This window comes from Nansenia antarctica (genome assembly GCF_963989245.1).
Source record: "Nansenia antarctica genome assembly, chromosome: 8".
NCBI classification, from domain to species: Eukaryota; Metazoa; Chordata; class Actinopteri; order Argentiniformes; family Microstomatidae; genus Nansenia; species Nansenia antarctica.
The window spans coordinates 7242247-7314335 of NC_137678.1; the positions used below are offsets into that span (position 1 = coordinate 7242247).

General features: G+C 44.6%; 1 protein-coding gene across 1 annotated transcript; it reads right to left on the bottom strand.

Annotated features, from left to right (window-relative positions):
* Positions 1–38048: 38048 nt before the first annotated feature.
* Positions 38049–59993, bottom strand: LOC308163788 (tudor domain-containing protein 5-like; the record flags this gene model as incomplete). Its single annotated transcript, XM_080537976.1, has 17 exons — positions 38049–38162; positions 39676–39727; positions 48918–49070; positions 49219–49295; positions 49572–49676; positions 50002–50130; positions 50412–50612; positions 50762–50828; positions 51210–51419; positions 53369–53586; positions 55379–55581; positions 56070–56232; positions 56572–56628; positions 56798–56881; positions 57266–57456; positions 58827–59339; positions 59765–59993. 17 exons carry the CDS (start codon positions 59991–59993, stop codon positions 38049–38051), a joined length of 2766 nt encoding a protein of 921 aa, XP_080394102.1.
* Between the last annotated feature and the right edge of the window lie 12096 nt (positions 59994–72089).

The window sequence follows — 72089 nt, forward strand, 5'->3', positions numbered from 1 at the left end:
TTGCACAAATTTGCACAAAAATATCCCTAAGGCCCCAACTAACACACACATCACACACATCACACACACAGTAAGACCATGCACCTGACACACCAAACACACACACACAAGTGCACGCACGCGCATGCACACACACACACACACACACACACATACAGCAGAGTCCCTACTGTACCAAGGGAGGAGATGCCTTTCTTCCTCAGGTAGACGTCGGCAAACACACACACACACACACACACACAGCAGAGTCTCTCCTGTACCTAGAGAGGCGATGCCTTTCTTCCTCAGGTAGACGTTGGCGAACACGTCCACCTCCACCTCCAGCAGAGCGCCCATCGCAGGGCTGCACTCCCAGTAGCCCTCCTACACACACACACACACACACACACACACACACACACACACACAACACCACCAGACACACACGCACACAACACACACACACACACAACACACCAGACACACACACACACACACACACAACACAACACACACCACACACACACAACACACCAGACACACACACACACACAACACACACCACACACACACAACACACACAACACACACACACAACACACCAGACAAACACACACACACACACACAAACACAACACACCAGACAAACACACACACACATACACACACAACACAACACACCACACACACACACACACACACACCACACACACACACACACACACACACACACACACACACACACAAACAGGAGATGAGCAACTGTCCTCACCTGGCTCACCTGGTGTCTCTTCTACACACAGGTAGTGGATGAGGCGAGTTCCACTGCTTATCAGAGAGCTATGTGTTTTCATTCTGTTGTCATATTCCACTATCACTTAGAACAGGAAAACTTTGTTATCATTAACAAAAAGCATACATGTAGGATATGATAACTTTGTTTCCATGTTGTATGTATGGTGCGGCATGCAAGGCCCCTAACTTTTATTTTATTTTATTTTTTTACCTTTATTTTACCAGGCGAGACAATTAAGAACAAAATTCTTATTTACAATGCCGGCCTGCAATAAGGGGAAAGGGGAGGGGGGCTGAAAGATAAAACATGTTAAAAACAAAGCACAATAAGCATTAAACACATGCATGTAACACAAACAATACAACAAAAGCACTAACAGACATCAATAATGGAATACAACAGTAAGCACAAAAAGCAGACAGGCAACACAAGACAATACAATACAACAAAACACACTGGGACACAGCCAAAAAGCAGACAGGCAACACAAGACAATACAATACAACAAAACGCACTGGGACACAGCCAAGCAAACACAACAATAACCACTGAGACACGACCAATCAACACAGCGATACAACATGGACACTAAGACAGCCAGTAAACAAACCAATACAACGATACACACTGAGACACAGTCAAGCAAACATAAATACGGTACAACAATAACCACTGAGACACAGCCACCAAATACGTACAACAACAGCAATAAGCACTTACGAAACAGGCCAACAAACATTAGAAAACAGTATTAACATTAACACAGAAAAGCTTAAAAGCAGAGAATGAGCAGACATGAGTGTATGGGGGCATAAAAACAAGTGCAGGTGGACAGAGGGGGTGTGTAAAGGGAATGAATACAAGTGCTGCCCTACAGAGAAGAGAAGCATGTGCAGGAATCAGTGAGGGTGTCTGAAATAGTGAGTCTGAAGGCAGAGAGGGAGATGAGTTTATCCAGTTTGAGGGTTTTTTGCAGAGCATTCCAGTCAGAGGGGGCAGCAAACTGGAATGATGCACGGCCAAGGGAAGTGGTGGATTTGGGAATGTTTAGTTGGATGTGGAGTGAGGATCGGGTGTTGCGAGTGACAGGCAGAGGGTGAAGCAGGAGACACAGATAGGGGGGTGATAGGTGGAGGAGAGTTTTATAGATGACCACACCAATCTATCAGAAAACAGGTTCATACTACATACTACATACTACATACGCATGAAACCTCTATCCCATTTCAACCATGGAATTCGCCGACATCTAAAAACAACCTTGCGACCTAACACTGCCACCTAGCGACTCAATATGAAACCTTGTTGATAATGTGCTAAACGGACCAGCTTCCTTCTTAGGTTATTTTGTCTGTAAAAAAAATAAAAAATGTATGTAACAGACACAAAGAGACTCCTGAAGAAAAAACCATTGTCTCAATACAAATACATGAATGAAAAAGAATGATCTCTGAAAGGCTCTCTGTCTGTCTCTGTCTCTGTCTCTGTCTCTGTCTCTGTCTCTGTCTCTGTCTCTGTCTCTCTCTCTCTCTCTCTCTCTCTCTCTCTCTCTCTCTCTCTCTCTCTCTCTCTCTCAGAGACTCACCGCAGCGGCTGGCAGGTCATTCTTGGTGTGTGTGTGCTCTGTGCGTCTACATGGTCCGTCGATGTGTCAGCGAAGGTCCGAATCTTTCTGGTCGCTTCAGGGCTGGGCCGTCCCAGCCCGTCCATGGGCCTGGTTGGGGGTCCTGCTGGGGCCTGATTGGGTCTGGCCTGGTCAGGAGGAGGAGGAGGAGGAAGACTGCACTTCACAGCAGTGGCTTGAGGGGCTCTGGCCAGGGGTCGTGCCCCAAAAACTGACCCCATAGGTGGGGCTGAGCTCATCCTTAACCCTCCACCACCAGGGGGCCCTCCAACACCAGGGGGCCCTACTCCACCAGGGGGCCCTCCTCCACCAGGGGGCCCTCCAACACCAGGGGGCCCTCCTCCACCATCCACCACTACCAAGGCATCCTCACAGGGGGGGATTGCTGCGGATGCACAAGCTATAAACCTCGGAGCACTCAGAAGCTCGGCTCTGCAGTCAAAAGACAACTTGAACACTGCCGGAGCTGTGGCCTGGGCTCTGGCCAGGGGTTGTGCCCCCAAAACAACTGACCCCATAGGAAATCTCGAGGGCGTTACCGAGGGCAACGCTGCCTGGAATGGTGCCGCCCGGCGGCCTCCAAGCCTCCCGCAGGCCGTAGCGCTCATTTTTTTTTTCATTCTCTCATTCACCCATTCACACACACACATTCCACACACCAATGGCGGCAAGCTACCATGCAAGGCGCCGGCCCGCTCACTGGGAGCAACTTGGGGTTCAGTGTCTTGCCCAAGGACACTTCGACATGTGGCCAGCCGGGGCTCGAACCGCCGATCTGCCAACCTTGCGATCAGATTAGATGCCGACTCTACCTCCTGAGACACAGCCGCCCCTCTCTCTGCCGCACACCTCTCGGTCCCGTCTCCCATGTCAGGAAGTCAGAAACACGGTGGAGTAGTGGACAGGTAGTAATGGACAGGTAGTAATGGACAGGTAGTAATGGACAGGTAGTAATGGACAGGTAATGGACAGGTAGTAGTGGACAGGTAGTAATGGACAGGTAGTATTGGACAGGTAGTAATGGACAGGTAGTAATGGACAGGTAGTAATGGACAGGTAGTAATGGACAGGTAGTAATGGACAGGTAGTAATGGACAGGTAGTAGTGGAACTGCTTATTGCACAATGCTATTTATACTATTTCAAAAACATAGAAATTATCTTCTCATTGTGTTGCGTCTACATATTTCATAATGTATTCATAATGGAATAACATACATTAATACCAATTGAAATTGGTAATACAGGTCTACAAAATAAGAGTAAGTTATGACCATTCATTTTACAACGTGTAGAAACATTTGTACAAACCTTATGAAATGTCACACTCTGGTGGCCAGAATAAAAGCTGTGCAGCAGCAACATTACTGAGTCAACCAGTAGTAATTATGTGGCTGAGCAGAAGGCTGGTCTCAATGTAATGGAACAGTTTCCATTATTTTTAGAGCCGCTCTGCCTCTAGTCCATTAATTGATTGTATACATGGTGTTGTGTTTTTATAAAAAAAAACACCTGGTTGCTACAAATGCAGAGCTTTGGGAGATTTTCTGACAACCGTTCTCAAATGGGACATTCCCAGAGAGGCCTGTGATGAAGCAGGTAGCACTGAAGTATCAGGCAGCACCCAGTGAACTGGGTAGCACAGAGTCCAAGCCTGCCCAGTTGCATCTGTAGCAACCAGCTACTACACTTGACCTTAGCCAAAAGGCCGAGGAAGCGATACCCACAATGGGTACGAGGTAGGAGAGTCTTGATTGATTGATTGAAAACCTTTATTGTCCCCAATGGGGAAATTTTGTTGTCAAACAGCTCAGTTAGGGCAGAAAACATTCAGTACAGAAAACAGAAAAACATTCAATAAAATACATAAAACAGTGCAGGCTCAATAAGTAAAAAGTTCCAAAAGTTCCATCTCCAGGTCTCCCCCACCCTGCAGGGCCTGGTTGTAGAGTCGGAGTGCAGCTGGAATAAAGGACTGTCCAAATCTTTTTGTACTTTGACGGGGGAGAACAAATCTGTGGCTGAACTTGCTCCTCATCCCTGCCAGCTCGCAGTACATCGGGTGGGAGGGATTGGCCAGCATGGCCGCCAGTTTTTTCCCCATCCTCTGTTCTGCCACCACCTCTAGGCTGTCCAGCCCGGTCCCCACCACAGAGCTGGCCTTCTTCACCAGTTTGTTTAGCTTCGCAGCATCCCTGGCACAGATGTTTCCACCCCAGCAGGCCACGGCGAAGAACAGAACGCTGGCAACCACCGACTGATAAAACATTTGCAGCAGCTTGTTGCAGACACCGAAAGACCTCAGCCTTCTCAGGAAAAACAGTCTGCTCTGCCCTTTCCTGAGAAGAGCCTCGGTGTTGTCAGTCCAGTCCAGTTTGTTATTAATTTGTACTCCCAGGTACCTGTAGGAGTCCACCCTCTCGACTTCCACCCCCTTGATGATGATGGGGGCTGGGGTCCTTCTCTTCCTCCTAAAATCCACCACCAACTCCTTTGTTTTGCTGGTGTTAAGCAAAAGGTAGTTGGTGTCGCACCACTGCACGAAGCTCTCCACCAGGGCCCTGTACTCCTCATCCCTGTCGTCTGTGATGTAACCGACGATAGAGGAGTCATCCGAAAACTTCTGCAGGTGGCACTGGTCGGAGCTAAACTGGAAGTCGGAGGTATAGAGGTGTTTTTTATTGGTTTTTATAAAAACGCAACACCGTGTATACAATCAATTAATCAAACAATCAGACATTTAAGACATTACATTCAACAACAACCAACATTAAACTAACTAAAGTGCTCAGTGTTCAGTGTATTGTCCAGTGTAGTGTAATGTTCAGTGTTCAGTGTTCAGTGTCCAGGTTCCAGTGTCGGTAGGTCCGAGGCAGGGGTAAAAAACCTGTTCGCTGTGCATCCGGGAAAAAATTCCCCTGCAGCCCTCTAGTTGTAGAGCGACTACTATCCAGTTTGCCCACCAGTGCAAAGCCGTGGCTCCCCCACCTCCCTCCCCCGAGGGACCCCACACACCCGACTCACCCGACCCACCACCGGCGCGTCCGGCCCAGCCCACCAGGCTCAGACTCCTGTAGCCCTTCACGAGGCTAGCCGGACCAGGCGCCCCAGCGGCGGAGCAGATCGAGCACGCAGGCCGACCGGAGGCCCCTGAGGAGAGGCCCAGAGAGCTCGGCGCATGGCAGGCAAGCAGAGGCGAAAAACCTGTACACAGCTTATCCAGGGAAAAAGCTCCCTGGCTCTTCTCAGCTTGTTCCGGGCTGGGGGTTGGGGGTTGGCGGGTAGGGGACTGGGCCTGTAGCTGGGGGCCTGGAGTTGGGGGGGGGGGGCCCGGAACAGGGGGTTTGGGGTCGCTGAGTTGGAACCTGGGGTTGGTGCTGGGGTGACGTGGTGGTTCCCGCCGGTCTCTGCTCCTGGGTCTGGAAGCCTGGGTAGGTGTCAGAGCTGGATATGACATGTGCCTGAAAAGATACAGGAGTGAGAGAAGGGAGGTGTGCATGGTTTGTGTAGTGTGCATTTTGGTGTCAGGCGGGTGATCAGTACTTCCCTGTGACCCAGTGGTGTTGGTCATCCTGGTGCTGGTGGTGCTGGCAGAGACGGCTGGTTCGGCTGTGGGTTGTGTGTGTTGATATTCTGGTGAGAGTAGGAAGTGGGTCAGTGCTGTGTACATGTGTAGGTGGTGGAAGGTGCAGTAAACTTCCCTGTTGGTGTTGTGCGCTGCTCCTCTCCTGGTCCTTGTGATGGTGATACTGCTGACCAGGGCTTGTGCTGGAACAGTGGTGAAGGTGATAGTGCAGGAACTGGTGGTGTAGTGAGGTAGGCCCGGGGTGGGGGGGGGTTGGTCGATGCGGCGCGGCATGGGGGGGGGTTTAGAGGATGACGTCCTTCCATCTCTCCACCCCCCACACCGCTCTTGCTTGATCCGGGTTATTTTTAAAGTCAACAATAGCATGGTCCCTGAGGCAGAGGGTGATTCTCCTCCTCAGGGTTGTCAGGTGGACGCTCTGTTTCTGATAGACCCTGATGTTCCTCGTCTCCCAGAGTACCTGCTTGACGGCGCTGATGATCCTCCACTGTTGTTGTAGTTGGGGGGTTGTGCACCCCCCGGGAGGACCATACAGGATGTTATCGCCCGTCAAGCGGGGCAGGGTCAGCAGGCTGTTTAGGGAGACAGAGGGAACAAACAGGGCCCAGACCCGCCTGGCCACGGAGCACTCACAGAACAGGTGGTTAATGTGTTCTGTGTCCGTGCATCCGTGGGGGCATTTATCAGTCGTTGCGATGTGCCGCCTATGCAAGAATTCCCTAGTGGGGAGACAACCATGAGCAGCCATCCAGGCAATGTCTTTTTGTTTATTGTTAGTACATTTATGATTAATGTTTTTCCATACCTGTTTGGAGTCCACGGCTGTGCTGGCCTTGGGGTGAGTAATGGTTTCCTTCGACCTTATGAAGGTCATAATGTCTTTGTATTTCCATGAGGCCAGCCCAGCCGCGGACAATCCTGTCTTGAAGGCAAAGTCCCTCCATATCTTGTAGACAGGAGGGGGGTCCCAGCTGTAGGGCACAGTGTGATTTATTGATGCGGTCACCCTGAGTGTCCGGAGGATGGGTGTGGCATAGTATATTTCAAAGAACCTGGCTTTCCTATCTTTGTTGTTGATGTTGTTGATGAGGTTGGAGAGTCCCTGTGCCCTAATGATGTTTAGGATGTCTGGGACCCCTTTCCCCCCATTCTCCACTGTTTTGTACAGGGTGGTGCGTTTTAGTTTTTCCATCTGGCTCCCCCAGACAAAGGTAAACATGATCCTTTCGATGGTTTTGGATACTGCTCTGTCTGGGGGAAACACCCTGCCCAGGTAAAGGAGAATGGGAAGAACAATAGCCTTCAGGACCAGGATCTTGCCTGTCATTGTGAGAGGCCGTGCACTCCACTCACAGATCTTCTTTTGGACCTGGCGGATGGTCTCCTTCCAGCTGCCGGAGGCTCCTCCATCTTTCTGGTAGGTGATCCCCAGCAGCTTAATGTTTTCCGTCTTTACAGGGAAGGAGGTTGCCAGGTTCTCCTGCCAGTGCTGCGACAGAAACAGCTCACACTTACTCCTATTGATCAGGGCGCCAGTGGCTGCACAGTAGTCCTCCACCACTTTCGTTGCTGTGGAAATGGAGCGACTATCCGTGCCGACGATGGTAATGTCGTCCATGTACGCCACCACCTTGAGCCTCTCCCCCCGGGCCCCTGGTAGAGGGTAGCCCATGATGTTGGGGGAGCTCCTGATCTTCCGTAGGAACGGCTCCAGGTAGATGACGTACAGTAGAGGGGCCAAGGGGCATCCCTGCCGTACTCCAGCTTTGATGGGGAAGGGGTCTGTCAACTGGTTGTTGATCCGAACTCTGCTCGTGATGTTGTTGTAGCAGAGTTCGGTCCAGTTGAGCAGGTGCTGGGGGAAGTTCATGCCTCTCAGCACCCTCTGCAGGAAACCATGGTTAACCCTGTCAAAGGCCTTCTCCTGATCCAGGCTGAGAAGGCCTAAAGGGGACCTCCGCTCCTGGGAGTGCAGAGGAGGTATAGAGGGTGAAGAGAAAGGGTGACAGAACAGTTCCCTGGGGGGCACCGGTGTTGCACACCACCACCTCAGTCAATCTCTGACACGTCAATACACGTCACGGTTTAACCACAATAGTTTCTATATGCATTCCACCAAATAATACAACATATTTAACTTAACATTGTTCATGTACTGCTAATGTACAAAACATCCCAGAAATGCTACTTATGACTGTTCCAAACTGGGAAATTCAATACGTCCCACGGTCACGTGGTAAGCCGTCTCCAATCGTAGCGGAAGAAGGCATTTGCTCATCAAAATCACATTTACCGCAAACTGGAAATAATGACCAACCGGTTACATGTAGTAAAACGTAATGTGATTATTATGGGCCATGTTTTGGATATTGACGCTTAGCTTTTCGCCTGAATATGAATGACACAGACACACGCACACACACACACACACACACACACACACAGCAGCCGATAGAAAGACCTCTGTCGCCCTCTAGCGGTTATATTACACTTTGACCAGACATCTCTGACCTGTCCTGTTTCTCCCCGGTTAATTGTCAGTACTATCCTTGATGATCGACTAAATTAATTGTAGGACTGTGTACAAGTGAAAACAAACCACAGACCAAAGTAATCAGAGGCATGACCATTTATGTGGAATAAACTCGTTTCACAAGCACTACGACTTCACCCAATGAGCCTAGTCACTGTGGCTGTGATAGCACTGGCCAACCCAGTTAAAACCAAGGCTTTGGACTTTTGGGGGACTGCCAGTTGAGCTTTCTCCAAGCTCTGGAGGGGTCGGCGATGTCACAGTGTGGGTTGAAGAGCTCTCACCAAGCTCTGGAGGGGTCGGCGATGTCACAGTGTGGGTTGAAGAGCTCTCACCAAGCTCTGGAGGGGTCGGCAATGTCACAGTGTGGGTTGAAGAGCTCTCACCAAGCTCTGGAGGGGTCGGCGATGTCACAGTGTGGGTTGAAGAGCTCTCACCAAGCTCTACCCTGGGAGGCCATGGAGGATGGCTGAAGAGACACCAGGCAGTGCTACAGTAGTAAGAAATACATTAGTTAGTGCAGAGAGTCCATAGTCATCACTGTATGACAGAGTCCATAGTCATCACTGTATGACAGAGTCCATAGTCATCACTGTATGACAGTCCACAGCTGGCTCACAGGTGACCACACAGAACAATTACAAGCTTCAGAATAACAGTAGTTAGATCTGCTGACAAGGTGATGGAGCATTTTAGTGACTTGACATGTGAGCATAACTTGTCATGATCATGACTAATATCTGTTGCGATGTGAACTCAAATCAACCCACAACCCATTTCAAATCAACCCACAACCCCAACGATTGCTTTGTCAAGAGATGTAAGTCTAAGACACGTACCTGACTTTAGCGAGGTGTGAGATCTGACTAACGCTGGTCTGAGAACTGATGGAGGAGGCAGGACATGGACCCACTCTGCTTTTGGAAAGGTTCTTGAAAAGAGACACAGGTAGAGATGAGGAAGCATTGATACACACTGGTAAGTAACAAAGCTAAATGTCTAAAACTGAGATTCATCTGATATTACATCACTATTAGCTCACAAGAGATAGATGCTGCTTCTATCACTTCATACTGGGGCGGACCTTGTTCAGATCTTGTGGCTCTGCGCAGCCCCAGCCGGCGGGCTGATTGGCTGTGTTCCAGGATCACGGGATAATAGTGAAGCTACAACAATTGATATATAATGGAACTTCCGGATTTAGCCACTGTTTTCAAAATAAAAGCGATCCATCGAATGAGGGGGGGACACGTTGAAAAACAGATCCAGTATCTAAAAACAAACTGTCACTGTCAATATAGTTAACCTTCCCTAAAGGGACAGTTCACTCCAAACTCCAACTTTTCAGATCTCAACAGTGGGTTGGTGCTTCTAGGTTGGTGCATAGCCTGGTAAACCCACCCAGACAGCTTGTAAGTGCATAACTACTAGGCCTATTTAGAAACCAGAGCAGTACATGTACATGTTCTGCAACTTTTGATATGAACACACATGGTGCTTCACTTGAGTCAAAGTGACAATGAGACAATTTAGCAAAACAGCATATATCTTTTTCATTGAGAACATGCAGCATAGGGTTCCCTGGTTGTGAGGTGTACTTCTCTCTTTCTGCTAAGGTTAGAGAATGTTAGAGAACCAAGCGTGACAGACAGGCCAGTGTTCTGCTGAAACCACCCGCCTCACGCAGGGGAAGTGGAACCCTGTGACATTAGTCTGGTTTTGGCTCAGCTCCGCTCTCCCTGAGTGTAATGGACTGACTTATATAGCTATGCCTTATTCCAAAGCGCTTTACAACGGCCTCTCATTCACCCATTCACACACACACATTCCACACACCAATGGCGGCAAGCTACCATGCAAGGCGCCGGCCCGCTCACTGGGAGCAACTTGGGGTTCAGTGTCTTGCCCAAGGACACTTCGACATGTGGCCAGCCGGGGCTCGAACCGCCGATCTGCCAACCTTGCGATCAGATTAGATGCCGACTCTACCTCCTGAGACACAGCCGCCCCTCTCTCTGCCGCACACCTCTCGGTCCCGTCTCCCATGTCAGGAAGTCAGAAACACGGTGGAGTAGTGGACAGGTAGTAATGGACAGGTAGTAATGGACAGGTAGTAATGGACAGGTAGTAATGGACAGGTAGTAGTGGACAGGTAGTAATGGACAGGTAGTAATGGACAGGTAGTAATGGACAGGTAGTAATGGACAGGTAGTAATGGACAGGTAGTAATGGACAGGTAGTAATGGACAGGTAGTAGTGGACAGGTAGTAGTGGAACTGCTTATTGCACAATGCTATTTATACTATTTCAAAAACAGAAATTATCTTCTCATTGTGTTGCGTCTACATATTTCATAATGTATTCATAATGGAATAACATACATTAATACCAATTGAAATTGGTAATACAGGTCTACAAAATAAGAGTAAGTTATGACCATTCATTTTACAACGTGTAGAAACATTTGTACAAACCTTATGAAATGTCACACTCTGGTGGCCAGAATAAAAGCTGTGCAGCAGCAACATTACTGAGTCAACCAGTAGTAATTATGTGGCTGAGCAGAAGGCTGGTCTCAATGTAATGGAACAGTTTCCTATATTTTTAGAGCCGCTCTGCCTCTAGTTAGTTGATTGTATACATGGTGTTGTGTTTTTATAAAAAAAAACACCTGGTTGCTACAAATGCAGAGCTTTGGGAGATTTTCTGGCAACCGTTCTCAAATGGGACATTCCCAGAGAGGCCTGTGATGAAGCATGTAGCACTGAAGTATCAGGCAGCACCCAGTGAACTGGGTAGCACAGAGTCCAAGCCCGCCCAGTTGCATCTGTAGCAACCAGCTACTACACTTGACCTTAGCCAAAAGGCCGAGGAAGCGATACCTACAATGGGTACGAGGTAGGAGAGTCAATCTCTGACACGTCAATACAAGTCACGGTTTAACCACAAGTGTTTCTATATGCATTCCACCAAATAATACAACATATTTAACTTAACATTGTTCATGTACTGCTAATGTACAAAACATCCCAGAAATGCTACTTATGACTGTTCCAAACTGGGAAATTCAATACGTCCCACGGTCACGTGGTAAGCCGTCTCCAATCGTAGCGGAAGAAGGCATTTGCTCATCAAAATCACATTTACCGCAAACTGGAAATAATGACCAACCGGTTACATGTAGTAAAACGTAATGTGATTATTATGGGCCATGTTTTGGATATTGACGCTTAGCTTTTCGCCTGAATATGAATGACACAGACACACGCGCACACACACACACACACACACACACACACACACACACACACACACACACACACACATACACACACACACACAGCAGCCGATAGAAAGACCTCTGTCGCCCTCTAGCGGTTATATTACACTTTGACCAGACATCTCTGACCTGTCCTGGGGGGTATTCCACGAAGCTCGATAATTTTCTAAGCCTCGATAAAGTTTTAAGCCTCGATAATGTTAGCTTGTGTTCGGTGCCATCAATGTGGCTCAAATAATTCGCTGCTTGGTTGAGCTCCTTCTGAGTCAGATATAACTAGCCTGGTCGCGACCAGGCTAAAACACAGGCTATATGCAGCGTTTCCCAAACTGTGGGTCGCGACCCCCTAGTGGGGCGCGGGGGTACTTGCAGGGGGGGCGCAGAAATAATGGGAGGGGAAAAAAATGCACACACAAGAGCTGTAAACAAACACTGCTTGCTTAAGGTTACCATCAGGGGTGTTGTGGGCGTTGGATGATAAAAATGAGAACCTGAATGGAGCGCAGGCCATAAACTGTAACAAAGAGGCAGCGAGGGGGCTCCATTCACGTCATTGACGCGCGCTCCATTCACGTCATTGACGCGCGCACTCCCTCCTCCAGCTATCTAGCAGCAACAACAACAATGGATAAGTTTATGAAAGAGCCAGAAGCTAAACGAAAAGCGAAGGAGCCCATGACAAACGTCCCAAAGCCAAAGTCAAGAAAGTATGACGATACATACCTCTCCCTGGGCTTCACGTCTAATGTGGTCGGTGCGGAGGAACGACCACTGTGTGTCCTCTGTCTCAAAACTTTAGCGGCAGAAAGCATGAAGCCTAGCAAGTTGAAACGTCACTTGGAGACCACACACCCGACTGATGTGAAGAAGCCCCTCGATTTCTTCAAGAGAAAACTCCAAGAATACCGTGGTCAGCAGAGCCGTTTCGTTAAAACAGCATCTGTTACGTCTAATGCTCAACTTGCCTCCTACAAAGTGGCATATCGTATCGCCCAGTCTAAAAAACCACACACCATCGCTGAGGAGTTAATACTCCCTGCTGCAATAGATATGGTTTCACATATGATAGACGAGGCAACAGCCCAAAAACTCAAAGCTATCCCCCTGTCAAACAACACTATTGCGAGACGCATCAATGACATCTCAGAAGACATGAAAGAGCAGCTTGTTGAGAAAATAAAAGACCAACGCTTTGCGCTCCAGGTAGACGAGGCCACAGATAGTAACAAGGACTGTCTGTTAATAGTAGTGATGGCGAGATGAAGCTTCTTGAACTGTTGAAGCTTTCCATCAAATTGCGTCACACTTGGACCGAAGCTTCATGTTGCTTCATTTGCTCTACTGCGCCATCAAGTGGACAATAAATGTATAGCAGGCAGAGTGATAATGACACCGTGGATTTGGTGTGTGAAGCTTTGAATTGAATAAATGTGCTTGTGTTACTAGGAACAACAACATTTTATTCATTTTTATTTAAAAATAACAATTTCCCCACAGTGCTGGGCTTCAGGCGGTTTCTTTTTTTTGAGACGATTTCACCTGCTTTTGAATATATCCTTTCACAGGGCACAGATGAAGCTGGGGTACATAGATAATTAACGGCAAGTTTATACAAATTAGGATACACATGTTTGTGTTCTTCCCAATACTGTAGGGGGTTCTGCATCCTTTCGATGTTTGGTTCAGCCAGGTAGGTATGGACCTCCACTGTTGCATCTGCAGTTACATTTTGGGTCCTCGCCTGCAGGACTGTGGTGTCTAAACGACGCCACAGTTTGTTACCTAAAACAGACAAACAGGCTGTCAGTGTCAGTGAATATATACAATAAGACAATTAGAATGTATCCAGTATACATTACCTTGAGTCACAGGCTGCGAAGCTTCTGATATGGGGGGTTGTGATGACGAGGAGGAGGAGGAGGAGCCAAATCCGAGCCACTTCCCGAATCGTACGTCATCAACACACGCCTCGGTACGCGCTTCACAAAAATCTGCCTCCGTTACTCGATACACGCTCCGAAGCGTCGGCTTCATCTCGCCATCACTAGTTAATAGCGTATGTCAGATACATTGATGCGGAGGGTTTGAGCGAGGATTTGCTATTTTGCAACTATGTCCCAAACAGAGCAACAGCTGATGAACTGTTCAAAATCATAGACAAATACCTGAGTGAAGCCGATCTGAAATGGGAGGACTGTGTGGGGATATGCACCGACGGTGCCCAGGCCATGGCAGGAAAACGGGGAGGGCTCCAGACGCTCATCAAGCGCGTTGCACCGAAAGCAGTGTGGACTCACTGCATAATACACAGGGAGGCACTCGCGTCAAAGCAGCTGAGTCCAGAGTTGAATGACGTTTTGTCTCATGTTATCACCACCGTCAATTACATAAAAACAAGACCACTGAAAGCTCGCATTTTTTCCGCTTTGTGCGAGGAGATGGGCTCCGAGCACACAGCCGTGCTATTTCACAGCGAGTCGCGTTGGCTCTCTCGCGGAAAGGTGCTGTCCAGGGTGCTATCGCTGAAAGATGAGATCCGAATCTACTTGGAGGAGGAAGGGAACGAACTTGCCAGCAAGTTTAATGATGAAGACTTCCTCATGAAATTGGCCTACCTAAGCGACATGTTTGAGAAGCTCAATGAATTGAATCTACAGTTGCAGGGCAACAACACACACCTTCCACATCTGGCAGACAGGATACAATCTTTCACACGGAAACTGGACATGTGGGGCAGGAGACTTGAACAGGGGGACATCGACTCATTTGGGAATCTGAAGGCATTCATCGAGACCAATGAGCTGCAGAGCACAGTGGTTCCATGTATGAGAGAGCACATCTCAGCCCTGAAACAAAGCTTCCAGAAATACTTCTCTGTGGATGACAGTGCCAAATACGACTGGATTAGAGATCCATTTGTTGCACCACCACCTGCCATGTTCAGCACTGCGGAAGAGGAACAGTACATCGACATGACTTCAGAGTCAACCATGAGGCTGCAGTTCACATCCACGACTTTGGCTGGGTTTTGGATTGGAGTGGAGAAGGACTACCCTCTCATTGGACAGAAAGCTGTGGGAATACTGCTGCCTTTTGCAACATCGTACCTGTGTGAGATAGGCTTTTCTGCTGTTGCTGCTATCAAAAGCAAATACAGGTCGAAGTTGAACATTGAGAATGAACTGAGAGTGGCAGTCTCAAAACAACAACCCCGCTTTGAGAAGATTTGCAAGGCAAAGCAAGCACACACAAGTCATTGATCGTAATTGTGATAGATCGTAATTCTCTCTCTCTCTCTCTCTCTGTCGTGGGCGGTCGCATTCCTTTTCGCTCTCCTCTCCCCTGCTTTTTTTGTTTGCTCTACACTGCCTTGACTCTTCAGAAGCAAAATGGATTTGTTAAGCTGGTCCCTGAATACAATTGATAACCTATTTTCCACGAGGAAAGCTGGTTCGGGGGAACCTGCCTGCCCAGACGGAACCTTTGCCGCAGGTTACATCAGAGATGCCTGGGACAACTGGCGTCTCGTTTGCTTGGCAGTCATGTCGATTGAGGACGTGGAAGATGTTTTCATTTTCGGATTCATGATAGTTGGACACATTGGACTAGGGTTGAGTAGTGTGATGATCTATCGGCAAATTAAAAAGCTGGGAGCAGCGATTAGCGAGCTGCGCGAGCTGCCCCACTTGATCAAAGAACTGGGGAGGGCGGCTGGAATGCACGGCGCTGCGCTTACGGATCTGAACCGTAAGGTCCTGGATCTGGATCGCAGGGTGGGCAATCTTGCTGCTCCCCAAATTGGCGTTTGACAGGAGACCCCAAATTTTCGAGAGGTTTGATTCTATGGAATGCTGTTTTTCCTCGCAGTGAACCCATTCACCTGATTATGGCCCAAAAACTCCCCCATGCCCTGAAGACTCCATGCAGCGTGCCAACCCCCCCCCCCCCCTCTGGTGAACTCTGTGCCGCCTTCTGGGGCAGTGCTCAAGGCCGTTGTCCATAGCGACACTGATTGCTGCTCTACTACGAGGACGGGTCGGACTGACCCAGAACATCCTGAGACTTTACCCCACCTTATCTCTCTACCCCCCCCACTCCTCCCTCCCCCCACCCATACCTACCTACCCACCCCACTCCTCCCTCCCCCTGCCCATGCCACCCCGCCACCCCCCCCCCCCTCCCTTCTACAGTATTCTGTGGACTACAGCGCCGAGGCGTGGGTAACCCGCAATATGGCTGCCGTGGTTTTACAGTTTGTTGTGTTCTCTCTGCATTGCTGTCTGTCCTGTGTTGTTTTGTTTGCATTGCATTTAGAAATGCTCTTACTGTAACGCCGAATCAAGTTCCTATATGTGTATGCATAAATGGCAATAAACGTTATCTCATCTCTCATCTCATCTCTCATCTCTCATCTCATCTCATCTCATCTCATCTCATCTCTCAAGAATAGTGATGCAGTAGAAATTAGTTAATGTTGATATGTTGAATATTTCAGTGGCACAGGATCATTTGCCAAGCACTTATGTTCCTTTTCAAACCATAATAAAATATAAAACTATAGTTGGATATACTGTATGTGTCTTGTTATTATTAGAAGAGAAAATGTAATGTTTTTACAACTTTATACAATTAATTATATCAATCTAGGTGGGAACCGGGTTAGGGGGGGCTCGAAAATATTTCCAATTACCCAAGGGGGGCCTGATTGAAAAAGTTTGGGAACCACTGGGCTATAGTGAGACGCGCGTCAAAAAAGGCTCACAGGCGGAAACTACATCCTGAACGACAGTTCCTCCCTAGGAAATATTAGTTCCCACTTCACACGAGATAGATAGATTAGATAGTTTGACTGTGTGATAGATAGATAATTTGATATTTTGAAAGTGTGATCGATCGATAGATAGTTTGATTGTGTGATAGATAACTTGATATTTTGAAAGTGAGATAGATAGATCGATATATCAATAAAGAAAAGAGTGTAAAAAAAAAAGTAATTGTCTCAACTTGCATTGCCGTCATCACAGCGGTCTGGCTGGCGTAGTGGTTAAGGCTGCGGACTCGAGTTCCAAAGGTTGCGAGTTTGAGACTTGACTAAGTCATTCATTTTTTTTTTTTTTACATTTAACCGAAGATTTCATGCAAAGGTTTCAAACACCATTGTAATCGTGTCAGTTCTTGTAAATTAGCCTGCACCATAATTTTATAGCCTACAATACTTTTTTAGATGAGATTTTAGATTAGATTCAGACAACGAAATGCAGTAAAAAGTGCATCTGCAGAGGGATTCGAACCACTGATATAAAATGACGAATAAATCCTATGGCAGCAGTCAATACCACTAGGCCATTGTGGCGATATGACGGTTTGTAGCCTGCTGCGGATATCACCACAGTAGTAATATTCATTTATTAAAATATGAACATATAACAATAACTGTGGCTAGTATGACCTACGCATTTAATCGGTCAGCAATTTCTTGCCAAACCATTTCCCTCGCCTTGTTAATTGCGGCAGTATTGCACTATTTTACATCTTATTTTTCCGTCTTCATAAAAATCAATAATTCGGAATGCTGCGCAAATGTAGTACCCCTGCAGAGTGGAGTATCTTCATTTCGACAGATCGACACTTCAGGGCTTTTTATGTCTGCGTGCACGCGCCCATATCGAAGATTTGTAAGCCTGTCTTCTGTGAACACTGATGACACAAGGCTGATCCTCGTTCGAGGAATCACCTGAGGCTTGAATTCCAATCTCGAGTTGCCTGAGCGCCGCATTTATTTATAGCGCAGCTAAACTGATCCACCTTTAGTGGAATGACCCCCAGTTTCTCCCCGGTTAATTGTCAGTACTATCCTTGATGATCGACTAAATTAATTGTAGGACTGTGTACAAGTGAAAACAAACCACAGACCAAAGTAATCAGAGGCATGACCATTTATGTGGAATAAACTCGTTTCACAAGCACTACGACTTCACCCAATGAGCCTAGTCACTGTGGCTGTGATAGCACTGGCCAACCCAGTTAAAACCAAGGCTTTGGACTTTTGGGGGACTGCCAGTTGAGCTTTCTCCAAGCTCTGGAGGGGTCGGCGATGTCACAGTGTGGGTTGAAGAGCTCTCACCAAGCTCTGGAGGGGTCGGCGATGTCACAGTGTGGGTTGAAGAGCTCTCACCAAGCTCTGGAGGGGTCGGCGATGTCACAGTGTGGGTTGAAGAGCTCTCACCAAGCTCTGGAGGGGTCGGCGATGTCACAGTGTGGGTTGAAGAGCTCTCACCAAGCTCTACCCTGGGAGGCCATGGAGGATGGCTGAAGAGACACCAGGCAGTGCTACAGTAGTAAGAAATACATTAGTTAGTGCAGAGAGTCCATAGTCATCACTGTATGACAGAGTCCATAGTCATCACTGTATGACAGAGTACATAGTCATCACTGTATGACAGTCCACAGCTGGCTCACAGGTGACCACACAGAACAATTACAAGCTTCAGAATAACAGTAGTTAGATCTGCTGACAAGGTGATGGAGCATTTTAGTGACTTGACATGTGAGCATAACTTGTCATGATCATGACTAATATCTGTTGCGATGTGAACTCAAATCAACCTACAACCCAACAGATATGTGCATGAAATGTGTAGAGCTCAACTTACCTGTAACCAACACAAAGCAGCCCGTGGAGCAGACAGACAGACAGACACGTTACCTGTCTGGAGGAGACACTTCATACTGGGGCGGACCTTGTTCAGATCTTGTGGGTCTGCGCAGCCCCAGCCGGCGGGCTGATTAGCTGTGTTCCAGGATCACGGGGTAACAGTGAAGCTACAACAATTGATATAATGGAACTTCCGGATTTAGCCACTGTTTTCAAAATAAAAGCGATCCGTCGAATGATATGGAGGGGGACACGTTGAAAAACAGATCCAGTATCTAAAAACAAACTGTCACTGTCAATATAGTTCACCTTCCCTAAAGGGACAGTTCACCCCAAACTCCAACTTTTCAGATCTCAACAGTGGGTTGGTGCTTCTAGGTTGGTGCATAGCCTGGTAAACCCACCCAGACAGCTTGTAAGTGCATAACTACTAGGCCTATTTAGAAACCAGAGCAGTAAATGTACATGTTCTGCAACTTTTGATATGAACACACATGGTGCTTCACTTGAGTCAAAGTGACAATGAGACAATTTAGCAAAACAGCATATATCTTTTTCATTGAGAACATGCAGCATATGGTTCCCTGGTTGTGAGGTGTACTTCTCTCTTTCTGCTAAGGTTAGAGAATGTTAGAGAACCAAGCGTGACAGACAGGCCAGTGTTCTGCTGAAACCACCCGCCTCACGCAGGGGAAGTGGAACCCTGTGACATTAGTCTGGTTTTGGCTCAGCTCCGCTCTCCCTGAGTGTAATGGACTGACTTATATAGCTATGCCTTATTCCAAAGAGCTTTACAACGGCCTCTCATTCACCCATTCACACAGACATTCCACACACCAATGGCGGCAAGCTACCATGCAAGGCGCCGGCCCTCTCACTGGGAGCAATTTGGGGTTCAGTGTCTTGCCCAAGGACACTTCGACATGTGGCCAGCCGGGGCTCGAACCGCCGATCTGCCAACCTTGCGATCAGATTAGATGCCGACTCTACCTCCTGAGACACAGCCGCCCCTCTCTCTGCCGCACACCTCTCGGTCCCGTCTCCCATGTCAGGAAGTCAGAAACACGGTGGAGTAGTGGACAGGTAGTAATGGACAGGTAGTAATGGACAGGTAGTAATGGACAGGTAGTAGTGGACAGGTAGTAATGGACAGGTAGTAATGGACAGGTAGTAGTGGACAGGTAGTAATGGACAGGTAGTAATGGACAGGTAGTAATGGACAGGTAGTAATGGACAGGTAGTAATGGACAGGTAGTAATGGACAGGTAGTAATGGACAGGTAGTAATGGACAGGTAGTAATGGACAGGTAGTAATGGACAGGTAGTAATGGACAGGTAGTAATGGACAGGTAGTAATGGACAGGTAGTAGTGGACAGGTAGTAGTGGAACTGCTTATTGCACAATGCTATTTATACTATTTCAAAAACATAGAAATGATCTTCTCATTGTGTTGCGTCTACATATTTCATAATGTATTCATAATGGAATTACATACATTAATACCAATTGAAATTGGTAATACAGGTCTACAAAATAAGAGTAAGTTATGACCATTCATTTTACAACGTGTAGAAACATTTGTACAAACCTTATGAAATGTCACACTCTGGTGGCCAGAATAAAAGCTGTGCAGCAGCAACATTACTGAGTCAACCAGTAGTAATTATGTGGCTGAGCAGAAGGCTGGTCTCAATGTAATGGAACAGTTTCCTTTATTTTTAGAGCCGCTCTGCCTCTAGTTCCTTTATCTTTCCCCTATGCCCTTCCAACGCCAGATAAGATCATAGACCTTCCAACGCCAGATAAGATCATAGACCTTCCAACGCCAGATAAGATCATAGACCTTCCAACAGCAGATAAGATCATAGACCTTCCAACGCCAGATAAGATCATAGACCTTCCAACGCCAGATAAGATCATAGACCTTCCAACGCCAGATAAGATCATAGACCTTCCAACGCCAGATAAGATCATAGACCTTCCAACGCCAGATAAGATCATAGACCTTCCAACGCCAGATAAGATCATAGACCTTCCAACGCCAGATAAGATCATAGACCTTCCAACGGCAGATAAGATCATAGACCATCCAACGCCAGATAAGATCATAGATGAGCAAATGCCTTCTTCCGCTACGATTGAAGGTCTTTGTCAGATTGTCAGAGATTGACTCCCCTACCTCGTACCCATTGTGGGTATCGCTTCTCAGCCTTTTGGCTAAGATCAATTACAATTAATGTTGGTTGTTGTTGAATGAAATGTCTTAAATGTCTGATTGTTTTATGATTGATTAATTGATTGTATACATGGTGTTGTGTTTTTATAAAAACACCTGGTTGCTACAAATGCAGAGCTTTGGGAGATTTTCTGGCAACCGTTCTCAAATGGGAAAGACCATGGGAGAAGACAGTGAAACTACCAGGCAGCACCCAGTGAACTGGGTAGCACAGAGTCCAAGCCTGCCCAGTTGCATTTGTAGGAACCAGCTACTACACTTGATCTTAGCCAAAAGGCCGAGAAGCGATACCCACAATGGGTACGAGGTAGGGGAGTCAATCTCTGACACGTCAATACACGTCACGGTTTAACCACAATAGTTTCTATATGCATTCCACCAAATAATACAACATATTTAACTTAACATTGTTCATGTACTGCTAATGTACAAAACATCCCAGAAATGCTACTTATGACTGTTCCAAACTGGGAAATTCAATACGTCCCACGGTCACGTGGTAAGCCTCCAATCGTAGCGGAAGAAGGCATTTGCTCATCAAAATCACATTTACCGCAAACTGGAAATAATGACCAACCGGTTACATGTAGTAAAACGTAATGTGATTATTATGGGCCATGTTTTGGATATTGACGCTTAGCTTTTCGCCTGAATATGAATGACACAGACACACACACAGCAGCCGATAGAAAGACCCCTGTCGCCCTCTAGCGGTTATATTACACTATGACCAGACATCTCTGGTTAATTCGCTTGAAAATCTTATGGAAACAGGGATCTAGAAGCCTTTTTCATATTTTTCGTAGTTTATTTACTTCACTTGGGTAGTGATCTTCTCTTTTTATAGGAGTATAGTTTGATCATGAGGAAAACGTCATCATTTCATCTCTTTTGTCATACTGTATATCTTGGTAAAGATGATGTGGATGATGTGGTACTTTTTTCCTTCAGTGGTTTACATTGTCTTTGGGAAAGTGCAGAGAATACAGTATATACAGTTGGTCTTCCTTGGCCTATAAAGAATGTAACTCTTGTTTCAAGGGGATAGTCGAGCATACGTAATAGTAAGTAGCCCTCCTCCTCCCGCCCTCAGTGTCAATGTGAACACTCAATTACCCTTGGCACTACTTCTGTTTGCAAATAGTACCTTTGCACGAACCATATTTGTGCACATTTGTACATACCTCTCTTTTGATATAGCCTCTGTATACATCTGTATACACCATACTGTACATAGCTACCTTAACTGTACATATCTACCTTAACTGTACATATCTACCTTAATTGTACATATCTACCTTAACTGTACATATCTACATTCATTGTACATATCTACCTCAACTATAGGTTACTGCTATCCATCTCTTGTACATACCTCTAACTACCGTACTTGCCATACTGTACCGATCACTTATCACTATCATGTTTTATATCACTATAAAAACACTATGTTTTATAACACTTCTGGTTAGATGCTAAACTGCATTTCGTTGTCTGGTACTTGTACTCTTCAATGACAATAAAGTTTAATCTAATCTAATCTACTACGAATAAAGTTGTTTGCAATACATTCCTGTGTCCAGTGTCTTTTTGTGTCCATGTATGGTTTTTATATGTACAGTTCTTAGTTTCCTGTTGAAGAAATGTCTGGTTCGAACTTCATATTCAAGTTGTTCAGTAGCTTTCAGATTTGGGGAAATAGAAGAGGATCTGACAAAGAAAATAATCTACAGGCCATGATCCAACTGTTATAGGGCTTGTTACAAAGCCTAAACTAAACATCTCTATGCTTTCTATGGAGACAACATATTTCCGGTGCTAAACAGGTCTAATTCATAAATATGCAGACATTTAACCGGTCTAGTTAACTTAAACAGATAGAGGGGGTGCACTCCAGGGGGAATGTCCCTGTAATTCGTAATTGTAAGACGCTTTGGATAAAAGCGTCTGCTAATTTAACTAAAAATTAATTTAATGCCAGATCTCAAGTTCTGTGGCGGTTCCTCTTCATACAGGGCAGGTGGCCCGCGAACTGGGCAGGCTTGGACGAACCTACCCAGTTCACTGGGTGCTCCGCGAACTGGGCAGGCTTGGTCAAGTGTAGTAGCTGGTTCCTACAAATGCAACTGGGAAGCCATGGACTCTGTGCTACCCAGTTCACTGGGTGCTTCCTGGTACTTCACTGGCCTCTAAGGGAATGTCCCCTTGGCGAACAGTTGCCAGAAAACATCTACACTTGATCTTAGCCAAAAGGCCGAGAAGCAATACCCAGAATGGGTCCGAGGTAGGGGAGTAATTCTCTGGCACGTCAATACACGTCACGGTTTAACCACAATAGTTTCTATATGCGTTCCACCAAATAATACAACATATTTAACTTAACATTGTTCATGTACTGCTAATGTACAAAACATCCCAGAAATGCTACTTATGACTGTTCCAAACTGGGAAATTCAATACGTCCCACGGTCACGTGGTAAGCCGTCTCCAATCGTAGCGGAAGAAGGCATTTGCTCATCAAAATCACATTTACCGCAAACTGGAAATAATGACCAACCGGTTACATGTAGTAAAACGTAATGTGATTATTATGGGCCATGTTTTGGATATTGACGCTTAGCTTTTCGCCTGAATATGAATGACACAGACACACGCGCACACACACACACACACACACACACACACACACACACACACACACACACACAGCAGCCGATAGAAAGACCTCTGTCGCCCTCTAGCGGTTATATTACACTTTGACCAGACATCTCTGACCTGTCCTGTTTCTCCCCGGTTAATTGTCAGTACTATCCTTGATGATCGACTAAATTAATTGTAGGACTGTGTACAAGTGAAAACAAACCACAGACCAAAGTAATCAGAGGCATGACCATTTATGTGGAATAAACTCGTTTCACAAGCACTACGACTTCACCCAATGAGCCTAGTCACTGTGGCTGTGATAGCACTGGCCAACCCAGTTAAAACCAAGGCTTTGGACTTTTGGGGGACTGCCAGTTGAGCTTTCTCCAAGCTCTGGAGGGGTCGGCGATGTCACAGTGTGGGTTGAAGAGCTCTCACCAAGCTCTGGAGGGGTCGGCGATGTCACAGTGTGGGTTGAAGAGCTCTCACCAAGCTCTGGAGGGGTCGGCGATGTCACAGTGTGGGTTGAAGAGCTCTCACCAAGCTCTGGAGGGGTCGGCGATGTCACAGTGTGGGTTGAAGAGCTCTCACCAAGCTCTACCCTGGGAGGCCATGGAGGATGGCTGAAGAGACACCAGGCAGTGCTACAGTAGTAAGAAATACATTAGTTAGTGCAGAGAGTCCATAGTCATCACTGTATGACAGAGTCCATAGTCATCACTGTATGACAGAGTCCATAGTCATCACTGTATGACAGTCCACAGCTGGCTCACAGGTGACCACACAGAACAATTACAAGCTTCAGAATAACAGTAGTTAGATCTGCTGACAAGGTGATGGAGCATTTTAGTGACTTGACATGTGAGCATAACTTGTCATGATCATGACTAATATCTGTTGCGATGTGAACTCAAATCAACCCACAACCCATTTCAAATCAACCCACAACCCCAACGATTGCTTTGTCAAGAGATGTAAGTATAAGACACGTACCTGACTTTAGCGAGGTGTGAGATCTGACTAACGCTGGTCTGAGAACTGATGGAGGAGGCAGGACATGGACCCACTCTGCTTTTGGAAAGGTTCTTGAAAAGAGACACAGGTAGAGATGAGGAAGCATTGATACACACTGGTAAGTAACAAAGCTAAATGTCTAAAACTGAGATTCATCTGATATTACATCACTATTAGCTCACAAGAGATAGATGCTGCTTCTATCACTTCATACTGGGGCGGACCTTGTTCAGATCTTGTGGCTCTGCGCAGCCCCAGCCGGCGGGCTGATTGGCTGTGTTCCAGGATCACGGGATAATAGTGAAGCTACAACAATTGATATATAATGGAACTTCCGGATTTAGCCACTGTTTTCAAAATAAAAGCGATCCATCGAATGATATGGAGGGGGGGACACGTTGAAAAACAGATCCAGTATCTAAAAACAAACTGTCACTGTCAATATAGTTAACCTTCCCTAAAGGGACAGTTCACTCCAAACTCCAACTTTTCAGATCTCAACAGTGGGTTGGTGCTTCTAGGTTGGTGCATAGCCTGGTAAACCCACCCAGACAGCTTGTAAGTGCATAACTACTAGGCCTATTTAGAAACCAGAGCAGTACATGTACATGTTCTGCAACTTTTGATATGAACACACATGGTGCTTCACTTGAGTCAAAGTGACAATGAGACAATTTAGCAAAACAGCATATATCTTTTTCATTGAGAACATGCAGCATAGGGTTCCCTGGTTGTGAGGTGTACTTCTCTCTTTCTGCTAAGGTTAGAGAATGTTAGAGAACCAAGCGTGACAGACAGGCCAGTGTTCTGCTGAAACCACCCGCCTCACGCAGGGGAAGTGGAACCCTGTGACATTAGTCTGGTTTTGGCTCAGCTCCGCTCTCCCTGAGTGTAATGGACTGACTTATATAGCTATGCCTTATTCCAAAGCGCTTTACAACGGCCTCTCATTCACCCATTCACACACACACATTCCACACACCAATGGCGGCAAGCTACCATGCAAGGCGCCGGCCCGCTCACTGGGAGCAACTTGGGGTTCAGTGTCTTGCCCAAGGACACTTCGACATGTGGCCAGCCGGGGCTCGAACCGCCGATCTGCCAACCTTGCGATCAGATTAGATGCCGACTCTACCTCCTGAGACACAGCCGCCCCTCTCTCTGCCGCACACCTCTCGGTCCCGTCTCCCATGTCAGGAAGTCAGAAACACGGTGGAGTAGTGGACAGGTAGTAATGGACAGGTAGTAATGGACAGGTAGTAATGGACAGGTAGTAATGGACAGGTAGTAGTGGACAGGTAGTAATGGACAGGTAGTAATGGACAGGTAGTAATGGACAGGTAGTAATGGACAGGTAGTAATGGACAGGTAGTAATGGACAGGTAGTAATGGACAGGTAGTAATGGACAGGTAGTAGTGGACAGGTAGTAGTGGAACTGCTTATTGCACAATGCTATTTATACTATTTCAAAAACAGAAATTATCTTCTCATTGTGTTGCGTCTACATATTTCATAATGTATTCATAATGGAATAACATACATTAATACCAATTGAAATTGGTAATACAGGTCTACAAAATAAGAGTAAGTTATGACCATTCATTTTACAACGTGTAGAAACATTTGTACAAACCTTATGAAATGTCACACTCTGGTGGCCAGAATAAAAGCTGTGCAGCAGCAACATTACTGAGTCAACCAGTAGTAATTATGTGGCTGAGCAGAAGGCTGGTCTCAATGTAATGGAACAGTTTCCTTTATTTTTAGAGCCGCTCTGCCTCTAGTTAGTTGATTGTATACATGGTGTTGTGTTTTTATAAAAAAAACACCTGGTTGCTACAAATGCAGAGCTTTGGGAGATTTTCTGGCAACCGTTCTCAAATGGGACATTCCCAGAGAGGCCTGTGATGAAGCAGGTAGCACTGAAGTATCAGGCAGCACCCAGTGAACTGGGTAGCACAGAGTCCAAGCCTGCCCAGTTGCATCTGTAGCAACCAGCTACTACACTTGACCTTAGCCAAAAGGCCGAGGAAGCGATACCTACAATGGGTACGAGGTAGGAGAGTCAATCTCTGACACGTCAATACACCTCACGGTTTAACCACAAGTGTTTCTACATGCATTCCACCAAATAATACAACATATTTAACTTAACATTGTTCATGTACTGCTAATGTACAAAACATCCCAGAAATGCTACTTATGACTGTTCCAAACTGGGAAATTCAATACGTCCCACGGTCACGTGGTAAGCCGTCTCCAATCGTAGCGGAAGAAGGCATTTGCTCATCAAAATCACATTTACCGCAAACTGGAAATAATGACCAACCGGTTACATGTAGTAAAACGTAATGTGATTATTATGGGCCATGTTTTGGATATTGACGCTTAGCTTTTCGCCTGAATATGAATGACACAGACACACGCACACATACACACACACACAGCAGCCGATAGAAAGACCTCTGTCGCCCTCTAGCGGTTATATTACACTTTGACCAGACATCTCTGACCTGTCCTGGGGGGTATTCCACGAAGCTCGATAATTTTCTAAGCCTCGATAAAGTTTTAAGCCTCGATAATGTTAGCTTGTGTTCGGTGCCATCAATGTGGCTCAAATAATTCGCTGCTTGGTTGAGCTCCTTCTGAGTCAGATATAACTAGCCTGGTCGCGACCAGGCTAAAACACAGGCTATAGCAGCGTTTCCCAAACTGTGGGTCGCGACCCCCTAGTGGGGCGCGGGGGTACTTGCAGGGGGGGCGCAGAAATAATGGGAGGGGAAAAAAATGCACACACAAGAGCTGTAAACAAACACTGCTTGCTTAAGGTTACCATCAGGGGTGTTGTGGGCGTTGGATGATAAAAATGAGAACCTGAATGGAGCGCAGGCCATAAACTGTAACAAAGAGGCAGCGAGGGGGCTCCATTCACGTCATTGACGCGCGCTCCATTCACGTCATTGACGCGCGCACTCCCTCCTCCAGCTATCTAGCAGCAACAACAACAATGGATACGTTTATGAAAGAGCCAGAAGCTAAACGAAAAGCGAAGGAGCCCATGACAAACGTCCCAAAGCCAAAGTCAAGAAAGTATGACGATACATACCTCTCCCTGGGCTTCACGTCTAATGTGGTCGGTGCGGAGGAACGACCACTGTGTGTCCTCTGTCTCAAAACTTTAGCGGCAGAAAGCATGAAGCCTAGCAAGTTGAAACGTCACTTGGAGACCACACACCCGACTGATGTGAAGAAGCCCCTCGATTTCTTCAAGAGAAAACTCCAAGAATACCGTGGTCAGCAGAGCCGTTTCGTTAAAACAGCATCTGTTACGTCTAATGCTCAACTTGCCTCCTACAAAGTGGCATATCGTATCGCCCAGTCTAAAAAACCACACACCATCGCTGAGGAGTTAATACTCCCTGCTGCAATAGATATGGTTTCACATATGATAGACGAGGCAACAGCCCAAAAACTCAAAGCTATCCCCCTGTCAAACAACACTATTGCGAGACGCATCAATGACATCTCAGAAGACATGAAAGAGCAGCTTGTTGAGAAAATAAAAGACCAACGCTTTGCGCTCCAGGTAGACGAGGCCACAGATAGTAACAAGGACTGTCTGTTAATAGCGTATGTCAGATACATTGATGCGGAGGGTTTGAGCGAGGATTTGCTATTTTGCAACTATGTCCCAAACAGAGCAACAGCTGATGAACTGTTCAAAATCATAGACAAATACCTGAGTGAAGCCGATCTGAAATGGGAGGACTGTGTGGGGATATGCACCGACGGTGCCCAGGCCATGGCAGGAAAACGGGGAGGGCTCCAGACGCTCATCAAGCGCGTTGCACCGAAAGCAGTGTGGACTCACTGCATAATACACAGGGAGGCACTCGCGTCAAAGCAGCTGAGTCCAGAGTTGAATGACGTTTTGTCTCATGTTATCACCACCGTCAATTACATAAAAACAAGACCACTGAAAGCTCGCATTTTTTCCGCTTTGTGCGAGGAGATGGGCTCCGAGCACACAGCCGTGCTATTTCACAGCGAGTCGCGTTGGCTCTCTCGCGGAAAGGTGCTGTCCAGGGTGCTATCGCTGAAAGATGAGATCCGAATCTACTTGGAGGAGGAAGGGAACGAACTTGCCAGCAAGTTTAATGATGAATACTTCCTCATGAAATTGGCCTACCTAAGCGACATGTTTGAGAAGCTCAATGAATTGAATCTACAGTTGCAGGGCAACAACACACACCTTCCACATCTGGCAGACAGGATACAATCTTTCACACGGAAACTGGACATGTGGGGCAGGAGACTTGAACAGGGGGACATCGACTCATTTGGGAATCTGAAGGCATTCATCGAGACCAATGAGCTGCAGAGCACAGTGGTTCCATGTATGAGAGAGCACATCTCAGCCCTGAAACAAAGCTTCCAGAAATACTTCTCTGTGGATGACAGTGCCAAATACGACTGGATTAGAGATCCATTTGTTGCACCACCACCTGCCATGTTCAGCACTGCGGAAGAGGAACAGTACATCGACATGACTTCAGAGTCAACCATGAGGCTGCAGTTCACATCCACGACTTTGGCTGGGTTTTGGATTGGAGTGGAGAAGGACTACCCTCTCATTGGACAGAAAGCTGTGGGAATACTGCTGCCTTTTGCAACATCGTACCTGTGTGAGATAGGCTTTTCTGCTGTTGCTGCTATCAAAAGCAAATACAGGTCGAAGTTGAACATTGAGAATGAACTGAGAGTGGCAGTCTCAAAACAACAACCCCGCTTTGAGAAGATTTGCAAGGCAAAGCAAGCACACACAAGTCATTGATCGTAATTGTGATAGATCGTAATTCTCTCTCTCTCTCTCTCTCTGTCGTGGGCGGTCGCATTCCTTTTCGCTCTCCTCTCCCCTGCTTTTTTTGTTTGCTCTACACTGCACTGACTCTTCAGAAGCAAAATGGATTTGTTAAGCTGGTCCCTGAATACAATTGATAACCTATTTTCCACGAGGAAAGCTGGTTCGGGGGAACCTGCCTGCCCAGACGGAACCTTTGCCGCAGGTTACATCAGAGATGCCTGGGACAACTGGCGTCTCGTTTGCTTGGCAGTCATGTCGATTGAGGACGTGGAAGATGTTTTCATTTTCGGATTCATGATAGTTGGACACATTGGACTAGGGTTGAGTAGTGTGATGATCTATCGGCAAATTAAAAAGCTGGGAGCAGCGATTAGCGAGCTGCGCGAGCTGCCCCACTTGATCAAAGAACTGGGGAGGGCGGCTGGAATGCACGGCGCTGCGCTTACGGATCTGAACCGTAAGGTCCTGGATCTGGATCGCAGGGTGGGCAATCTTGCTGCTCCCCAAATTGGCGTTTGACAGGAGACCCCAAATTTTCGAGAGGTTTGATTCTATGGAATGCTGTTTTTCCTCGCAGTGAACCCATTCACCTGATTATGGCCCAAAAACTCCCCCATGCCCTGAAGACTCCATGCAGCGTGCCAACCCCCCCCCCCCCCTCTGGTGAACTCTGTGCCGCCTTCTGGGGCAGTGCTCAAGGCCGTTGTCCATAGCGACACTGATTGCTGCTCTACTACGAGGACGGGTCGGACTGACCCAGAACATCCTGAGACTTTACCCCACCTTATCTCTCTACCCCCCCCACTCCTCCCTCCCCCCACCCATACCTACCTACCCACCCCACTCCTCCCTCCCCCTGCCCATGCCACCCCGCCACCCCCCCCCCCTCCCTTCTACAGTATTCTGTGGACTACAGCGCCGAGGCGTGGGTAACCCGCAATATGGCTGCCGTGGTTTTACAGTTTGTTGTGTTCTCTCTGCATTGCTGTCTGTCCTGTGTTGTTTTGTTTGCATTGCATTTAGAAATGCTCTTACTGTAACGCCGAATCAAGTTCCTATATGTGTATGCATAAATGGCAATAAACGTTATCTCATCTCTCATCTCATCTCTCATCTCTCATCTCATCTCATCTCATCTCATCTCATCTCTCAAGAATAGTGATGCAGTAGAAATTAGTTAATGTTGATATGTTGAATATTTCAGTGGCACAGGATCATTTGCCAAGCACTTATGTTCCTTTTCAAACCATAATAAAATATAAAACTATAGTTGGATATACTGTATGTGTCTTGTTATTATTAGAAGAGAAAATGTAATGTTTTTACAACTTTATACAATTAATTATATCAATCTAGGTGGGAACCGGGTTAGGGGGGGCTCGAAAATATTTCCAATTACCCAAGGGGGGCCTGATTGAAAAAGTTTGGGAACCACTGGGCTATAGTGAGACGCGCGTCAAAAAAGGCTCACAGGCGGAAACTACATCCTGAACGACAGTTCCTCCCTAGGAAATATTAGTTCCCACTTCACACGAGATAGATAGATTAGATAGTTTGACTGTGTGATAGATAGATAATTTGATATTTTGAAAGTGTGATCGATCGATAGATAGTTTGATTGTGTGATAGATAACTTGATATTTTGAAAGTGAGATAGATAGATCGATATATCAATAAAGAAAAGAGTGTAAAAAAAAAAGTAATTGTCTCAACTTGCATTGCCGTCATCACAGCGGTCTGGCTGGCGTAGTGGTTAAGGCTGCGGACTCGAGTTCCAAAGGTTGCGAGTTTGAGACTTGACTAAGTCATTCATTTTTTTTTTTTTTACATTTAACCGAAGATTTCATGCAAAGGTTTCAAACACCATTGTAATCGTGTCAGTTCTTGTAAATTAGCCTGCACCATAATTTTATAGCCTACAATACTTTTTTAGATGAGATTTTAGATTAGATTCAGACAACGAAATGCAGTAAAAAGTGCATCTGCAGAGGGATTCGAACCACTGATATAAAATGACGAATAAATCCTATGGCAGCAGTCAATACCACTAGGCCATTGTGGCGATATGACGGTTTGTAGCCTGCTGCGGATATCACCACAGTAGTAATATTCATTTATTAAAATATGAACATATAACAATAACTGTGGCTAGTATGACCTACGCATTTAATCGGTCAGCAATTTCTTGCCAAACCATTTCCCTCGCCTTGTTAATTGCGGCAGTATTGCACTATTTTACATCTTATTTTTCCGTCTTCATAAAAATCAATAATTCGGAATGCTGCGCAAATGTAGTACCCCTGCAGAGTGGAGTATCTTCATTTCGACAGATCGACACTTCAGGGCTTTTTATGTCTGCGTGCACGCGCCCATATCGAAGATTTGTAAGCCTGTCTTCTGTGAACACTGATGACACAAGGCTGATCCTCGTTCGAGGAATCACCTGAGGCTTGAATTCCAATCTCGAGTTGCCTGAGCGCCGCATTTATTTATAGCGCAGCTAAACTGATCCACCTTTAGTGGAATGACCCCCAGTTTCTCCCCGGTTAATTGTCAGTACTATCCTTGATGATCGACTAAATTAATTGTAGGACTGTGTACAAGTGAAAACAAACCACAGACCAAAGTAATCAGAGGCATGACCATTTATGTGGAATAAACTCGTTTCACAAGCACTACGACTTCACCCAATGAGCCTAGTCACTGTGGCTGTGATAGCACTGGCCAACCCAGTTAAAACCAAGGCTTTGGACTTTTGGGGGACTTTGGGGGACTTTCTCCAAGCTCTGGAGGGGTCGGCGATGTCACAGTGTGGGTTGAAGAGCTCTCACCAAGCTCTGGAGGGGTCGGCGATGTCACAGTGTGGGTTGAAGAGCTCTCACCAAGCTCTGGAGGGGTCGGCAATGTCACAGTGTGGGTTGAAGAGCTCTCACCAAGCTCTGGAGGGGTCGGCGATGTCACAGTGTGGGTTGAAGAGCTCTCACCAAGCTCTACCCTGGGAGGCCATGGAGGATGGCTGAAGAGACACCAGGCAGTGCTACAGTAGTAAGAAATACATTAGTTAGTGCAGAGAGTCCATAGTCATCACTGTATGACAGAGTCCATAGTCATCACTGTATGACAGAGTCCATAGTCATCACTGTATGACAGTCCACAGCTGGCTCACAGGTGACCACACAGAACAATTACAAGCTTCAGAATAACAGTAGTTAGATCTGCTGACAAGGTGATGGAGCATTTTAGTGACTTGACATGTGAGCATAACTTGTCATGATCATGACTAATATCTGTTGCGATGTGAACTCAAATCAACCCACAACCCATTTCAAATCAACCCACAACCCCAACGATTGCTTTGTCAAGAGATGTAAGTCTAAGACACGTACCTGACTTTAGCGAGGTGTGAGATCTGACTAACGCTGGTCTGAGAACTGATGGAGGAGGCAGGACATGGACCCACTCTGCTTTTGGAAAGGTTCTTGAAAAGAGACACAGGTAGAGATGAGGAAGCATTGATACACACTGGTAAGTAACAAAGCTAAATGTCTAAAACTGAGATTCATCTGATATTACATCACTATTAGCTCACAAGAGATAGATGCTGCTTCTATCACTTCATACTGGGGCGGACCTTGTTCAGATCTTGTGGCTCTGCGCAGCCCCGGCCGGCGGGCTGATTGGCTGTGTTCCAGGATCACGGGATAATAGTGAAGCTACAACAATTGATATATAATGGAACTTCCGGATTTAGCCACTGTTTTCAAAATAAAAGCGATCCATCGAATGATATGGAGGGGGGGACACCTTGAAAAACAGATCCAGTATCTAAAAACAAACTGTCACTGTCAATATAGTTAACCTTCCCTAAAGGGACAGTTCACTCCAAACTCCAACTTTTCAGATCTCAACAGTGGGTTGGTGCTTCTAGGTTGGTGCATAGCCTGGTAAACCCACCCAGACAGCTTGTAAGTGCATAACTACTAGGCCTATTTAGAAACCAGAGCAGTACATGTACATGTTCTGCAACTTTTGATATGAACACACATGGTGCTTCACTTGAGTCAAAGTGACAATGAGACAATTTAGCAAAACAGCATATATCTTTTTCATTGAGAACATGCAGCATAGGGTTCCCTGGTTGTGAGGTGTACTTCTCTCTTTCTGCTAAGGTTAGAGAATGTTAGAGAACCAAGCGTGACAGACAGGCCAGTGTTCTGCTGAAACCACCCGCCTCACGCAGGGGAAGTGGAACCCTGTGACATTAGTCTGGTTTTGGCTCAGCTCCGCTCTCCCTGAGTGTAATGGACTGACTTATATAGCTATGCCTTATTCCAAAGAGCTTTACAACGGCCTCTCATTCACCCATTCACACAGACATTCCACACACCAATGGCGGCAAGCTACCATGCAAGGCGCCGGCCCGCTCACTGGGAGCAATTTGGGGTTCAGTGTCTTGCCCAAGGACACTTCGACATGTGGCCAGCCGGGGCTCGAACCGCCGATCTGCCAACCTTGCGATCAGATTAGATGCCGACTCTACCTCCTGAGACACAGCCTCTACCTCCTGAGACACAGCCTCTACCTCCTGAGACACAGCCGCCCCTCTCTCTGCCGCACACCTCTCGGTCCCGTCTCCCATGTCAGGAAGTCAGAAACACGGTGGAGTAGTGGACAGGTAGTAATGGACAGGTAGTAATGGACAGGTAGTAATGGACAGGTAGTAATGGACAGGTAGTAATGGACAGGTAGTAATGGACAGGTAGTAATGGACAGGTAGTAATGGACAGGTAGTAATGGACAGGTAGTAATGGACAGGTAGTAATGGACAGGTAGTAGTGGACAGGTAGTAATGGACAGGTAGTAATGGACAGGTAGTAGTGGACAGGTAGTAATGGACAGGTAGTAGTGGACAGGTAGTAGTGGACAGGTAGTAGTGGAACTGCTTATTGCACAATGCTATTTATACTATTTCAAAAACATAGAAATTATCTTCTCATTGTGTTGCGTCTACATATTTCATAATGTATTCATAATGGAATAACATACATTAATACCAATTGAAATTGGTAATACAGGTCTACAAAATAAGAGTAAGTTATGACCATTCATTTTACAACGTGTAGAAACATTTGTACAAACATTATGAAATGTCACACTCTGGTGGCCAGAATAAAAGCTGTGCAGCAGCAACATTACTGAGTCAACCAGTAGTAATTATGTGGCTGAGCAGAAGGCTGGTCTCAATGTAATGGAACAGTTTCCTTTATTTTTAGAGCCGCTCTGCCTCTAGTTCCTTTATCTTTCCCCTATGCCAGGGGTCGGCAATTAGGTTTGGCCTCGGGCCAAATTTTTTTTGAGCCACTAGATGGCGGGCCCAAACATAATCAAAGGCTAATTTAAGTAATTGATTGTTTAAAAATGTGACACGTTCTAATGCTTTGACTTTTCTTTCGACTGTACACATCGCTAGTCAACTAACACAGCTTGTTTTGTGAACCTGCTAACAATGTAAAGTAGTGTTCTAGTTAACTAGGTAGCAGTCCAATCCATTATGTTGCAGTATTTTGGCTTGACTAGCGAGTTTGTGTTGTGATTCTCAACAACGTTGAAACGTAGTTTCACACTTTTCCATATTTTTGAATAATAAATGTGTGGACTGACGATGTAGCGTAGCCTAACTTATTCTAATAATTATGTAACATAGTTTCATTCTGATAATTATTCCCCCCTCCTCCCAGACAAGGTCACATTATTATTGGATTGGTTGTTTGTGTGCCGGGTGAAGTTAGCCAAATATTTAACCTGCTAGCAAGAGAAACATAATGTCACTCTCCAAAGGTCTAAAGAGGAAAGTTGACGGTGGAAACAGGGCATTTAAAGAGGAATGGACAGCGAACTATACGTTCATCCTACCTGGTTTCATCAATGCAAAGCCGTTGTGAGAGACATTTTCCGTGCTCACAATGTTCCCTTTCTATACATGCGAGTCGTCCTTTTCGTCAATGAATGCGATAAAGACGCACGAGAGGAATCGATGGATGCATAAAAACCTTGAGAACTGCCTGTGGATTAAAGTGACGTCAATATCACCAGATATCAAGCAAATACTGACCGATGGGAGATGCTTTTTGTTTGCGCCGATTTTGTTTTCAATGTTTTTCAGAAAATTAAACAGAATTTGCGTTGTTACTGTTCATATGTGTGTTGCAGTCACATATACGTAAACATTACGTTTGAATGGCTTACTGAGCTCGTGTTATTTTGTTCAAACCACACACGGTATGTCGGCTATTTCAGCACCGTGACGCGTTGTCCACCTGCTTATGATTCACTCTGAGGGGTTCAGCGTCTGCCTGATTGTCTGTCCCTGTGTCATTCACTCTCAACATGGATAAAAGTACAATAAGCATTATTCAGGTGGAGTTCGATTCTCTATTCAGACATTATAGGCGCTTTATGTGGGACTGTCGGTCCGATATTATTATAAATAAAAAAAAAGTGGATTCTCAAAATAATCTGCTGGGCCAAATATTATTGGTGACGGGCCAGCAATGGCCCACGGGCCGCCTATTGCCGACCCCTGTAACACCCTCTCCCCCATGGACTTGTATGGTTTTGCTATTGAAGGTGTCTTACAGCTCTTCTGCGATAGGAGGAGGGGTAAGTGAACCTGGCTGTAATATTTCAGGACAGGGTTGGGGTGCAACCTGGCCTCTTCATGACCCCTATTCCCTCCGACACTAACAAAGCGGGCTCCGGGGTAACCAGGCATGAAGAACCCAGCAGAAACGTAGAGAGGAGAGGCTAAAAATGCCAAGAACTCCTCAGCAGACATCCCACTTGCCCTTCAGCGTGATCATGTGCCAGATTATGACTCCAAATAAGCTGCTCAGTCAACAAATCATTTATCTCCTTCAAGAAAAGCAGGCTAAAGTGAATAAGAGAATAAAGGTTGAAGAGCAATAAATCTAGTGAAGGAAATATTTAAGCTATGAGATATACTATACAAGAGGCAATGTAATGTGATGGCAATGAAACATCTGTTCAAAAGTGTAGGAAACAAAATAAGGTAATATTGGAAGGCAGGATACCTTCCCCTTACATTATTATGTGAGCAGTACAAAGTATTTTTCCAACATTGAAAAATTGCATCGCCTATTCCACAAGGGAGGACATTTTGACACATGCACAACAGCGGAAGGAGCTGATGAACTTCTCATTTAGTCACATTTAAAGGAAAATCTATCAATGAACTACATGACTATGTGTCATGTCATAGAACTAGATAAAAGAGGAACTCCTAGATTAAATGTTTAATGTTTCAATCCCACCACAATCCCAGACACGGAGAGAACCAGTGACAGTAGAGGCTGAGACTCTATCAGAGAGAAACATGACTGCTCCCTCCTCTGGACCCAAGGCCTATCTGCAGGGAGATAGCATTAGCTAGGCTAACTCTTCTCTTCTCTGCGTGAGCCCCATTTACTGAATAATCACCTCCCTCATGTAGGGGCCAGTTTGTTTATAAGCCTATTCTGTTATAATAATAGATATAAATAAGTGAAAGTGTGTAATGGGTCGCATTAAACAGGCAGGCATATTGAGGCAGGATTTAATTTGCATGCCAGATTAGCTTGCTATTGGTGGGGGCAGTGCCTTAGGGCACCCTATTCATTAATAGGATCTAGTCCTCCTTAAATCCATTAAGTCAATTGAACCCATACATAATCTGATTTTGAATACACCATGAAAATGGTGAACTGGTAGCCCCTGTTCTCGGGAGGTCCTGATCATTGCCTGCGGAAAGTTGGTGAGACTGCTCATGGAGGAAGCATCCAGCCTCTCAAATAACCAGGGGAAGGGAGATTACTAGGTCAAACAAACGAAAATATAGGTTATATTCCAAATGGACGGACAATCATAACATACTATGCTGAATGAATTTAGCACTTAAGAAACCGACCCTAGACCCGGATACCCTCGCAAACTACAGACCCATTTCTAACCTCCCGTTCCTCTCCAAGGTCCTGGAGAAAATAGTCGCCACCCAACTCCAACATCACCTCAGCAGCAATAACATTGCAGAAAAATTCCAGTCTGGTTTCCGCTCCGCCCATAGCACTGAAACAGCACTGGTCAGGGTGACAAACGACATTCTCATGGCAGCCGATGCCGGCTCTCCTTCTCTCCTCATCCTCCTGGACCTCACAGCCGCCTTTGACACCGTCGACCACACCATCCTCCTAGACCGCCTTCACTCCACTATCGGACTCTGCTACACTGTTCTGGACTGGTTCACATCCTATCTTTCCGAACGCACCGAGTGCATCTCCTTGGGAGGTGCAAAGTCCCGGACCCAGCCTGTCACCTGTGGTGTCCCCCAAGGATCCGTACTCGGACCCACCCTCTTCACCCTGTACATGTTACCCCTCGGCCGTGTCATCAGCAAGCATGGTATCCCCTACCATTGCTATGCTGACGACACACAACTCTACATTAAACTGGACCCAACCCCTCAGTCAACCTCATCTGCACTCACCATCTGCCTGGAGGAGATAAAGGCGTGGATGAGAGTTAACTTCCTTCAATTAAATAGCTGCAAAACAGAAGCCATCCTCATCGGCACCCCTCACCAGGTTAAATCATCCCCCATAACAAGCATCACTTTCTCTGGACAGGTTATCCCTCTGTCATCCGTCGTCACCAACCTTGGTGTTCGAATGGACCCCCACCTCAACTACGAGGCCCACATTAAACACATATCCAAAACGTCATTCTTCCACCTTAGAAATATAGCAAAACTCCGCCCCACCCTGTCTTTGCCCGATGCCGAGAAGTTAGTCCATGCCTTTGTCTCCTCCAGGCTCGACTACTGCAACGCACTTCTCATCGGGATCCCTAGCAAGAGCCTTCAGAAGCTCCAGTACATTCAGAACAGCGCTGCTAGGATCCTGATGAGAGTGCGCAAATACGATCACATCACACCCATCCTCCACTCACTACACTGGCTTCCCATCTCCTCTCGGATCATTTACAAAATCTCACTGTTAACTCATCAATGCATTCACGGCAACGCACCCCCTTACCTCAAGGACCTGGTCAAATCCCACAGCCCCTCCACTCGCACTCTCCGCTCATCAAATGCAAACCTCCTCAAACCCACCAAAACCCACCTCCGCTCCATGGGAGACCGGGCCTTCTGCTCCATCGCCCCCGAACTGTGGAACGCCCTCCCTGCCCACCTGAGAGCACCACAATCGGTCGACTCTTTTAAGAGCGGACTTAAGACTCATCTTTTTAACAAAGCGTTCCAGTAGCCAGATTTGTATTTATTTTTTTCTTTCGTTTTATGCCACAGTGTCTTTTTAACCTTTCTGCTTTTGATGTTTTTAGTGATCTTTATTGTGTTGTGCTGTTTTTGTTTCTTTTATTGACTGTAGCACTTTGAGATTCTTGAAATGTAAAGTGCTTTATAAATAAAATCCATTATTATTATTATTATTATGCAAGGAAATTCTAAAAAGTTTTTTTTTTAAAATCATACCAAATACTTCTACTACAATCATTTAAACAACGGTGCTTTCTCAACCCTCACCATGGCTTGTCTCCGACACTGACGTAGACGACATTTCTTTTTTTCCCTTTTTTAATAGCTTTTAATTTGAAACAGAGAGCGGAAGTGTTGATAAAAAATAAAAATAAAAAAGACATATTTACATTGAAACGGTAGTGTATGTTGCTGGTATGATGTCTTTCTTTCTTTCTTAATTCTTTTTTTTATTTTTTTATTACTGATAACATTTTATTTAAAAAAAGAAAAAAAATATTTAAATTTCTTTATTTTCAAATATGAATGACATTTTAAAATGTATGGACATCTTTGTACATTGTGTTGCAATCTTCTTATGTCAAATGTGGATTAGAAAAGACAAATGTCAAAACAAAAAATAATTCAATGCTGCCATCTTGTGTTAAGTTTAGGTCAACCTTAAAGTTGTGCATTACACATTTAGTGCTAAAACAGCTTGCCATCATTCCTACAAACTCACCTCACAGCGCATTGTTGACAGATTGCAGTTCATTGACAGTTAAGTCTGCGTGCAGCATGGGTTCCAGTCTTTCCATTTTCTTATTGCAGTATAAGTAGTTACTGAAGACCGACAAGTTACCATTGTTGCTCCTGCCTGTCCGCATTTCATCAAACCATAAAGAAATGCAGCTGTCATAGCACTGAATGAGGTGAAACTGTAGGCGTGACAAACTGAATGACGTCAAATTGGCATGACATAAGCTGAATCTTATGTTTGCGTAGATCCCCTATAATAGGGGCCCGATTACAGGCGCCTCTGGGACATGAGGATGCCTCTAAGGGTGGGGGTGCAAACATGTTTGTGAGGGTGGTAGGATGTCTGTAAACTGGAGGTATGTCTGTAGTGGAGGGGGCAGAGGGAGCTGCTGAACTACAGCTGTCTGATGCATCAGAGTCTCAGAGCCCAACATCACCCTGATCTGGAGCCTGCAGAGGTGAGAGAGAGAGGGCAGAGACACTTGGTGTGAGGTCAGCCCAGGACCAGGGGTCCCCAGTCTACAGAGGTCCTGAGGACCAGGGGACCCCAGCCTACAGAGGTCCTGAGGACCAGGGGGACCAGGGGTCCCCAGCCTACAGAGGTCCTGAGGACCAGGGGACCCCAGCCTACAGATCAGCCGTGTGTGTGTGTGTGCGCGTGTGCATGCGCAGGGGTGATGAGTGAGCTGCGTAATCTCATGACCCATGTTGCTGACCAGGGGCCAGGCACTTACGGAAGGCAGTGGCAGCACCCATCTGACCTTACTTGCAGGAATTACCGATCCCGATTTGGTAATGAAACCCCATTGTTCTCCCTGGATGATTGGCAGTACCAGAACAAATTAATTAAAATTAAGCCCTACAGGGCCAGAGGTCAGCCCAGGACCAGGGGTCCCCAGCCTACAGAGGTCCTGAGGACCAGGGGACCCCAGCCTACAGAGGTCCTGAGGACCAGGGGGACCGGGGTCCCCAGCCTACAGAGGTCCTGAGGACCAGGGGACTCCAGCCTACAGAGGTCCTGAGGACCAGGGGTCCCCAGCATACAGAGGTCCTTAGGACCAGGGGACCCCAGCCTACAGAGGTCCTTAGGACCAGGGGTCCCCAGCCTACAGATCAGCCGTGTGTGTGTGTGCGCGTGTGGACTGTTGTTCTTTGTTCAGAAAAAAAAAAAGAAAAAAAAGGGAAATAATGCAATGTTGTAATGCTATTGTTAATGTTTGGGATTGTTATTGTCAATGGAATTGCAGACGGAGATGCAAGCATGTCATTTGCAAACAGCTAAAGGAAAGGAGATGTTACATATAGGCATTATGTTAGTAGCCTGTGTTACAGGGACACCTAGGGGTGACCTGATAATGTTGCATATAAGACCCGGATGTTGTATGTGGGCGTGCGCGGGAGGAACCGCAGTTTAATAAAAGTCATACTGAAACAGTTTTGGGTCGCTCCACCGCCAAAAAATCTCACTCCAAACTTTTGGTGAAACTTGGCAGCCCTGCAGATTCACCCAAGATGGCCGCCAGCATAACAACACAACCAGACTCACCTAAGATGGCCGCCAGCCTTACAACACAACCAGACTCAACTAAGATGGCCGCCAGTCTTACAGCACAGCCAGACTCACCTATGATGGCCGCCAGCCTTACAACACAACCAGACTCACTTAAGATGGCCGCCAGCCTTACAACACAACCAGACTCACCTAAGATGGCCGCCAGCCTTACAAACACTCTCCAAGTATATCCAGCTGCGGACATCACGCCTATCACCCGGACGCTTGATGGACCATATTTGGTTGGAGTGGTTGGAGCGCGTCATCATACCGCGCCTGCATATTTGCATATTGCGCCTGCATATTTGCATAGACTACGTCATCGCAAATCATTTATGCAAGAAATGTTTATACTAAGGATAGTTGATTGTTGAAGTGACTGCATGAAAAGGTAATTTTGTGGCTTATATGCCTTGTTGTGATTTTAATAGATAGCTGGAACTCAGCCATATGTTTTACGTACCATTTTCTAGCATTGACTAATTTTAGATGCACTTGAATTCTACAGGGAAAGGAGGTTTTCATTGCTGACCTTCATGTAACCGCAACGTGGGTCCAGCCCCACAACTGTGATCCCATGAGCCATTTCCCAGTAAGTCAAATGATTGAGCCGGTATTTGAATAAGATAAACAGCTATGTAGACAACATTGTATCCAGCATTACAATTGGCATGCCCTTCCAAACAGACAAACAGACTGAAGAACTGCTTCTACCACAGGGCCGTCAAGGCCCTGAACACAGCAAAGGCCTAAGTTCTGGGCCCAGGACAGTCTGGACGGATTGTATGGCAGCTAGTGCTGAGGCACAAACATGTACATTTCAAGCCTGCAAACTGTGACACTTTAAATAACGTGAAAAAATAATTTTGTGCAATATGACAACCCTAGTTGACTATCTGTGCAGTATAGTACAGTGGATTGTGTACATAGCTTTTATTTATGTAAACCAGCTCCTTACCTTCTTGTGATTTTATTCTTTTTCTAAAAGTGTTTTTTTTCTTCCCTTTCCTAACACCAGGGGAGCCACCCCTCCTAAATTTCGTTGTTTGGTACCTGTACTGTAGCAATGACAATAAAGTCCATTCATTCATTCATTCATTCATGGGACATCAGCACATTAGCTGTGTTGGTCCTAAATACCTTCTTTTTTTTTTTAAACTTGATTTCATCAAGGTAAATTAAATGGTTTCCTAACACTAAGCCAAAAAAACACTACATGTATGAGAAAGGACTTCATCAAATTATCATGTAATTCATAATCATGCACACCCCAGTTAAGTGTTGGATAAAAATGATAAATGCAGTACATGGTTTTGAACAGGAACATGCTGATCAGAAGGATGCCCTTATACTTCCACTGTGGGTTCCAGGCCACTTTGTCCTGTGTGTAAGTGTACTATACCCATATATACAGCCCGTTCCAAATTATTATGCAAATGATATTTTTCTCAGATTTTCCTAAATAGTCGATGCAAATGACAATCAGTATAATTTTCAAGTCATCAACCGTTAGAGTATAATTCAAATTTTATTCAACAAACCTCCCAATGATAACAGTATTTTTCTAAAAAATAAAAAACTCAAAATCCACTGTTCCAAATTATTATGCACAACAGAGTTTCAAAACATTTTATAGGTTGTAAAGAACTACAAATGGTAATTTTATGAATTTAGGGTTAGGAGGTCATATTAGGAGGTCATATTTACTGAAATCAAAAGCTATTTCAAACAAAAACATCTTAACAGGTCAAGTTACATGTTAACATAGGACCCCTTCTTTGATATCACCTTCACAATTCTTGCATCCATTGAACTTGTGAGTTTTTGGACAGTTTCTGCTTGAATTTCTTTGCAGGATGCCAGAATAGCCTCCCAGAGCTGCTGTTTTGATGTGAACTGCCTCCCACCCTCATATATATTTTGCTTGAGGATGCTCCAAAGGTTCTCAATAGGGTTGAGGTCAGGGGAAGATGGGGGCCACACCATGAGTTTCTCTCCTTTTATGCCTATAGCAGCCAATGACACAGAGGTATTCTTTGCAGCATGACATCCTGCATTGTCATGCATGAAGATGATTTTGCTACGGAAGGCACGGTTCTACTTTTTGTACCACGGAAGAAAGTGGTCAGTCAGAAACTCTACATACTTTGCCGAGGTCATTTTCACACCTTCAGGGACCTTAAAAGGGCCTACCAGCTCTCTCCCCATGATTCCGGCCCAAAACATGACTCCGCCACCTCCTTGCTGACGTCGCAGCCTTGTTGGGACATGGTGGCCATCCACCAACCATCCACTACTCCATCCATCTGTGTTACATAAATAAAGGCTATGTACACTATCCACTATACTATACTGTACAGATAAAACACTGTGCTGTACTCTATGCTATGCTATACCTATTCTAACATTTCCTATTTCTCTGCAACCTTATGTACCCTAGGGTTGTCATATTGCACATAGTGTTATTGCACATTCATTTAAAGTGTCGCAGTTTGCAGGCTTGAAATGTACACATTTGTGCCTCAGCACTACACCTGATTTTTCAATCCAGCAGCTGCCATCAATCCGTCCATCCGTTTCCCAGTAAGTCAAATGATTGAGCCGGTATTTGAATAAGATAAACAGCTATGTAGACAACATTGTATCCAGCATTACAATTGGCATGCCCTTCATGGGACATCAGCACATTAGCTGTGTTGGTCCTAAATACCTTCTTTTTTTTTTAAACTTGATTTCATCAAGGTAAATTAAATGGTTTCCTAACACTAAGCCAAAAAAACACTACATGTATGAGAAAGGACTTCATCAAATTATCATGTAATTCATAATCATGCACACCCCAGTTAAGTGTTGGATAAAAATGATAAATGCAGTACATGGTTTTGAACAGGAACATGCTGATCAGAAGGATGCCCTTATCCTTCCACTGTGGGTTCCAGGCCACTTTGTCCTGTGTGTAAGTGTACTATACCCATATATACAGCCCGTTCCAAATTATTATGCAAATGATATTTTTCTCAGATTTTCCTAAATAGTCGATGCAAATGACAATCAGTATAATTTTCAAGTCATCAACCGTTAGAGTATAATTCAAATTTTATTGAACAAACCTCCCAATGATAACAGTATTTTTTTTTAAAAATAAAAAACTCAAAATCCACTGTTCCAAATTATTATGCACAACAGAGTTTCAAAACATTTTATAGGTTGTAAAGAACTACAAATGGTAATTTGATGAATTTAGGGTTAGGAGGTCATATTAGGAGGTCATATTTACTGAAATCAAAAGCTATTTCAAACAAAAACATCTTAACAGGTCAAGTTACATGTTAACATAGGACCCCTTCTTTGATATCACCTTCACAATTCTTGCATCCATTGAACTTGTGAGTTTTTGGACAGTTTCTGCTTGAATTTCTTTGCAGGATGCCAGAATAGCCTCCCAGAGCTGCTGTTTTGATGTGAACTGCCTCCCACCCTCATATATATTTTGCTTGAGGATGCTCCAAAGGTTCTCAATAGGGTTGAGGTCAGGGGAAGATGGGGGCCACACCATGAGTTTCTCTCCTTTTATGCCTATAGCAGCCAATGACACAGAGGTATTCTTTGCAGCATGACATCCTGCATTGTCATGCATGAAGATGATTTTGCTACGGAAGGCACGGTTCTACTTTTTGTACCACGGAAGAAAGTGGTCAGTCAGAAACTCTACATACTTTGCCGAGGTCATTTTCACACCTTCAGGGACCTTAAAAGGGCCTACCAGCTCTCTCCCCATGATTCCGGCCCAAAACATGACTCCGCCACCTCCTTGCTGACGTCGCAGCCTTGTTGGGACATGGTGGCCATCCACCAACCATCCACTACTCCATCCATCTGTGTTACATAAATAAAGGCTATGTACACTATCCACTATACTATACTGTACAGATAAAACACTGTGCTGTACTCTATGCTATGCTATACCTATTCTAACATTTCCTATTTCTCTGCAACCTTATGTACCCTAGGGTTGTCATATTGCACATAGTGTTATTGCACATTCATTTAAAGTGTCGCAGTTTGCAGGCTTGAAATGTACACATTTGTGCCTCAGCACTACACCTGATTTTTCAATCCAGCAGCTGCCATCAATCCGTCCATCCGTTTCCCAGTAAGTCAAATGATTGAGCCGGTATTTGAATAAGATAAACAGCTATGTAGACAACATTGTATCCAGCATTACAATTGGCATGCCCTTCATGGGACATCAGCACATTAGCTGTGTTGGTCCTAAATACCTTCTTTTTTTTTTAAACTTGATTTCATCAAGGTAAATTAAATGGTTTCCTAACACTAAGCCAAAAAAACACTACATGTATGAGAAAGGACTTCATCAAATTATCATGTAATTCATAATCATGCACACCCCAGTTAAGTGTTGGATAAAAATGATAAATGCAGTACATGGTTTTGAACAGGAACATGCTGATCAGAAGGATGCCCTTATCCTTCCACTGTGGGTTCCAGGCCACTTTGTCCTGTGTGTAAGTGTACTATACCCATATATACAGCCCGTTCCAAATTATTATGCAAATGATATTTTTCTCAGATTTTCCTAAATAGTCGATGCAAATGACAATCAGTATAATTTTCAAGTCATCAACCGTTAGAGTATAATTCAAATTTTATTGAACAAACCTCCCAATGATAACAGTATTTTTTTTTTAAATAAAAAACTCAAAATCCACTGTTCCAAATTATTATGCACAACAGAGTTTCAAAACATTTTATAGGTTGTAAAGAACTACAAATGGTAATTTGATGAATTTAGGGTTAGGAGGTCATATTAGGAGGTCATATTTACTGAAATCAAAAGCTATTTCAAACAAAAACATCTTAACAGGTCAAGTTACATGTTAACATAGGACCCCTTCTTTGATATCACCTTCACAATTCTTGCATCCATTGAACTTGTGAGTTTTTGGACAGTTTCTGCTTGAATTTCTTTGCAGGATGCCAGAATAGCCTCCCAGAGCTGCTGTTTTGATGTGAACTGCCTCCCACCCTCATATATATTTTGCTTGAGGATGCTCCAAAGGTTCTCAATAGGGTTGAGGTCAGGGGAAGATGGGGGCCACACCATGAGTTTCTCTCCTTTTATGCCTATAGCAGCCAATGACACAGAGGTATTCTTTGCAGCATGACATCCTGCATTGTCATGCATGAAGATGATTTTGCTACGGAAGGCACGGTTCTACTTTTTGTACCACGGAAGAAAGTGGTCAGTCAGAAACTCTACATACTTTGCCGAGGTCATTTTCACACCTTCAGGGACCTTAAAAGGGCCTACCAGCTCTCTCCCCATGATTCCGGCCCAAAACATGACTCCGCCACCTCCTTGCTGACGTCGCAGCCTTGTTGGGACATGGTGGCCATCCACCAACCATCCACTACTCCATCCATCTGTGTTACATAAATAAAGGCTATGTACACTATCCACTATACTATACTGTACAGATAAAACACTGTGCTGTACTCTATGCTATGCTATACCTATTCTAACATTACCTATTTCTCTGCAACCTTATGTACCCTAGGGTTGTCATATTGCACATAGTGTTATTGCACATTCATTTAAAGTGTCGCAGTTTGCAGGCTTGAAATGTACACATTTGTGCCTCAGCACTACACCTGATTTTTCAATCCAGCAGCTGCCATCAATCCGTCCATCCGTTTCCCAGTAAGTCAAATGATTGAGCCGGTATTTGAATAAGATAAACAGCTATGTAGACAACATTGTATCCAGCATTACAATTGGCATGCCCTTCATGGGACATCAGCACATTAGCTGTGTTGGTCCTAATGTAGGGTGTAAAAGCTTAGCGGTTACAATGGAATGGTTTAGCAATGTGGCTGTATGTTGTTTATAGCAAAGCATAACTTGATATCAATAATCTGACTCCAAGTAATTTAATTGAGGCAAATGAGGCTTTAATAATACGGTGAACTTTTATTAGAACTTTTATTAGTAACAATTAACACATAATTGTTACTTTACAATTAACACATACAAAAAAAAAGATTCTGAGTGGGGCAGAAAGTAAGGAGAAGAATGGAGAGAGGGCATGTCAACAGGGCATGGGCCGGATTAGAACACATGCCGACATGCCTGTGACCAGAACACCAGGTGTCACCACATTCTTGAGACCTTGTCAAAGACCACTGCATTTCGTGACGTTAGAATTATAAGGTTCTATCTCCATTTTTGTCAATTTTGTTTTTTACATAATCTGATCCATTAGGTGTTTATTAATGCCTTCGTGGTGTTGTTTTAAAAATGTTTACATTTTTGAGTTAGTAATTAATCAAATACAAAGGTTCCATCTCACAAAACATAATAATAATAATAATAATTCATTAAATTGATATAGGGCTTTTCCGAGGCTCAAAGACGGTGACAATTGAATGTAATAATGGAATGTAAAAACTTTGACGCTCAATATCTCTGAACTACCCTAAACGGAGATAGAACCTTATCATTCTAAACGGAGATAGAACCTTATAATTCTAAACGGAGATAGAACCTTATAATTCTAAACGGAGATAGAACCTCATCATTCTAAACGGAGATAGAACCTTATAATTCTAAAAGGAGATAGAACCTTATCATTCTAAACGGAGATAGAACCTTATAATTCTAAACGTAGATAGAACCTTATAATTCTAAACGGAGATAGAACCTTAGAATTCTAAACAGAGATAGAACCTTAGAACATACATTTTTAATACACAATACAATACTTTCAAATATTGTAGTTTCTTGGGCTTGGAGGGTTTGGGACTCGACTCAGGCTTCTGACTCACTACTTTGGGCTCAGGTGTGGCTACCTTCTTTGGGCCTGCCACGACAGATTTCTTGCTCACTGTAATACAAATATACGCGTATGAGTGCACCAAATTCAAACAGTCACTGATTGCATTACAGGGTTCGACAGTAACGCTTTTTTACTTGTAAAACATTCGCCGGGTTTGTTTGCGCGAGCCCAGACGTTGCTGATAGATCCTGGATATTTTTACCTGTGTGCAGGAAGAACAACAGACAGCGCAGGCGCCAGACCAGACTAGATGATCCTGAGTGAAGATATTATCAAAGCGTACGGGTGATCGACAGGCGCGTACGCTTTGATAATATCTTCACTCCACGATCATCTAGTCTAGTCTCGCGCCTGCGCCGTCTGTTGTTCTTCCTGCACACAGGTAAACATATCCGGGATCTAGCAGCTTCGTCGGGCTCACGCAAACAAACCCGGCGAATTTGTTACTTGCTCCGGGCAAGTAAAAAAGTGTTACTGTCGAACCCTGTATTATAAGAGGAGAAGGAGAGTGGAGTAAAACCACAGAGTAGAGTACTCTAGATGTCTTCTCTCCTAGGCCTTGTTACTGTGAGTTACAGTAGATCAGTCATAGGCTTCAAGGCCATTAAGTTGAGATGTTTATGCCAATGGGAGGTTGGCACAAAGAGTTGAATTAAGCGTATATTTGAAATTAGGATTCAGGCCTATACAAAACAGCCTGCTCTGGTGGGGGGAAATGATCTTCACAGAAAGATGTATTGTGTTTTTCTACCTGCAATATCACTGTTATGTGTTATGAAGGTGATGTATGTGTGTTAGTATGTACATAATAATTGACGTGTGTTATTGATTTGTCTATGACAGTAGTGTGTTAAGGTGTTGGTCTATGACAGTAGTGTGTTAAGGTGTTGGTCTATGACAGTAGTGTGTTAAGGTGTTGGTCTGTGACAGTAGTGTGTTATGGTGTTGGTCTGTGACAGTAGTGTGTTATGCTGTTGGTCTATGACAGTAGTGTGTTATGGTGTTGGTCTGTGACAGTAGTGTGTTAAGGTGTTGGTCTATGACAGTAGTGTGTTAAGGTGTTGGTCTATGACAGTAGTGTGTTAAGGTGTTGGTCTATGACAGTAGTGTGTTAAGGTGTTGGTCTGTGACAGTAGTGTGTTAAGGTGTTGGTCTGTGACAGTAGTGTGTTAAGGTGTTGGTCTATGACAGCGGTATGTTAAGGTGTTGGTCTGTGGTTGAGGTAGCCAACCTCTGGGCTCCAGACTGGGCCGTCTCAGCTAGCCGTCTCTCCAGGTTCTGGATCTTCTCCAGCGCTGCCTGGAGGGCCTCCTCCGCTTTCAGGGCCCTGACCTCTGAACTCTGGGCACCGACCTCTGAACTCTGGGCATGGACCTCAACCCCACTGACACACACACAGAAATACACGCTCACACACACAGTCTTGAAACCATACATGTCAACAAATGTGGAAGTACCATAATAATAATAATCTTGACATCATCATAAACAAACAGACATGCTGCATAAAAGTAATAAAAGTAATAACTCACAGATCCATCACGGTGGCCAAGGCATCAAAGGCTGTCTGAGTGCTGTCAGTGTGTGGACAGACAACCATGTCCTCAGCCTGACACAACAAACACACAAGTAAAAAAATAAAAAAATAATATGTTTTTAGGGCATTTCTGCTTTATTAGGATAGAGACAGTAGAGATTGACAGGAAGTATGGGTGAGAGAGAGGGGGGGGATGACTTGCAGCTGTCGATGGCCGGAATTGGACCAAGGACATGGCGATGATATGGCATGGATGGTTGACTTACTTATAATAGACATGCTTTATCTATTGTACACAATCTAACTCTTGTTCAATCCGAGGGCGTGATACAGGGTCAGAGGTCATACCTGGGCCTTGAAGTTGGCCTGTGTCACCCCGATGAACTCCAGCTCTGGGAGGTCAGGCAGCTGCTTCACTTCTTTTTCATTGCTCCCAACAGCAGGGTCTGCAGCCTAAAACACATCAGGGTTCGACAGTAACGCTTTTTTACTTGTCCGGAGCAAGTAAAACATTCGCCGGGTTTGTTTGCGCGAGCCCGACGACGCTGCTGGATCCTGGATATTTTTACCTGTGTGCAGGAAGAACAACAGACGGCGCAGGCGCCAGACTAGACTACATGATCGTGAGTGAAGATATTATCAAAGCGGATGGGTGATCGACAGGCGCGTGCGCTTTGATAATATCTTCACTCCACGATCATTAGTCTGCTACAATGAGAGTGTGATGTGTGTGTGTGTGTGTGTGTACTGTTAGAATTGGGAAAGGGGAGCTCCTCACCTGGGGTGTGGCAGGGGTTTGGGTGCAGGGCTCTGGGGTTTGGCCCACCACGTCCATGTCTACTTCCATCCCTTCAACAAACACACCCTCGCCCAGATACAGGGTCACAGGGTTGAACTGGTCACACAGCTGAAAGAAGAAATACGTTTGACACAACAAATGGATGGATGCAATGGATCATTGTTGTTGAATGGGATATATACAGTACATGTATAAGCAAGTGTATGTGTGTGTGTGTGTAAATGGTAAATGGACTGCACTTATATAGCGCCTTTTTTGCTGCTCCAAAGCACTTTACAACGGCCTCTCATTCACACACACATTCACACACCAATGGCGGCAAGCTGCCATGCAAGGCACTGGCCCGCTCACTGGGAGCAATTTTGTGTGTGTGTGTGTACATTACTGACCTCTGAGTTGACTGCAGAGGGACAGGAGAGCCCGTGGCCCTGGCTCTGCAGGACACTGTGAATGTACACGTCCTCCTCCGTGTCTGTCTCACACAGGAAGACCTGCAGGAAGTCTGCGTGGTAGCTGTGCAGAGCTGCCCACAGGAGGCGCTCACAGCACAGCTTCCGGAAGGAGCTGGTAGCGTTCAAACTCCAACTGCCCTGGAACACCAAAACACAGGCTTTTAATATGGAATGGGAGATAAGAGTGCTATCTGGAAGTCAATGGGACTATGGGAGCAATACAATGTTAAAAGCTTGGGGAGATTGGTGGTCAATAACAGTGATATGAGATGTGTGTGGAGCCTTACACCCATAGGCTTGATTCCACTGAGTGATGAGGGGACCGCTTGGGCCGGGAGCTCAGAGTAACAAGACCTTGGGGTGAGAAAGCAGAGAGATGTAGGGGGACAACAGCAAAACAGACAAGGAGGCCTAACACTTGTCGTTAAAATGACTGTCACATTTACAGGACATTGATTTTACACTACAATATGTGGCAAGAAGCGGTCTCCCACAAAAAACCCAAAACATTTTAGTCTAGCCGTAGTCAGCGACGAAAACTTTGACTGAGACTGCACTGGAATGTTTTTATCAACTGGAACTGGACTGGAACTAAGAAACATGGAGGTGACTTCTTCATCTAAACACCAATGACTAAAAGTGACTAAAAAGCCTGCCAATATTAACACTGGTCTAGTGAAACCTGCCCATTGACTTTCATTGCTCTCTGTCTGAACTGGACCAGAAGAAGCCTACTTGAGGAACTTGAGGCTGGTCCTGTCCACAGTGGTGAGGTCCCCGAAGTCCACGTAGTACACCTCCACCTGGGTCTGGCTGAGGACGCGGTGGATGACGACCCGGTAGAACCACTCGTCTCTGGGAGCCACGCAGCACACCTGGCCCTGACGCACGAAACGTGAGGGAAGGGAGTACCGCTCCGACACCTCGAGATAGGTGTAGCAACTCCTAAGAGGAAGAGGCGTTTCCCACAAACTCTGACATCATCTTGCAACTCGTTACATTACATTTTGGGCATTTAGCAGCAGACGTCTTTAACCAAAGCGAACTGACAACAAATAGATTTGTCTAAGTAAGTGAATCATATATCCATCAGTCATGGTAAGAAAACATAATCTATGCTAGGACCAGGAGCCATTGGCAGTCGCAATGCTAGAATAATTTTTTCTTTCTTTTTTATTCTATTCATGGTTCTATGTTACCACTCCAGATACAGGAATCTGACCGGATCATATGTGTGGTGGCCTGGGAAAACCCGTCGGATGTCGCTGGCGTTCGTGGCAAAGAGCAAAAATAGATGGAAATGTCCTATTTCTGCGATTTTGATATTATGTGGTATTCTAGTACTTTGAACTATTATGGTGAATAAACATTTTAAGAAAACAAAAGAGAAAGTACTTATTTTTATGTTTTTGTGGTGGGTAGTTTGCTAGCGAAACAACGTCACGTGTCTCATTCTCAGTTAAGCAACGCACGCACACATGAGCGAAAGGAGAGACGATACTTCCACCTGTGTTATTGCCAGTTTACTGATGCTCACAATAAGCATAAAGTAATAAAATCTTAACTAGAAGACACACAAATGGATCTGTCCCTCGCATACCGACGAGGCGAGCAGACTAACACCGCATCACAAGCAGACAAACGAGACCGGCCGATCTGCATAGGCTCCTCCCCCGACCCGGAGGAGAAAGGGGTCGGGGGCAGCATGGGGGCAGCATTTCTCACCTTTCACTTTTTTTGACATGATACATTAAAATGCTCATAACTTTTTTTAAATAAAGGGCTATCTCAGTCATTCAACCAGTTATGAATAGCTGAGAACTTCTAATTTATGGAAATATTAAAAAATGAAAATGTCAAAATGCCACCATGTGAAGGGTTTTTCCAGGCCACCACACATATGGTTACGTTCCAGGTCACCTAGGGGCTGCACAGATCAGCATTGTGCTTGCTGCTACTGTACATGTGGTTGCCTGAGATGTTAAGACTCAAGGTATTGTGAGATCTGATAATCTGCAGCATGACTACAATGAAGGCAACCATTGACTCTATATTCATTTCCCATTCCCAATGGGAAATTAAAGTAGAGTCAAAAAGTAGGGCTTTGGGGAGGGCCAGGGAGATCATGGCTGACCCCGCACACCCAGGCCACAGCCTCTTCGCCCCGCTCCCCTCAGGCAGGAGGTCACTAAAGACTGTGAAGGCCCGACACGCACACAGCTTTTTCCCCACGGCCATCCGGCTCCTAAATGCTGCTGCTGGTGTCCCCCCCCCCCTTGCACTATGATCAGGGGTGCAAACTGGTGATGGCCCAAAAAGGTGAAAACATTTTTGGGTGGCTAACCTTTGAATAGCGCTAGCACTAATGGTGTTAAATAGATACCGCTAGCACTAACGGTGGTCTAACAATGATGCATGTGTAAGTAGCGGCAGCCCTGACCTCAACACCTGCAGAATTACTTCGAAAACAGTTTACTGTGACTGTGTTCTCTATGCTGTCTGGAACTGTACCTAGCTCCCTGAAGCAAAACGTTATTTCAACTGCAGCAGAGTTTAGCAGACAGGGAGATTAGCTAGCTTGTGCATCATGTGACATGGATGAGACTTAGACCCCCCCCACCACACCCAAAACATTTTTTTGCAGATCTACACAATTCACATGGATGACCTATTTTGAGATAAAAATGGCTAATTTAGCAGAAAGGTGACAAGTTTGCACCCCTGAATGATGTTGGTTTGCACTGTCTTGTCCTGTCTTGCACCTGTCCTGTTGTAAACTGCGCTCCACTGTCCCAAACCAAATTCCTAACATGTTCACATGTCATGGCAATAAAGTCTTCTAATTCTGATTCAGTCATGTTTCCTCCCCGGTCTAAGCGGCACAGTCTCCTCACCTCATCTCCACCATAATGCTCTCCAGGGCGCGGGCCTCCCGGGTCTCGTGGAAGCGGATGTAGAAGTTACTGGGTGACTCCACGTGCTCCACCAGCACGGCTATCACCTCCCTAGGGTCCCTGGGCGTGGGCGCCCTCAGGCCCTGGCCCCGCAGGGCGTCCAGAGGAACCATACCTGCCATACACCGTACCTGCAGGGGAGGGAACTTGGCCACCATCTAGAGGAGGGAGAAACACACAGCCATGAGTGTCCACAAACACACACACACACATGAATGTGCGTGTAGACACACACACACACACACACGCACACGTACACACACACACATTTTTATTGTCACCACAAAGACACTTTGTGGATTGAATGGGTTGTCCTTGAACATTTACAATCACCAAAGAAGATGTACAGGAGGTGATCAAAGATGTACAGAAATCAAACAACATCTATTCTTGTGAAATGCGTTTCGGTTTCAGCCTCAATTGTCTAGTATGTATTTGGTCCAGCTGCCCCCAGGGGAAACAGAAGCTACGGACTGACCTTGAACAAAAGGGCAAGTAGGACCAGTTACTCTTCTTAGACCAGAGTCAGATCGTGAGTTTAGAACGATAAGGTTCTATCTCCGTTTAGGGTGGTTCCGAGATATTGAGCGTCAAAGTTTTTACATTCCATTATGTTTTGTGAGATGGAACCTTTGTATTTTATTAATTACTAGGGGTGTAACGGATCACGGATAATCCGAGATCCGTACGGATCGCCCCCCACGGTTCGGCACGCATGTGTACCGCGGATCAATTGCAAAATGTAACCAAGTAATAATATTACTTAATATTAGTTAATATCCCTTGTAAATCACAATGTAGAGTTGCCATGAAAAGATAGACGCGACAGTTGCGTGCTTTGTTTTACTCTAAAGCGCAATGATAGGTTGATAATGCAAAAAAAAATCTAGAACAACAAGGCTGCGTTCGTAAATTCGCTCTGGAATCTGATCAGCATTCATGGAACGCCTCTTGTCCAATCAAATTACTTGGTCCCTTTATGACGTCGGACCCAGTGTGCTCTCCGGCGCTCTCAGAGCAAATTTACGAACGCAGCCCAAGTGTTCATGGCGAGTCCTGCTAATGTTGGCGACAGAGAAGAACTCGAAATGCCTCCCTCGTCATTTAAATCCCATGTATGGGAGCACTTTGGCTTTGCTATCAATTATAACAATGAGGGACTGTGTTATTGGAAGTGTGGTCGATAAAAAAGTTACGGTGTTTAAGCGTTGTGCAACGAGAAAGTCGTACGAGCATGGCCACCCATTTGCCGTGACATCACCCTGGTGTGTTGATGGGAGGCACGAAAAAGTCAGCTTGACAACTTCTTATAATGTAGCCAATTTTTTCATACCATGTTTAAAGTAAGGTTTCACTTTATTATTTAGTTAAAAGTGGCATAAAACATGTTTATTTGTCTGCTTTAAAGAGCCCAGTGATTCACTGCTGCAACCAGGTGCCTCCTCCCTCTCTCCTACTGCATCATTTAAGTTGAATGTGTGTTTCTGTTTAATATGTAGCCTAATGTTTGAGTGTAGAATATGTTATGTATATGTATATATATATATACACACACACACATATATATATATATATATATATATATATATATATATATATACCAGTTTTGACATCTTGAATGTTGTTGGGTTTTACACAGTAAAAGTGGTGTTTTTACAGAATTCGAGGAAAAAGCTTTTTATTTTTATTTTTATGTTTTGTGTTGATCCGAAAAATGATCCGATCCGTGACTCAAAAACCGTGACACGATCCGATCCGTGAGTTAGGTGATCCGTTACACCCCTATTAATTACGAACTAAAAAATGTCAACATTTCATGTCAACACAGGCATTAATAAACACCCAATGGATCAGATTATGTAAAAAACTCAATTTTGGTTATAAAACCTTATAATTCTAACGTCACGACCTGTCTTCTCAGACCCGAGTCAGACGGGTCTCTTCTCTCACCTGTTGGAAGGTGGTGGTGGTGATGCGGAGGTCTGTCTCTGACATCAAGTCGTTGTCGGCGGCGGCCTCTCCGTCCTCCCCGTCCTCCTCCTCTCTGCGCCCCTCCCAGGGCGACTCCCCAGAGCTGAAGTAATAGCCCTGGCTGGAGGGGTTCAGCCGGTCACCCTGCTCAGCATCGCCGGGGGTGTCGGGCTCTACAGCCCCTGGCCAAAAACATCACATCAACAAACCTATGGACCTTTGGGGACAGAGCCTTCAGCGTGGCTGCACCTACCCTCTGGAACTCCCTCCCCATAGTGATCCGCAATGCCCCCACCCTGGACTCTCTGTTCTCCAAGGCCTTTGGCCCCTAGTCACTGTTTCAGTTTTGTTTTGTCCTGTTTTTGTCTGTCTGATCATTCCCTTGAATTGTAAAGTGTCCTTGGGGTTTCTGAAAGGCGCTATATAAATTAAAGTTATTATTATTATCAGGGTGCTGCGTTTATAGAATGCCATGAGCTATAAGATACAGTACTCAGTTCTGCCCCTCCTCTTCAAATGACCCTTCCCCCAATGGGACAAATGGCTGTGAACTCTCAATAATGTGGGAACGCAATGGTATTAGCTGAATAGAATAGATAGGATGCATTTTTTACATTTAGCAGACGCTTTTATCCAAAGTAACAATACAAATTGAAACCATCGAGCTGACCTGGTTGCGTGTGGCCGGTGTGTTTGGTGTCGGTGATCATCCAGTGGGGGCCCTCTTCCCCTGCCATAGGCCGCAGATACAGCGTGTCGCTCAGCGCACCAACCATCTCCGTCACGCTCAGGAAGCCACTCTGGGCCACCGGGAGCTCCTCCCCAAACATCCTCTGTTGACCAGGGGGAAATGGTAAATGGTAAATGGACTGCACTTATATAGCACCTTTTTTGCTGCTCCAAAGCGCTTTACAACGGCCTCTCATTCACACATTCACACCCATTCACACACCAATAGCGGCAAGCTACCATGCAAGGCGCCGGCCCGCTCACTGGGAGCAATTTTGGGGTTCAGTGTCTTGCCCAAGGACACTTCGAAATGTGGCCAGCCGGGGATCGAACCGCAGATCTGCCAACTTTGTGATCATTAGGCGGCGACTCTACCTCCTGTGCCACAGCCGCTCCGTAAAGTAGAGTGGAATATGTGTAACAAAGGAAACTAGTATAATTACCTTGTATTCGGCATGAAGATCATGTATTGATATCCCTTCACTGTTCTGAGCAACAACCTAGAAAGAAGGAATCTTCACTGTCACCATCATGTGTGACTAGAACATTAGGAGTTTTCAATGATTTCGGTATCCACCCATAAAGGGGCAACTCAATAGTCTGGCTCCTGACTCATTTACTTAAACGAATGTATTGATTGTAAGTCGCTTTGGGAAGATGTAAACTGACCTGGCGAAGGTTGGCCTTCAGCTCCTCACTGACGGTGCCCGCATGGCCGTTCTCCAGGATACGCTGCCTGAGCTTCTCCTCCAGCTGCATCGTGGCCAATCAAACACAACACATTCACTAGTGGTGATTGGGTGAGTTCCCATTCATATAAATGTGAAGTGCAACGAGACCAATAATCATAACTCATTAAATGTTCTTCACAAAAAAACATGACTTCTAGTAGGAGTGAACTCTACAAGCATTTAAAGTAATGTTCAGGGGTGCAAACTGGTGATGGCCTAAAAAGGTGACAACATTAATTTTTTGCCTGAAAATGAAGAAAATTATCAACATGGTCGATTCACATGGATTTACTATTTTGTGGTAAAAACCGCTAATTTAGCAGAAAGGTGACAAGTTTGCACCCCTGAATGTTACAGTTTCACATACAGAACATTTACTATGAGGTAAAAAGAGAAACAGACTCACTTTTATGACACATTTTTCAAATAGCTGCCCCTGTTGGATGAGCTGTGGCTCAGGTTGTGTCAATTCCATGTCCTGGTGAATTCCATGTCCCCCATGGTCCTGGTGTCCCCCTGAGCTGTTAGGGACAGTGTCCTCAGGACCAGAGGCCATGTGATTCTGTACTGGAGTACCAGAGGGTTTTTCCACAGGAGCTGAAGACAGACAAAATGTTACATTAGTCACAACCAATACCAGATCACTACTGTTTACATTTTACAGTTACACCCATTTACATTTTAACCATTTAGCAGTTAAATTGTATAATAATGAAAATACCACCGCTCATCCGTGATCAGACTTAGCTGAGGTGCTGGAATTGAAGAGTATCAATAAAGTGCAAAAAAAACAGCATCCGTCCGCACACTCAAATCTGTGCAAATAAACCGTAGTTTATTGCACAAACTTTCAGTCATAAACCTTCTTCAGGCATAAAGCAGACAATTTCCCAAATTTCGGCATAAAGCATAAAGCAGACAATTTCCCAAATTTCGTTGTTTGGTACCTGTACTATATCAATGACAATAAAGACCATTCATTCATTCATTCAATTGAATGCAGTGGTATAAAGGCTTCAAACAACATCACTTAATTAGCCAATGCACAACATCTGTGTCAAATATTTCACCTAGTGGCTAGGCATCATGGGAATTGTAGTCCTAGATTTAGTGGACTACAAAAAACATGTGTTCATGAGACAGGAAACACCTAAAAGTACATGAAATATTTACAATATATACTTAACAGAACAAAAAACAATTGAGAAATGCTACAAACATGCAGACATCAGGCAGTAGCCATCATATAGCATAGAACATAGTGTCTAAAGTAATTTATTCATAGCACAACACATGTAGAAATACTCATTCAAGCCTAGGCGTTGTAAACGTTCTAGGGTGTGGATCCAAAAAAGCTCTCTGGCATAACCTCCTGTCCGAGGGGTAATTTGCTCTATGCCGCCTGAACCATTTAGCAGTTACCATTTACCACTTAATTAGAGTTTACAGGGACAGTCTCCCTGGAGAAAGTTAGGGCTAAGTAACGTACTGAAGGGCACACTAGTGGTGGTGTTCCCAGGCGAGTCCAACTTATAGCCATGTATAGTTAAAGGTATAAAACAGGGATACTGAATGATAGCATGCCCATGGACACAAGTGCTAAATGTAGTCCTGCTCAGAAAAAAGCCTTCACATCAGGTGCCTCAAACGCATACATGTAAAGAAAAAGTAAATGTTAAAAAGAAAACGTGAGTTTAGAATTATACAGTTCTATCTCCGTTTAGGGTAGTTCAGAGATAATAATGAGCGTCAAAGTTTTTACATTCCATTATGTTTTGTGAGATGGAACTTTTGTATTTTATGAATTACTAACTCAAAAATGTCAACATTTTAAAAATAACACCACACAGGCATTAATAAACACCTAATGGATCAGATTATGTAAAAAACTCAATTTTGACCAAAAATGGAGATAGAACCTCATAATTCTAACGTCACGATCTGTCTACACTGTAGTACCAACCCACCTGTGTCTACCGCTGTCAAGGGGGTCAGCTGTGGTCGAGGTGGCTTTATCTGCCCCGTCCTCACCGCCGTCCCCCCACGCGATGCCATCAGCGCCCCACCCTGCGACGCCGTCAGCCCCATCGCAGGTGGCGCCACCTTCAGGGTCAGCAGGGAGCCCGTCCGGCTCTGCTTGATCGCCACCAGGTCCGCCGCGGCTGCCAGCATCTCCGCGACGGAGTAGAAGCCGAGGTTGAAGACGCGCAGCGGGTGGCCGAAGCGGCGGGCGAAGCCGTCCTGCAGCTCCGACAGGCCCATGGGCCCCGGGGCGAGCAGCTGCCGCAGCTGTGAGCGCAGCTGAGCGGGCAGGGCCGGGGGGGCGTGGCCCCGCCGGGGGAGGGGGCTGGCGGGGAACAGTTGTTTCCTGTAGTGCGGGGAGAAGAAGCCCATACCGCCCCTGTGTGGTTTGTTGGTCTTAGGGACACGCTGCCGGGCCACCATCTCCCCTATGCGTCGGGTGCTTTCGTCCATAACCGCTGCAGAGGGACCAAGGGATGGGAGGGAGGGAGGGAGGGGAAGAAAAAGCGAGGCAAAGAGTTGGGTTGGAATAAAGTAGTATTTTCGTGCATACGTGTGTAATTTTACTCTGTGCAGGTCATAGTACTAAAATGGTAATGGTAAATGGACTGCACGTATAGCAACTTTTTTGCTGCTCCAAAACGCTTTACAACAGCCTCTCATTCACACATTCACACACACATTCACACACCAATGGCGGCAAGCTGCCATGCAAGGCGCCGGCCCGCTCACTGGGAGCAATTTTGGGGTTCAGTGTCTTGCCCAAGGACACTTCGACATGTGGCCAACCGGGGCTCAAACCGCCGATCTGCCAACCTTGTGATCATTAGACGGCGACTCTACCTCCTGCGCCACAGCCGCACCACTACTAGACTGGGCTTACCTTTCAACACCAAGCTGCCGTCTTCCAAAAAGTCCATCTTCACCACGTCAGGCATCTCCTTGATCATGTCCATCACGCTGTGGAAGCCGAGGGACCTCAGAGGCAGCGGATGGCCCACGATGCAGAGGTAGTCCCGTCTCAGGTCGTCCGGGGACAGGCCTAACTTGGACGAGTTGAGCACGGAGCGAACATCCTTCTTCAGGCCCCACAGTAGCTGGTCTTGGGTCATCATTATTAATGCCTGTGTGGTGTTATTTTTATAATGTTGACATTTTTGAGTTAGTAATTAATAAAATACAAAGGTTCCATCTCACAAAACATAATGGAATGTAAAAACGTTGACGCTCAATATCTCTGAACGACCCTAAGCGGAGATAGAACCTTCTCATTCTAAACGGAGATAGAACCTTCTCATTCTAAACGGAGATAGAACCTTATCATTCTAAACGGAGATAGAACCATATCATTCTAAACGGAGATAGAACCTTCTCATTCTAAACGGAGATAGAACCTCATCATTCTAAACGGAGATAGAACCATATCATTCTAAACTGAGATAGAACCTTATCATTCTAAACGGAGATAGAACCTTCTCATTCTAAACGGAGATAGAACCTTCTCATTCTAAACGGAGATAGAACCTTCTCATTCTAAACGGAGATAGAACCATATCATTCTAAACGGAGATAGAACCTCATCATTCTAAACGGAGATAGAACCTCATCATTCTAAACGGAGATAGAACCATATCATTCTAAACGGAGATAGAACCTCATCATTCTAAACGGAGATAGAACCTTATCATTCTAAACGGAGATAGAACCTCATCATTCTAAACGGAGATAGAACCATATCATTCTAAACGGAGATAGAACCTCATCATTCTAAACGGAGATAGAACCTTATCATTCTAAACGGAGATAGAACCTTATCATTCTAAACGGAGATAGAACCTTATCATTCTAAACGGAGATAGAACCTCATCATTCTAAACGGAGATAGAACCTCATCATTCTAAACGGAGATAGAACCATATCATTCTAAACGGAGATAGAACCTTCTCATTCTAAACTCACGAGATAAGTACAAACCTAGTAAGACCATAGACATTTCAAAAATGTTAGTGACAAAATGAAAGCCACGTTTCTTAGGCTGCTAGCTAGTAACTACTCACGCCCAGTTTTTATTTTAAGGAGCAAGTTCAAGTTGGAAAAGAAAGTTATCTATTAATGTTGCTGGCGAATAATAGTGTCTTCTATGGATACAATGCAGTTAGCGAAGTCTGTTATTATTCACGAGAGAGGAGTAAATAACATCAACTAAAGACTAAAGATGTATTTAGGTTTCTAAGTCGCTGTTATCACACTTGAGCTAGTAGCCTAGCCTAGCATTTCAATTGACTTCAGCTAGCGAGCTAATTAGCTACTATGACGCATCTGTTTTATCAACATTGTACGACAGTTACAGCTTGTAGAATACTTACTAAGCTGTCTATTAATATACAGGTTATTCATTTAGAATCGTCTACGTTCAGACAAATTAGATCATCGTTAATATTATTATTATTTACCTTAGAAAGAGAGGTTAGATACAGAAGAATGAAGTCTGGAAGTGGAGTCTTCAATCAGCAACGCGCGTGCAGGTGTCAATCAGGCATCACGTGCAGGCAGGGGCGCCGCTAGGGTGGGTGGGTAAATTAGGACGATTCTAAGGGCCCATCACTGACAGGGGCCGAAGAGAATCATATTTTAAAATATATTATATTTATAATAATATTATTATTATTATTATCATAAGGAAGTTAATGTAGCTGACTTCAAATTATAATTCTATGTATTAAAAAAAGTCACAAAAGAAACAAACTGGAGTTTTGTTTCTCTTATGTTTGACAAAATTAAGCCTTATTATTTACCCCCCTCTATTTATTCATTGCATGGTTCAGTCCACCGTTAATCAGCAGCGCACGTGCAGGTGTTAATCAGACATCACGTGGTGCCACGCAGCAGACTGACGTCATTATCACGTTGATTTCAGTCATGACCAGATATATACTCCTCAAAAAAAAGTTTGGAAACGTTATGTCTTGTAAGGATCATGCATTCGTGGAATGAGCAACACAGATAAACGTGTGGGTAGCGCCCCCCCCCAAAAAATTGCCAAAATCCCCTGCAATATGTGGCATAGTTGTGGCATGCAAAGTCATAGCATTTTTGGTCAGGGACTTTTTGAGCTATTTGACCAAAGCCAGGAAAAGAATAAGAAGAAGTAAACCACCAATAACAATACTACTACGTAGTAGGAATAATAATAATAATATAATTTGTATAATGATTCTAACTGGATTTGATTCCCCAATCAATTGTAATGTAAAAATAAATTACTTTTACTGAGTTTGGGGCCATAATGATAATCAATTACTTTCTTTAGAGGGACATGGAGGTCAATAACTAGTAATTTAAGTGTGTGTGGGAGAGGATGTGTGTCTTTCCTGGTCTGAAAACAGAGAAGAACTTACATCAGCAACAAACGTCTGAGTCTATACATTCCCATGACGGGCACTGTGACTCCCAAGACATTTACAATACAGTTTTTTACGGTCGCTAAGTCGCAGTGTTCAATACTGAAGTCACAGAGTCACAACTCTTCATACAGTCAGCAAAGCAGAAGTCCATGTGGACCAAACTGCGACTCTTACTCTGTGATTTGTGCATTGCTTTCATACAGAATGCATTCAATGACCACGTTCTCCAAAACCCATAACACTTCTCTCATTCAAACTCCCCCACCTGCAAAACACTATGTATTTGCAACACATTTTTCCAATGTTAACATACTGTGTTCAAAACAGTGAAGAACACATTCAAAACAGAATGATTTGGTGCATTTTTGCAGTAATCATATTCCTATCATATATGACAGAAAGCTCGCAATAAACTGTTTTTTGCACAGTGTTTGAGTGTGCAGATGCTGTTATTTTGCACTCTATTGATACTCTTCATTTCCAGCACCTCAGCAAAGTCTGATAAGGGATGAGCGGTGGTATTTTCACTATTTGCAGTAATCATTTTGAAATGTCTAGAAAATATTAGCAGAATATATACAATGAAATGAAATAGACTAGTTGCATTGCCAGGGAAGACATGAGATGTGACCAGATGCAGAACAGAGGGTGGACCAAAAATCTCAGGAGTGAGACATTTTTGGTGTGATTGCTATTGTATTGTAGCCCTGGAATTTCTTTTTTTTCTTTTTTGTTTGAACTTTGTGAGCATTTTCCACAAGTAAATGTAGTGTAAATGTATCACTAATGATAAAACCTCCGATGCTAATACTTTATTCCTGAGGGAACTTGCCTTTGGATTTGTTATGGAAAAGAGAAGAGACAATCCCAAGGATGAAGATTTGCCAGCTGAATGGATTTGCTGCTTTTCCTTAGTGCTATTTCTTTCTCCCCCCCCCCCCCCCACACACACACACTTACACACACACACACTTACACACACACACACACTTACACACACTTACACACACACACACACACACACACACACACACACACACACACACACACACACACACACACAGCCAAACCCACACACACAGCAAATAAAGTAAAACAAATGACAGCCTTTGAGAGTCAAACAACATAACCCACAAAGTAGCCCGCAAAGACAAGAGTATGACAGCCTCACAACCACAACAGATGTTGTTCCAAAGGGAGTGCGCTTTCTGTTGAGCAGGCACTGTTGAACACACATGAATGAAACTGAAGAGCCATTGGAAAATGTCATTAAGTTAGACTGTTAAATAAGCTTCAGAAATGCAATCATTGAGATTTATTCCTTGACATTTAATCCAGCCAAATTTTGACAAAGAACATAAAAAGTTGCCGGAAGCTAAATCACACAGTGAATAAAAAGGACCAACTTCATTGTGCCTTAACATAAAAAGATCAGCTGATATTGATCCATAATTTGGACAAGTGCCACGTTATTGACAGGAAGACAAAATATGTTAGGCTGACCATGTTAGGCATATTCCACCTAGCATACTTAATGAAAATGCAATGAGTCATTATGGAGGAATACCACATGGGAAGAGCCACACAGAACAGTGTCATGAACAGTGCTAACAGAAGGACACCGGTCCCTGCAGCCCCCCAAAGGCAACTCTCTGTTGGTGCAACTTAAGCTCCTGGCCGTCACAATGGCAGATGGGGTAAACCATGCCACGACGTGGAAAATAGACATCTTGTGTTTTTAATGGCAAAGAAGACTTCAAGCAAGACTATGCGGTCTGCCAAACTCACCAAAAGTGAAGCAGAGGCAAGTGTTGAAGAATTCTACCATGCCAGCCCACTCAGTGTGAACGCCGGTGTAAAAGCAATATTGAAATGGTATCATATAACCAAACTGATTTTATAATTTTAGTATAGTACTTTCATTTGCAATAACAGACACAGTCATGTTTAATTACTGATAACATTTTATTTATTTTTTAAAACATTTTTTATTTAAATTTCTGTAAACTGGATTAAACTGAAACTGTAGGCGTGACAAACTGAATGACGTCAAATTGGCATGACATAAGCTGAATCTTATGTTTGCGTACATCCCCTATAATAGGGGCCCGATTACAGGCACCTCTGGGACATGAGGATGCCTCTAAGGGTGGGGGTGCAAACATGTTTGTGAGGGTGGTAGGATGTCTGTAAACTGGAGGTATGTCTGTAGTGGAGGGGGCAGAGGGAGCTGCTGAACTACAGCTGTCTGCATCAGAGTCTCAGAGCCCAACATCACCCTGATCTGGAGCCTGCAGAGGTGAGAGAGAGAGGGCAGAGACACTACACACACACACACACACACACACACACACACACACACACACACACAGACACAGACACAGACACAGACACAGACACACGCACAGACACAGACACATATGTGGCTGTTATATACTCGCCAAATAGACCACTAGCCCATACCACCTAAAAACAAGTGAACTACATAATTGGCAGTTCATGAGAATACACACGTGAAATGTGAGAGATGAAAGCACAAGTAATGCGATGGAACCAGACACAGATTCTACCCAAAGTTGCTCGTTATTATTCGGAAAAAAGCTATGATTGACATGTCTGTGCGTCAGGCATTATGTTTCTTCAAATCGATTCATATCATTGTTGATGGCCACAAAATAAAAATGCCCATTTTGTTTGCAACATAGGACACTCAACTCACGATTCGATACGATTTTTCTTTTTAAGTCATTTTTTCTGAGTGGGGCAGTCCCACTCATATTTCTAATTTTATTGGACAGATATAGTGAAGACAGACAGGAAAGTAAGATACATATAAAGATAATGACATCTCTGTACACCTCTACTATCAGGGTAGAGTGTTGGGATCAGGGCAATATGCAATTGGGCAGCTATATTCTGTTTTACACTTGACATGTGTCTTACCTTGGTGTGAGCGTGGAGTCCAGGTGTTCTGTGTCCGTCGCTGGTCAAGTATGTCTAATAGCGGCCGCGGCAGAGTCGACCAATTCTGAAACTCCAGGAAGTAACTTAGCACCTCAGGATCCGCCTTCTTCAGCCTGAAACCAATCAAACACAACAGACGATGTAAAGCAGTGACATTAGCTTATAAGAGTTTGTGTGTGTGTGTGTGTGTGTGTGTGTCTTACATGATGGGCTGCAGGAAAAGGGAGGGCTCCAGTCCTGCCTGCAATAGAGCGGGAAGCCAGTAGAGAGCCGTCTGTAAGCCTGCGTTCAGCGCCACATACAACAGCTTACTCAACTCCTCTGGCGTGAACATGCTTCTGCTCTTCTCCTCTGGTCCGGATATGTTGATGCTCTTACTCAACTGCTCTGGTCTGGAGATACTCCTTTGCTGGATTATTTGCTGCAGCTGCTCGGGTTTGGTGCAAATGGCATATATCCATACCTCCTGATTTAAACTTGCCCCCGCAGCTAACAACAACCGGACAGATTCACTGAGACAGAGAGAGAGAGACACAGAGAGAGAGAGAGAGAGAGAGAGAGAGAGAGATGAGGGTAAAGGTAAGACTGGTGGAGTGCAAGGGAAGTGTGTGTGTGTGAGTAATCAATCCATGTCACTCATAGTGTGTGTGTGTGTGTGTGTGTGTGTGTGTGTGTGTGTGTGTGTGTGTACCAGTTATGTCTGCGTCCGAGGGCGCAGCATAGGGGTGACTCATAGCCAAAGACAGAGTTAGCGTTCTGGCCGTCTGGGCTGAAGCCCTCTCTCAGCAGCAGCTCCACAGCGTGGCTCTGTCCATTCAACACAGCCATGTACAACGGACTCACTGAAGACTCTCCACGGTCACATGCACGATCCGTCACAGTAATAAGCTTGGCTAGGATACTGCAAGGACAAAGACAAAAACACCCACCGACCCACCCACCCACACCACACACACACACACACACACACACACACACACACACACCCACACACACACAAACACACCCACACACCCACACACATGTGAGAAGATGCCATGTTTCTTTGAGTAGGAGAAAATATGTTTCAAATGCATGTTTGCATACCTGATGTGTCCGAACTGCGCTGCGGCGTGGATGGGGAGCCGTGGCCATTCGCGCTGGCAGGCTAGGTTTGGGTCAGCACCGTGGGTGAGGAGAACATCCACACAACCCTCATGCCCTCCTTGAGAGGCTACCATCAAGGGCGTAGCCAAGTCCCATGCCTGGGCATTAACATTCGCACCTACAACCAAGACATATATTAATATGCAATATATCACAGTATTTATAGGCAGTATATTGGCTCCCATAATATTTATATATATATATATATATATATATATATATATATATATATATATATATATATATATATACATATATATATATATACATACATACATACATAGCATTGGATGCTTATCTTTCATCTTTTTTGTCGTGTAAACAACTGTAATGATTATGCACATGAAAAATATAAACAACTCCACCAGTAAGCCATCACACACAAGCAGCCATTTACAAAAAGCATACAGATGCAGAGCTGTGTACCTGCATAAATGAGGATTTGCAGGCATTCCTGCTGTCCGTACCGTGCAGCTACAAACAAGGGTGTGATCTTGTAGTTGTCATACACTTCAAGAATACACTTGCCCGCCAGGATACACACAATCTCCCTGTAACCCTGAGGAGAGAGTGGGAGTGAATTTCTGTGTGTGTGTGTGTGTGAGTGTGTGAGTGTGTGTGTGTGTGTGTGTGTGTGTGTGTGTACCTTGTAGGCAGCTTGGTGAAAGCAGGTCCATCTTGAAGCAGTGTGTGTTCCATTGACCTCTGCCCCCTTCCTGACCAGCAACTGTACAACCTCCTTATGCCCACCATCTACAGCTATTCACAAATATACACAATGACATTGAGTAATCAAGCCTCATAGGGTGTGGGTGTGTGTGTGTGTGTGTGTGTGTGTGTGTGTGTGTGTGTGTGTGTGTGTGTGTTACCTGTGTAGAGAGGACAGGACAGGTCAGTGGTTGGCTGGTTGAGGTTGGCACCTGCTCTGAGGAGGAGTCTGACCACTCCTAGGTGTCCATGTTGTGAGGCCAGGTACAGAGCAGACTCACCCTCGTGTGTTACAGAGGCAACATAGTCACAATTACCGCGGGAGGAACCTGCTGCTCAGAGTCAACGGAGAGAGGGAATCTTAGGTGAGAGTGCACAAGGTCTACAGTCACAACAATAGGGAAGATTGAGAGGGGGAGTAAATATCGTGGCATGTTTCAACTACCTAATTTGGCACCGTCCCCTTCATCCTCTCTATTTCACCAGAGCATAAATGGCTAAAGTGACAATGTAAATATTCAATTGTAACACCAAGCATGCAGACAGCCATCATCGCAAAGCTCTCCCACTCATTTCTCACCTGCAGCCCTGAGGAGCACACGTACACACGCCGTTGCACCGAGCGCCGCAGCTTCGTGGAGCGCGTTCCAGCCACGGTTGTCTCTCTGGATCAGAGAACGCACCAGGTCCCGGTCACCTGTGCGCACTGCCGCAGCAACGCTGGAAACGGTGTCTGTGTACCACTCAGTGAAGTCCATCCTATCACCCTCAACCAAGTCTGACATAAAAGAGGAGAGGTGGTGAGAGGAGGGTGGAGTGGAGAAAGAGGAGATGGAGAGAGAGAGAGCGATGACAGGAGGGTTCAGAGAAGCAAGGAATGCAGGCTATGATAAATAATCTCAAATAATACATTCACACAAACCAAACTACAGACACACAGGTAGGAGATTCACACACACCAAACTACAGACACACAGGTAGGAGATTCACACACACCAAACTACAGACACACAGGTAGGAGATTCACACACACCAACCTACTGTTGCTAGCTAACTGTTGCTAGCTAAATTCGACGATTAACATAAAATATATAATATCTTAAGTTCTCTGACATCTCTGACAGTTTCCGAATTACTTTTCTAGAACAATATAATATAATTGGTATGTTCTTGTTGACATTTACAAGTTAATAGATCAGTTTTAAGGGGAGTGCTTACCGTTGGTTGCCGTCGGAGGCTCGTGCAGACAGACAGCTGCACCGTCACCTCGCACACAGGTCGCGAGCCACGCCCACAACAGGGTTGCCAGATGGGATTGACAATTTACAGCCTAACCAGTCTATAGCCGCTAGATCCAGTAGCCCATTCGGCGGTAACCTGCCCCCATCTGGCAAGAAAAAGTGCGTAGACAGTGCTGAGACTGAAGACAAGAGTATGTGAGAAGTCGTGTGTTTGTGTTTGTGTTTGCTAGCCTAGCTGGATGGCGAGACGTGCTGCCACATGCTTGCTTGCTGGGAGTAGTGAGTTACATGCCATAGCCAAACATGTTAGTTTGTTAACTATGAAGTGAGTTACATGCCATAGCCAAACATGTTAGTTTGTTAACTATGAAGTGAGTTACATGCCATAGCCAAACATGTTAGTTTGTTAACTATGAAGTGAGTTACATGCCATAGCCAAACATGTTAGTTTGTTAACTATGAAGTGAGTTACATGCCATAGCCAAACGTGTTAGTTTGTTAACTATGAAGTGAGTTACATGCCATAGCCAAACATGTTAGTTTGTTAACTATGAAGTGAGTTACATGCCATAGCCAAAGATGTTAGTTTGTTAACTATGAAGTGAGTTACATGCAATAGCCAAACATGTTAGTTTGTATGTTAACTATGAAGTGAGTTACATGCCATAGCCAAACATGTTAGTTTGTTAACTATGAAGTGAGTTACATGCCATAGCCAAACATGTTAGTTTGTTAACTATGAAGTGAGTTACATGCCATAGCCAAACGTGTTAGTTTGTTAACTATGAAGTGAGTTACATGCCATAGCCAAACGTGTTAGTTTGTTAACTATGAAGTGAGTTACATGCCATAGCCAAACGTGTTAGTTTGTTAACTATGAAGTGAGTTACATGCCATAGCCAAACGTGTTAGTTTGTTAACTATGAAGTGAGTTACATGCCATAGCCAAACATGTTAGTTTGTTAACTATGAAGTGAGTTACATGCCATAGCCAAACATGTTAGTTTGTTAACTATGAAGTGAGTTACATGCCATAGCCAAACATGTTAGTTTGTTAACTATGAAGTGAGTTACATGCCATAGCCAAACGTGTTAGTTTGTTAACTATGAAGTGAGTTACATGCCATAGCCAAACGTGTTAGTTTGTTAACTATGAAGTGAGTTACATGCCATAGCCAAACGTGTTAGTTTGTTAACTATGAAGTGAGTTACATGCCATAGCCAAACGTGTTAGTTTGTTAACTATGAAGTGAGTTACATGCCATAGCCAAACATGTTAGTTTGTTAACTATGAAGTGAGTTACATGCCATAGCCAAACGTGTTAGTTTGTTAACTATGAAGTGAGTTACATGCCATAGCCAAACATGTTAGTTTGTTAACTATGAAGTGAGTTACATGCCATAGCCAAACGTGTTAGTTTGTTAACTATGAAGTGAGTTACATGCCATAGCCAAACATGTTAGTTTGTTAACTATGAAGTGAGTTACATGCCATAGCCAAACGTGTTAGTTTGTTAACTATGAAGTGAGTTACATGCCATAGCCAAACATGTTAGTTTGTTAACTATGAAGTGAGTTACATGGCATAGCCAAACATGTTAGTTTGTTAACTATGAAGTGAGTTACATGCCATAGCCAAACGTGTTAGTTTGTTAACTATTGTCGTATATTTTCTACTATATATATCCTATTTTCTAGTGTTGTGCAATGGCTCTTGTAATCTGACCAGCCCCTCGGACTTGGGGCCGTGGTGACATCACAGGGGACGGCCCTCATGGCCATCTGGATAAGGTGATAGGCTATGACCTGTGACTGTATTTGCATATTGTGGATGGATAGGGTTGAGACCCAAGGAGAGCGTTCTCTTGCCAGCCCAGGTCCAAGGGGAACAGACGTAATGTATAAATCTGCCTGTAACTGATTAAATTGTCTTAAACTCGATATCTGTTCTTTGATTCATAATCAATAGAAAATAAGCAACACATGGCGAGCCTAGCACGGAGTCCAAAAAAGGAAATCTACGTTTGAAAACTTAAGCTGAAGCCACAGCTCTAAAGACGGTAAGAATTAAAATAGCGCTATTTTCTGTTTAAACCGCTAGGGGCGCGTGTGCAACAGCTGGGTTTTCAAACATTTTCTTTGAGACTAAAACAACCTTCAACTTTAAGGTTTAAAGTAAAGTAACTTGAAACACATCTTTCATAGTCTTTAAGCTGGGGTTGGTGAGAGCCGGATTTTGAAGTCCGTTTTTGTAAATATACGATTAGATTGGTATATTGGTGATATACGGCTGAATTTGGTAATTCGCTTTTTTATGTTAAGATATTAGTTGTGTAACTAATAGCGGTATTACGGAATATCGTGAGTGTGTGTGTAGAATTGTGTTAAGGGTCTGTTTGAAACGACGCCATTGTGTAAGCGGCCATTTGCAGTGTTCTGTCAGAGAATCTATTCTTAGACGCCATTTTTCTTTGTCCTTGAGAAAGGACACACACAGAGGCCATCTTTATGAGGGAAACGTGAACGTAGAATATTTGAATGAGATAAATAATAGTTTAACTGGATTGAAAGATAATCTTGATATTGCTGTGTCGTGAAAAGTAATCGTTTATGAAAACAAGTTGTGTTAAAGAGATTGTTTTAAGCAGGCCCCAATACGGCCGTGGGCTTTCAAGAACAATAAAGCCCTTCCCTCTTCCTGCTTTGCAAAAAGCGCAGACACACAGTGGAACATTCCTTTAGAAGGGAACCTGAGTTTGATAGATTTCAGTACTCATCTCTTAAAGATAACGATAAAACCATACACATAGACTAGTATTGATAAAGATATAGATATAGTGAATTGATCAGCGGGGTATTTTAAATAGTTTAGAGTTACGGTTAAAACATTCATAGCCTCCATTTTACATGGAAGAGTTGGCGCATGCGCAATCGATGCGCGTTAGCCGGAGCACAGCTCCATCTGCTGGTCAAAATACGACAAGACATTTTTAAAACATTGGCTCTCTGTAAATTGATGAAATACAACCCTCCTTCATTGATGATGTTTGTAGATGATTGTTAGATATTACTTTAATTAATTTAATTAATTACTAATTGATTGAATTAATTATTCAGATCATTTCATTTTCTGTTTCACAGAACTTTGATCAATTGTTTTGTGATAATCTAATAATAACCATTTCTTTGCGTCGATAATAGCTAATTGACTTTACAGGTTTACATCAATGAAGTGTCAATGAATAATTCTAACTAATCATTCATTCCTTTCACTTAACAAGTCGATTTCTTTACAGATTGTAATTAATAATTAATCATTCATTCTTTTCCAAATAACAAGTCGATTTCTTTACAGGTTATAATTAATATTTGTAATTTACATATTTTATTTTAGTTAGGTCATTTCCACAGTGTTTGATTAAGGAATAGCAGAATAGTACATATTTGATAGTTGAGCAGTAAAAGGGTTTTTGTGGATCGGTGAATACTTAGGTGTGACCAGCCTTTGTGATTTAATAATTGTGTTGACCAGAACTGTAATTAGTATTGAATGAGTAATCAAGTGACACATATTCATAAACAATTAGGAAACACATTTAAGTATAAAGTACTTACAAAGTGATTAGATTTAAGTTAATACTGCACTGACATACACAAGAGGCAAATCTGTTGTTCTGGGTTGTAGTGGTTTTGTGTGGGCGGTTAATACAGTTATATTGGACTAGCATTTGTTTAGCAAACAAGA